The sequence below is a fragment of the Elaeis guineensis genome, chromosome 14 (assembly GCF_000442705.2).
Source record: "Elaeis guineensis isolate ETL-2024a chromosome 14, EG11, whole genome shotgun sequence".
NCBI lineage: Eukaryota > Viridiplantae > Streptophyta > Magnoliopsida > Arecales > Arecaceae > Elaeis > Elaeis guineensis.
This window is the reverse complement of record NC_026006.2, coordinates 64,649,178-64,719,882: the sequence shown is the minus strand read 5'-3', so window position 1 is coordinate 64,719,882 and position 70,705 is coordinate 64,649,178. Positions and strand designations below refer to the sequence as shown.

The following is a 70,705-nucleotide window of genomic DNA, read 5'->3' as shown; positions in this document are numbered from 1 at the left end:
TCGTGCATGGTAGAGGGCATATCCAAAAATATCAGGCAGAAGCCATCATTCTTCTTTCGTGAAGTGGAGAGGAAGCCTCAGTCTAGATCGAAAACACTCCTCATAGAAGTCCATGCATCCTGAAGGTGGACAGTAGACCCAACCATCCGATCCTGGGACTTCGAGTTAAAATGCGGAAGGTATTTGATATTGTTCATGCAGCACGATTATGTCCTACTCCGTCAACTCTGATCTAAGGCCCAGCAGCGTAAAGTCAAGCTCTATGGTGGCCATCTCTCTCTCTCGTATAGGAAAGCCATAAAAAGATGAAGAAGAGAAGAACTCGCAGTGAAAGGAAAAAAATCAGAACTTAGCAAGGTCTGTATTTAGTTCTGTCTAGGGATTTTAAATAACCTCAGACCTTAATGGAACATCCAAAAGCGGCCTCCCATCGATGCATTAATTGCAAGAGACGTGCATTGACAGAAGACTGGCATACGCGTGATACGTGGAGACTGCGAATCAGATTTCATAGTTACAGTCAGGGGCCGAGCATACATTAAAAATTAAAAAAAAAATTATTCATCAAAAGAAAAAGAATACATCTGTTCCTGCAGAGACTCTAGTACAAGACCATGGGCCTCGGATCACAAAGAATAAAAGAAGAAAAGTGCATGAATCACTCCTTAGGGGGATTGTTGGGGCGGTCATCTGCGGGATGGTATTCCTCGATGCTAATGATACCTTCAGTCTGGATGGCTGTGTCGATCTTGTCCACTTTATCTGAAAAATAGAACATTATTATAAACCTCGATCAGCTATCCGACGACACCACTTGTAAATTTTTATCCAGACAATCAATTTGAAAATGCTTGACGAAGTCAGGAGGAAGATGCACCTAGGTTATGGACTTACACTTCTCGAAGCCTATGAAAAATGCCACTTTGCAAGCTTGGGCTATGATCTTAGCTCCTTCTTTCTTCAGCCATTTTTTTCTACTTTTAGCACATTTGAGTAAAATCCTCTGATCTATAAATTTGCCCCAGAGAAGCTTATAATTTATCTTTCTCTCTTTCAACCTCTTCTTTAGGTGCTCCACCTCTGATTCAGTCTCCTGGACTCCCAAGAACAGCTCAGGGGAGATCTGAACTCCCTTGAAAGTAGAATGCCTGTCCCATCGAAGTGCTCTCTCTCCTCGACTTGTCCCTTCGGAGAGTCTGGCCCTCTTGGGCAGACCACTATTGAGGCTCCTTTGAGGATGAGTTTTAGAATTCAGAGAACTCTTCTCGCTTCAAGTGTCCTTCTCAAATGCTCTAGGTCATCATGATTCTGGCGACAGTCTCTTTCAGCTTCAGACCTCTGTTCTTCAAGGGTTTTAATCCTCTCCTCGATGTCTTCAACCTTCTTGTTGGTCCTAGACTTCTGTTATTCAAGAGCCTCAATCCATCTTTTAGCCTGCCGTAATTCTTTGTTCCAATGGAGAATCAACTCCTGAATCTCCTCTGTAAGGTTGAGTTCCTTGGCCAGCTCAGTATTATCACTCTCTAGATATTCTAATCGATACTTCAGCAAATCGATCTCCTCTTTCTCCATCGCCAAAACATCGAGGTTGGAACAAACGAAGCTTACCAGACATTGACCCACATGTGCAAGAGATCTCAAGGCATCGACAAACCGTTTCTCTCTCTTTTGTTTGTTGAGAAATAACCTTTCGACTGGCGGTAGGAGGTTCCTCAAGTATTGCACCACATATTGGAGGAACTCTCCTATGGATGGAGCATAAGGCGTCGGATCTAAGAGTTCTGTATGAGCAGTGGATGCAAGAAAGTGTCCAACAGAAGTCGTCATCTTCGGAGATCCCCTAATCTCCATCGTCTTGGTCCGATCCTTCTCCGAATTGTTGACCGTCTCTTCCATCTGTACTTTATCAGTTGGATCTTTTTCAGAGCATTCCTCAACGCTCATCTCTGGTGCCATCTCCTTTGGTGCCCCACCAGCTGAGACATCCTCTAGAAAACCTTGCGTAACAGCTTCTAATGGTTGGGCCGTGGGTTCAATAATAGGAACAGCATGTTCTTCTCTGACCATGGATCCCGTTTTAGCAATCAAAACCACAACCTACCTCCTACGAGCTAGAATTTGTTCAAGTTTCTTCACGCACTGTGGATCCATCTTGCTTCAAAGAGTCGTGACGGACAATCAGCATAAAAAGATCTGTGGCTATCCGTGCTTTCAAAGAGCAAATTTAAAGGAGAAAGAAAATGAAAAGCCACCGCAAAATGATTAAAACCTCGAAGAGACCATCATCTGAGTGGTCTCATCAGTTATGCCTATCTACATTAGTCGCATTAGACTGACGTCACCCACCTTAAATACAACAGAAGCAAGCATGAAGGCAAAAGCATGGCATTAGATCCGAGGTACTTTCTGGAGTACTCTTTTCGTTTGATCCTCAGACTCAGGAGTAGGGGGAGTATTACAGTGATTATTGTGAGCATTTCGGATCAACGCTATATCATAATATATATCAAGCTCTCAGATCATTAATACTATGTTGACTGTCATATGAGTTGAGGAGTCCATCTCCATGCTGAGTTGAGGCATCCCCAAGGTCTAACCTATATATGAGCTGTTCAGTCGATTTATCTCTTCGATATGCGCGATAGCTGTCTATCCCGAATAAAATAAAATTTGGCGTAATCATCTTCTCTGATCTCGCAGGAGTGTTTAAAGGCTGAATTATCTCACCTAGTTTGGTATGTCCAATGGCCTGGCAATCTCGAGATCATGCAATCTCACAGCTAACAACCTAGCTGTTCGACATTCTTCTATATAAACAATCAGAGCCCTGAGGATCTAGGTAAATTCAATCAAATCTCTCTCAGAGAATCCGTTGCTGCTTCTTTGTTCTCTATTTTTCTGACTTGAGCATCGAAGGATCGTTGCCGGAGCCATAACCTCCAGTTTGGGACTTGTTTTGCAGGTAACTCCAGCGCTAGCACCACTGCGTGAGGTTTTCAGGTGTCCGTCTTTCGACTCCGACCGATTTAAGCAGCAACAACTGTCATTCTGTCGCACAACTTGTGGAATAGGATCGCAGTAGATGGAATAAGATTCTCCAGTTTTGTTGCAACTCTGACTTGAAATCTGCAAACAAATCTAGACCCCATTTTCCTCATGAGTTTTGAGTTTATATTGCTTAGACACTTTCATGGCATTACCGTAAAAATCTTCAGGCCACGAATTAATCTGCTAAGTGTGAAGGCTCCGATATCTTTGCATATCAGCTGATGTTGCAATTTAGAATAGTTTGATGGATATGATATAGGTTCTTATCGATGCATACGCCAATGGTAGACCATGGTTTTTAGGTAGCATATTTTTGTGATGTGGTGCTTCTTACCATGTTTTACAGCAGACTTGCATTGTAGATGCACCACCGCCATGGAGAAAAGTCACATTCCATCTAATCGCATCAGTTGATCCTGGATCTCCCATGGAGTTGTCCGGTGATTGGACAAATCATATAGTTCAAAATATCTGGTTTTAGAGTTTATTTATGGACTGTCTAGGATGAGTAATCATGACTATCCATCTCAATCATGTTTAAAGAGTTCCAGTGTAACACATCTTTGGCATCGTGCATCATGATTTACGTTTTCGAAAGAGTCTTGATTTGCATGTTTGTTCTATATACGCAAGAATAAATGCTGTTGGACCGGCATTGGTAAAATTAAAGGTGCTGACAAGAACGTGCTGGCTATGCTTGGAACTGGTCATTTTATTCTTTCACATTCCGTGGGAACTATGGGAACTTTGCAATCAACAGTCGTACTATGTTTCAAATTTCAGGGGACTTCTATTCAATCTTACCTTCAAAAAGGCCTTCTTTTGTTGGACTCAGATATCCAATGATTGGACGTGCTAGAAAGAAATAACTGCAAAAATTTTTAATATGATTTCTTTTTATCATAATTTTACCACAATATTTATTGTTCGACCAATGGCTATGAATGAGATTATAAACTTAAGAGGATAATCTTCTGTTGTTGATGTGTTGTTGTTTAAAGATGTTAGGGTAGAATTAAGAAGTCGCTGAACTATTAGGTGATGCATTTCAATAATTGAATTGATAAAATGAGGAAAACTCTCTTGCTTATCGAGAAAGCAGGATAGGGTATGGTCGTGCTGCCTCATTCATCTTTTAAGATTGTCAATGTGGTCATGGACCAAGAATTGTTCTGGCTGAGGTTCAAAATCATAAGCTTCTCTGAATGAAGAAATCTAGGGTTTACAACAGAAATCGATTCATTTTTCTAGTATATGAAGAGGGTACGAAACTCTGTATTAGGCAAGCTTGTTGAAGGTGGAGGTCGTAGAAATTGTATTTTCTTCAGGAAGGGGTATCAACCATTGTAGGCAAAAAATATTAATCTGAGAACAAGCCTCGTTGTTGGAGTGGTAAATATGATATTGCGCTTTTAAAAAAAAAAAAAAAATGTTATAAGTGTTCTTTGCATTTAACTCTTTTCCTGGAGATGATTTTCTTTGACTTCTGTTTACCAGAGCAATTTTAATTCAATAACATTGTCAATCCTGGAAAATGAGTGAAGGTCCATGTGGAAGGGCATCACAGTGTGAAAGTTATAGTGCATGGAAGGACTTTTCCAAGAGATAATTGTTTATATTTTCCCCTTCTTTTGATGCAGCATAGCAGTTGAAGGTGCCTTTTCTATCTCAAATTGTGTAGGTCATTTCAGGAATTGGGTCTAAATTATTATCGCCCTTGGGAACGAGGAAGTTCATGGTTTTGAATGAGAAAAATGACGCCTTCTTTTAGCCATTGCTGTCGTAACAAGGGAGGTGCTTTGAACCGAAGTGAAACAGGTCCCACTCTTTTCTTGACAGGGAAGGAAAAATGTATCACTACATAGAATTTATTTATCATTAGAAGACAGATCAAACTGAAATAATAATTTGAAAGACAATTTGGTTTAAGCCAGATGGAATGGCTGGAACAGGGACATCGTAAAATAAATGCAAATGAAAAAAGAGGGTAAGGAGTGACAAGTAGATAAAAATTCCTCTTGTACGTTCTAGGATTGGGGAAAGCAGGTGGAATATGTAGATCTATTTCACATTAAGGATCAGTTTTTGTGAGTACGAGAATTAAGCAGTTCCAAAAGGCATGTGTTTCTACTGGGATTACAACTTGGACTGGTTGGGTCCAGTTAAGGACTGACCTAACACGATGCAGACACGAGTTCTCCCAATCTAACCAGAACTCAGACTAGGATTTGTTCTACCAAAGCAACATCATCTTCAGCTCAGTTTGGCTTGGATCAGCCTGGTGCTAGTTGGTTTGGACTTATTGGGTTAGGGTGGATTATGTAGGTAATTTAAGATTATGGCCCAAAGCAGATCAGGTGGCGAGGTCAAATACAAAGGCATGATCCATGCAATTAGAACAATATTTGCCGAAGGGGGACTGCTTGCTCTTTGGAAGGGGTTGCTTCCTAGGCTTATGAGGATTCCACCTGGGCAGGCTATAATGTGGGCTGTGGCTGATCAAGTGACCGGACTCTATGAAAGAGTATATACCTGCAGAGTGCTTACTTATGAAATCTTTTTATAATCCTGCTTCATCAGAATTCAAGAATAAAAAGATTTTTTTCTCTCATCCTTTTCCTTTCAAAAGCCTTGCTGGGCTTGCCCTCTTAATCAGAGATAGGGTGTAGGCCGAGAATTAATAGTTACATATGTTATTTAAGCAAACTTGTCGAGTCTTCTCGTTGCCAAGACAACTGCTCATAGATGTAGCTGGAATCTACCAGATATTGCTTGGCTTCCGGCATCTGTTTATATTCTGACAGCATTTGCGGCTTGCATTTAATCAATGCAGCTGCACCACCACAATAACTAGAATTCTTTGCTCCATGCTGTAGAATTCCTTTAATAAGATCTCTATGTGCTGATATATATTCACTGCTATAGACATGTATTCAATAAATAACGATGATAACATTTTTTTTTTTTTTTGGTGAGCTACACACTTTTTTTTTCTGTCGAATAAGCTCGTCAATAAGTGTTAAATAGCTCTACTGTGACTGTTGAATCAGTAAGCTACGCCCATTTTTTTCACCTTGTGAATCAGCACGTTTACCGTCATAGCATGTCATATCTGCTGCAGCCATTAGGATAGATTTTTATGTGCATTATTGCTTGAAGTTTACATGATACTTTATCTTACCAATATTCACTTGATCATGCTCGTCTTATTGGGTTGTGCCCTAGCTTGTATAATTTGTTGTAAAAGTAATCGTAAGGACTGGACATTGAAGTGTCTAGTAAATGCAGGCAATAATGGATTGTTCTTGGGAGTCTCTCCTCGCAATTCATAAAACTTGTGTGCTAAACTGGAGGTTGATGAGCGTGAACTGAAATCAAAACTAGCTTTGATTTTAGATTCGTCACCAGGGAAACCGAGTCTGATGACGGGTGTAGATGACGTTATTAATGTTTAGCTCGTATAAAGGTGGTGGGTCATTGCTTGGTGCTTTCTCACTCTTGTAACAGCGTGAGACACGGTTCTCTGTATTGCCCGGTTGCATGAACATTTTAAAATTTGGGCAGAGTTCTTACTTCAGATATTGATTTTAATCAAAGTGGACAAAATAACAATTCCCCAGGAATAAAGTGCGATTAGAAACCAGCCTTTACACAGATTCCCGAGCAGCTCAGTTATGGGGTAGAGTCAATTTTTTCAGTATCGTATGTATTATAATATGCTATCAAAATCAACCAATATTTAAAGAAATATCAAAAGGTCGGAGGGATGGTCAAGAATAAAGTCAGGGTCCGGCTTTTAAAGCACGGGGGTGACAGAAAACAACTTGAAAGTTGTGAGGAATTGAACAGTTCTTATCTAATGGTGCGCATTATGTAAAATAGAACTAGCAAATGAGGACAGGAAAAAAGGGGAAGATGAAAGGGAAGCACAAGATCTAGATCAAAAGTTCGCGTGAAAGTATCAAGCCTTATAACGTGCATCAAGCCTTAAACCAAGGCATAAGCACACTTGTGCTTGCTATACGCCAAATGGGATTTTTAAGAGGCAAATATAGGGTTGGAATATTTGACTTAAAAGAGGGAATATATGCAGCTTTCTTTGGAAAACTAACCAGTCTTCTTGTTAACATTTAATTGATGTTGTGCATGAATAGTTCCATTCAGTTTATAATTTTGCTGTTGACATATATTTTATGGCTTGCCCATGGAAGAAACCGGACATAAAACTTGTATTGTTAAGATCACGTGATCAGAACTTATGTGGACCAGGAACATTTAAACGTGGATACGAAGTATATGACATGAAAAAATTGAATCGATGCAAAAATCGTTAAATATTCAGTATATTATAATTATTATAGATCTATATCTCAACCTCAACTAAAAAGATCTTCAGCTCTTATCGAACTATGGTAGATGGATGCTTATCAGATCACGTATATATGACAGACACGAAAATTGCCGAACACACTTCATTAGCGTCAATTTCCATTCCTCAATTTGTATCTAATTCACCTCAATTTTGGACGAGCTATAATAGCTCATCCATGGCTGAGCTATGTTTTCCTTCAACCAGATCTATCTCTCTCTCCTAAATTAAAAAAACCTAAATAAAAAAAAGTTTCTCCGTTATTAAATCTTTCGTAAAAGAAAATAATTTTTTTGAATAATTTAAATATCAAATCCGAAAAGTAATCACAACTTCGAGACATATATGACTCTTATTCCTCTTCTATAAATAAAAAAGTTCCGAAACTCTCAAAGTAAGCTTTCGACTCCCTACTCTCTCCTTCTTATTGTTCTTCATTTTTTTATTTGAGCATCGGAGGATCTTTATCAGAAAATATCTCGATGAGTATTTTTTATAAAAATTTGAACGGAACTCAAGTAGCCGTATCATCTCGATCATCTCTACCTCGATGGTCCGAGCTCAAGCGGAGAGATTAGGGGTAACAGTAATATTTTTAATGCTTTGTTAAAATATCTAACAATCATTAAAAGAGATCCAATAGCGGTGCTTGTGACATTTAGTGATTATAGTGTGTCATGTTGGTGCTTATATATGCCTCTGTGATCACTTTGATCATTGTAGGACATAAAAATATCAGAACTTCGAGGTTTTTTGGGACGATCAGATCTTTAGAAAGCCTTTTTTTTCCCGGGGGAAGGGGAGGGGGGTGACATCTCTAGAAAGTTATTGGATTGAAGATCTCTAGAAAAGTTATTGCGTCCCATGACTATGGCTAATTTTTTATAACACTCCAGCGGCTTCATGGAAGTCTGACACAGCAAGCTGTGAGATTTGATGTCAGACCCTTGCGTTCTTGTAGTAAAATATAAAACAAGCATATCAATAAGTGTGAATAATTTCATATGCATCAATTACGTTGGTGAGAATATCCAGGAAGTCATGGTTGGCACTTGAAATAAACGAGCGGAAACAATTTGTCCAACCTGAATTCAAGATCAAGTCACGCTCTTCGCTGGAAACCGTGGCGTACGTGGTTTGCTCGTCTAGTTGCCTGTGCCGGCCCAGTTGGCCGATCGGATTCGTCACGTGAACCGGGGAAGAGATGACCCTTTTCATAGAAAACGACTCCCCCATAAACAAAGGCGTGAAGGCCTCTCTTTTTTGACGGCAGCAAACACACACCAAGGCTGGGGAGACCAGCATTCGCCTCTTGTCCCCACCTCTATTCTAGTTGTCAATATCATGCAATCCATGCCATGTGGTAAGAATATAAGAATACGAGATTATATATGATCATGTTCATGTATTTGTGGTCCTTGTATTCCGTTGGTTTACGAGAGAAGAGGAGAGGACATGAAGAGGGACCCTCTCGTACCTTTGAACCCTTCTTTTTGGGCTTGGTGATGGTTGGATTTGAACTTTATGGATAATGTTATTATGGTGGTGATAAGCAGAGCGCTGGTTGGCTCAGGGACCTCATGTTTTCTTGTTCTATTGTGGTCCTTGGGAGAAGACTAGTGGATTGATGGATTTGATGGCCACTTTGTGCTTATTTGCCAACCATTTTATCTCGACCATATCCATTCTCCTATCCACTTTATCCATTATTGAGTTATCATCTACTCTGTTGTAATCTGATATAACAAGTTTATAAGTAGTCACTCATGAAGTGCAAGAAAAAACCATAAATGCCGAGAATAAGTTTGTATACACTCAATAACGGTGGTGATGATTTATCCAAGGATTGCACGCAATAAAGATTAGGACTTGATAGCGCTTTCTGGAAGGAAGTGGTTTTTAGTTAATTGTGGGGCTTGGTTTGCAGTTGGCACGATCTTTTTCATTTTCTTTTCCCAGAATCCATCCTTGATCTTGAAGCACAATCAACCACTCTTGTTGTTCTGTTCCTGCCAATAAGCTTTTCGAAGTGGGCCTATAGACCGGATCATGAAATATTAAATCTAAAATCTAATTTTAAATAGAATTTTTTTTTTTTTGGTTGAAATCAGTTACATTAGAAAGTTTTAGTATATATGCAACCAAAAGCATCCAACAAAACTAGAACATGCAGCGAACGTGAAATCACCTCCGAACAAATCCGAAGATGATTCCAATGTGATCAGGCCACCCAGTCAGCGGCGTTACTGAATCATGTTCTCTCATGGCAATAGGTTGCACGTATTGATGGGCTGCCCAGAAGCCCGTCCATTACCCAAGGTCAATTGTTAGTTTAGATTTTTTTTCCTTTTTTTCTTTGCTAAATTCCATGAACTTCCTGTTCCAACGTACATGGTTAAGTGCACCGATCAATAAATATCACCGTCCAGTCTGGCCACCGTGCCAGACGCAATTTGCCCTTTCCACTGCGCAGATACAGCGATTGGGTCGGTCCCCGTCCTGAGGGGTAAACGACTGCACCACTTGCGCCAATTTAATACTCTCGGTGCGCGCTTCCCAAGAACACCCGCCGTTCTCTCATTTCACGGGCCATGTCCCACCCCTAGCACGACATCTCTTCCTCAAACCATCAAACCGTATCTCTCCTCATGCGACGTGCACACAGATTGGATCATATTTTTTAATCACGTTATGCACCACATCATCCCCTTGGTGTGCAACCGTCACATGGTGGGTGATGTTAGCGGGTCGGACTTTCCGGCGACTCGGTTGGCCTTAGCCTCTCTGTCTCACCCCCACCCGGCATTCGGCCCGGTGGTCCGCCCCCTGCCCAGTATCATGGCCTCAGCCAACTGTGGCTGTCCCTTTTCCATGGATCCATTCTTAGCTGGACCAACTCCCTTGCAGTCTAATCTCTTCTATAAGACCCCAATGGTGGTGTTATCCATACACCGAATTTTAGGAATGTCCTGCTCGTTTTAGATCATAACGATTAACGTGCACCCTTGGGCCAAACTCTCGAAAAGGAAAGAAGAGTCATGTATTTATCTTGGCTAGCGCTCGTGCACGTCTCCTCCAGCCAACTCCCACTGGGCAAGCATCGTGCGCTGCGCGAGCACCACCACCGCAAGCCACGAATCCCCCCCCCACCCATCACCAGGTCCACCTACCCACACGCAGCTACCTTTTTAACTTGCTCTCCACCAATAGCATCTCGCCACGCCTTAACACACTGTGGGCCCCCATGCCACGTTCTTTCTACTGCAGCACCAGCGAGTCGACTCGGCCCGGATGTACGATTGCGAAGTGGATTCTTGCAAGTAAATCCAATGCCTCTCCCATACATCTGGCCATGTGGACGATTGAGATCCGCTCCCACCTTGGATAAGGATGATCCGTTCCATAAGGCTACAACCCCTTTCACGTCTCCTATTTTTCTATTCCCATCCACAATCCCGTTACGTCAATAAACCGTTCGGTACACGTGGATTTACTTAAACTATGAATCCGCATAGAGAATGTGTCTCTATAAATTAACTCATCTGGTGTCCGAAAATTGGGACGCGCACCACAGGCGTTCTCGGTTCTCCTCGGCCCTTCTCCTCCCTCTCTCTCTCTCTCTCTCTCTCTCTCTCTATTCCAGAGCTCGAAGAACACTCTCGAATGGAAAGAGCGGGAGGCCTCTCTTGTGGGAATTGGGTGAGGGGGAGCAGCATCGGAAAGGGCTCCTTTGGCGCGCTGAGCCTGGCCATGGACAGGTCCAACGGTCAAATTTTCGCGGTAAAATCCGTCAATTTGAATTCCTCCCCTCATCCTTCCATCAAGGCTCTGGAGAACGAAATCCAAATCCTCCAGTCCCTTAGCTCGCCTTACATCGTCTCCTACCTCGGCGACGACACCACCCAAGAATCTCCGACCGACACGTGCCGGAACCTACACCTGGAGTACATGCCCGGCGGGACCGTCGCCGACTTGGCAGCCAAGAACGGACCCGTCGGCGAGCCGGAACTGCGGAGCTACACCCGATGTGTAGCCCGTGCGCTGCACTACCTCCACTCCTTCGCAGGTGTCGTGCACTGCGACGTCAAAGGCCGGAATGTGCTGATAGGCCTAAGCCGGGGCGGGGCGAAGCTCGCCGATTTCGGTTCGGCGATGAGGACTTCCGGTGCAGGTAAGCAATGGAAGACATGGGGAACGCCACTGTGGATGGCGCCTGAGGTTGTTAGAGGCGAGCGGCCGACGCCGGCATCCGATGTCTGGTCCCTCGGGTGCACGGTCATCGAAATGGTCACCGGAGCCCAACCATGGAAGGATTCCGGACCGGACGCTCTGCTCCGGATCGGTTTCGGCGATAAGGTGCCAGAATTCCCCGATCATCTATCCAAGATCGGTCGGGATTTCCTCGACAAGTGTTTGAGAAGGGATGCGACCGAGCGGTGGACCAGCGAGCAATTGCTGCAGCATCCCTTCTTAACCGACGACGACACGAACGTCACCGGGCCGTCGCCGAGGAGTGTACTCGATTTGGCTGATTTGGAATTCTGCGACGACGATGCTTCTTCCAACGGGGAAAATTCTTGGCCCAGTTATAGTCATGATGAGGTCATGGGTCGTGGGAGGGCGAGAGTGAAGGAATTGGCTTTGGACAGGACGGCAGTGAGGTGGGAGAGCGATGGGTGGGAGTTGGTCAGATCGGCAGGCGAGCCCGGTTCGGCGGGGGATCGGGAAGGGGGAGGGATATGCCGGGAATATTTGGATTGTTTTGGTTGGGAATTGGAGGAATGGAGTGGGAATGGTGGTGAGGCAAGTTGGGGTGGGCTGTCCGATGGAACGAGATGCTCTGCTTCCACTTGTTATTGTTGTCGTTGTTGCCATTGCTGGTGTTTTTATTATTGTGGCTGTTACGAGTGTCTATTGGGATGTTATTATTGTGGCTGTTGCAAGTGTCTCTTGGGATGTTGGCATTTGGGTGGGGTAAGTTTGGCGTTTGTTCTTGGTTGGTGTGATTCGTTGTTACATACGGTGGTGGTTAATGCAATACTTTTTTCCTTTCCTCTGGTTTCACTTGGGTTCCTTTGCATTTTGTTCTTCCACACTTCTTTTAATTGCATTGATAAATTCTTTGATGCGCCAGAAATCTTTTGCTGGCCTGGTGATTCAATGAAAATAACCGATGACCCTTTTCTCCTTTTAATCCAGGATTATCCAGATCAAGCCTATAACTAACCTAGTTCTGAAAGCAGCTTAGTGTGCCAGCCATTCAGCCATAAGAAATTCAGCAGTCAATCAACATCACAATATTTATAAATTTTTCGACTCAGAAGTTATCTTATTGATCTTATTCTTATTTTAGATGAAACTGTTATATATATGGACTCCATGTTGCTGCAATATTTGCAGACACCTAGTCTAATGGAAGCTCACTTTTATAAGAAATATGACATGTTTGAACCCGAGACCTCTTCTACAGGGAGAGAGTACCAACTAGCTGAGGTAGGAGCTATTGGATTTCGAAAAAGCATGCTAAATTTAATGGCTGTCTCGTGAACTAAAGATGTTTTGACAGAGAACATAGAGGAAAATAAAGACCCACCGACAACTACAAGGACAACAAACAACTTTGATTGTTTAATTGTTCACTGATTATTATGGAAAAGTCCTCAATGGTAGTTCACGAATAACTCCCAGCTTCGTGATTGATCATAGCCAGCAAATATTTCAGTTTAAATCATGTGATGACATGAAGCCAACTGATATTATTTGAAAAAGGTTTGTTATAACTTGAGCTAATTATCAAATTGTCCAGAAGATTCATTCATCTGGTGGAGCATGTTGTTGGATAATCACTGTTGTTTTCTAAGTTGAAGACCAACTTCGTGGACCTTCAGACACATGCACTACCTTAAACACTGTTAGCCATCCAGGAGATGTCCCTCTGTAAGAGGACTCAGGTTTAGATTTGGTCCATGATGCTCGCAATATATCCTTGTGAAACCTCTTATCAGGCTTAGGATTCAGACCCGGACAGACCCTGAACAACCTTGCAACATGATGTCATTTGGTTGATGGGCTTGGTCGGGTCCAACTGAAAGTGGGCTGGTACCTGGAAACCGGCCCATAACTGAAGCTTGTTTAAATGAGCTTGCACTCTAGCAAGCACTCAGAAGTAGCAAAGCATATCCATTAGTGCGCATCGGTCGGGCTTGGATTTCTCATGTCTTGGTAAATGCTTACATTTGTTACTCTTTATATGACGATGACGACGGCTACTTGATAACTTGGATGCATCTGATTTTCTTGAGGAAGAGTGTATTTGGGCAATCTTGCGGATGATCGGCTGCCCCAACCTCAATTTTAGATCAATGAGTATGATGATGTAAGTAGTATTATGTCATCATTGAATTTGGTCATGGCTTAATTTCTCCTTTTTTTTTTCTAATAGACTTGATTTCTTTCCTTTTTTTTAAAAATTATTGTAATAGGCTTGGTATTGTAAACATAGAAATAACCTAATATGGGCGTAGATTATTAATAAAATAGAATAAAATAATATTAAATTTATATCTTTTTCTCATTTATTTCTAGATCATACAATAAATTTAGATACATTTCATTTTCTCAAAAGCTCACAACAACAATAATAATACTCATCTATTAAATTATTCTTGTTTGTGGAGGTTACGACAGCTGCCCCTCAGTGAAAAGTCAATGATCACAATCATTAAATCGGTCAACATTGTATCAATTGGAGATGGACAAATGATCTATCGATTAGACGATACTGATAGATGAACTGATACACATCCACGTTAGATCATGTCGTTACTGTAGTTTTCATAATTCATTTATTTATGATTTTTATATTTATTTTTTAATTAATTTTTGTTGATGGCCATATTTAAATATCATCTTTTTTTTTTCTCAATTAATAAATTTTTATTTTCAGATTACATAAAAATCCAACATATTGGCATGTAGCAATAATAAATCAGGCACAACTGAAAAAGGAAAAACAAAGAGAGATATTTTACTCTCGGTTTGGATAATTTTATTGGATTCTCGGATTGGAAATAGGATTTCTAGAATTCCAGAATATAAGACGTAACCCATTCTTGCATGAGAAAGAAAAAATTTGCTCTAATTTTTTTCTTCCGATTTGGATTGGCCCACTTTAAAATTATTTTTTAAATATTTTATAAATATACATCTAGCTTAGCCTGCAGGTTGTGATCCTGCTGGTCCAATTCGCGAATCCTGCAACTGCGTGAACCCTAGCCCCGTGGAAAACGTTAAGAGTTTGGCTGCCGATATGGTAGCCATGGCCGCGGCCAACTCTCCAATTACCATGCGGGAGATCCTGACTGTGAGTACCGCCCTTTCTTGATTTGTTCTCTTTCTCGCAGTAGTATTTCTTTCTTTTTCTTGTTTTGCTGGTTTTGTTTCATTTTGAATTCGATCCGAATATCCGAATTTGAGAAAAGGCTGGAGAAGCATAACTCTCGATTCTTCAATTCGCCATTGTTCCGCGGTGAATTCGTTGGGGAATCGGGAATCTGTTCAGATCCATCGAAGGGGATGATTCGAAACGCTCGTGAACTAAACTTTGAACTTTTCCTGGAGCTTTTCTTGGTTCTTGATTCTTAGCTTTGATTTGCATTGATGCCAGCTTCTAAGTCTGGAGTCAGAGAAATAGACATAGGGAGACTTCTCTTAAGAACAGTGTTGTTATCATGGACATGAACATGCCGATGCAGCCATTAAGGAGCCCTATCACTGCAGACTCGGCATTGATTAATCCCAACAGCAGGATTCTTGCTCTCAAAGGTCCTTCTTGTTATCTTTGTGATCTAATTTTTTGGACTTGGGAATGGAGTTGCTTCGTGTTTTGCTACACAACATTATCGGACCGATAATCTTTTATATTATGGTCTGACATGATGCTTTGTTGGAGATCTTTGTACCGATTGATTTGGTTTTTCTTACACAAAGTGCACCTGTGAAAGTTCACTTAATTGGTGCTTTTTTTCCTTTTTCACCTCATATCAACAATTCCATCGCATACATACAGTGCGATACAGTTTTCTAGGTGGGATGAGAACATGGTTTAGAGCTTTCATATGTGTTGCTCCTGAGAAAATTTGGGTGTTGACATGTAAGCATGGTGTTAGAGCTTTCATATGTGTTGCTCTATGAAAAGAGTGTCCTACCGGAATGATATGAGACGAGGAGATCACAAATTTTCAAAACTGTAAAAGAGTGTCCTACCGGAACAATATAAGTTCTACATATTTAATGAGTTGCTATCATTAAGTAGCATGCCTCCATGTAAAATATGTAGGTGAATCAGAGACCATGAAACGTTTGATGGAACAGCTAATTTGAAAAATAATTGGATCATCAACTATCAGTGTAACCCAACTGGAAAGTGGATGGTTCTTATTGGAATTTCACCTGGTGCTCCTGAGTTATGCTGATTTCATCATCGTCGGCCTGTGTTTCAGTATTTCATAATAGTATGGGTTTTTATGGTGGTATGATAGACATTTTGTATTAATATTTTTGATATGATAATATTAAGGAGTTCTGCTTGATCTGTGCAGCATCATTTCATTTTATTGTATCCCTATCTGCATCTATAAAAATCTACCATTGTTCAAGTTGCACATCATATCTGAAATAAGTTGGAGGTACAAAGTGATGGTTACAAGGGCATTTACTTAAGCTTGCTGGTTGGAAGGGAATATTTACTTTTACCATATCTAAATCTAGCAAATTACATACAAACTGTCTTTCTTTTTTCTCATCTTTTTTGTTTTTGTTTTTGGGTGGTGGTATTGTGTGGATATGGGTAATTTCAGGTCATTTCTGCATGGAAGCAAACAATCTGATGGATCTTTTGTTGCTTCCAGGGAACAAATATGTGCCAAAATAATTTGTGGCATAAATTATGATTGCCACATGTTAAAAATGAAAATTCACGAAGACTGACAATGGGTGCAAATGTGGGGTAGAATTTGTGGAGCCTTACTGACATGGTAAAAAACTAGTAGAATCTTGTACTGCTTTTTGCATCAAACATACCACCCAGTACCAGTGGGTCTAATCTTTGAAATAGAGTACAAGCTGTGTGGCTTGCTCAAGACTTGAAGGCAACATAAGCTTGTCTACAGGTCTACTTAGTTTCTCTCTTTTCATTCTTCAGCCTTGGTGTTGGAACAATCATATTGTCTTTGATAGCGCTTTTGTCAATTTGACAATCTCAACCAAAAGAACTTCATAATTTAGTGGATGTCATATCATATGTTGCACAAGGGACTTGTGTCAGAATTTAGGCATTGTCCTCTAGATTTTATAAAGAAGCAATCTACTGGTCCTATTTATTCCGGATACTTGGGTCGACAAAAATGTGGTCTTCCAGAAGTCATGCATTGCTATCTTCGCATGTAGTGGAGGGCTTGGTGAGCCATTTTCTTATATATTGTATTTTAATTAGGATGATTTTGATCAGTATATGCAATTTTTTTTAGCAATAGGTTAGATCATCCTCTATTTCACTGTCTATGTTGGACTTGATATTTAGCTTTGTCTTCTACCAGTTCAATGTATGGAAGTGGAGCATAACTCTCATATCTCTATGGCAAAGCTTTTCTTGATAGCATTTTCCATATTAAACTAGGCAATAGATATTTTCATAGCTTTAGTATCGAAGAAAAATGTTTCATGAGAAGCTTGCATTAGAAAGTGAGAGTTGTCTCTGAATTTAAAAACTTATCAGCAGGTGCACTTATTGAGTTATCATGCAAGAGCTGGTGAATCTTTATATTTCTTTTCCCCTAAATTTTGGTTGTAGAGATTGCAACTGGTCAACAGGAATTTGCAGCTTTCTTCTGTGTATCAGCAGCATAGCCAGGCCCTTGAAGCACATGCAGCATCATTTGCTTTGGTTAAGGTGAAATTGTGATCATATGTTTTGTTTGTGAATTCTGATGCCTGCACATGCTATTCAGTTATTATTATTATTATATTTAATGCTGTCATTATTGGCTTGGAGTAGTACATTTTCTGTACAGGTTTCTGGAAATGACCATCCCTCTATTCTTATTTGTTTTGCTTCAGAGATGTCCCATGTCAAACACTTAACTTCAAAGTTGCATATGATACCCAGCCAGGTTGATCTACACAATTACACCATATTCTCGTAAATAGAGATGCCTTTAAAGTAATTTGTTTCATGTCTTAATACTTACCACTTATTCTTCGTCTTATTGTTGGCACCTCCTGTAGGTTACAGTTAAGATTCAAGAGTTCTTTTTTTTATTTTTTTGTATGCCCAGTTGTTGCCTCTTGCATTGCCCCTGGCATGCGTGGACCTTTTCTGGCCCTACCACCAGTGGGTGGGATGGGGATGCCTCCAATGCCGTTGTTCATCCACAGATTTGTTAGGTGGTACTCATTTGGTACTGGTAAACAATCTAATGCAGCAGCAGGTGGTCAGCCAAGAAAAAGTAAACCACATTTGTAATTTTAATATAGGCATTGGTTTTGCTTTGTACCTGGCAATTTTTTTGGTGCCATACAATGCTGTGCGGAGGATTTTGTCTGTTGACTGATCTCTTGTGATGAGAGATGCAGCCGAGTTTCGTGAGAGCATGCTCCGTAGCTGGGTTTCATGTGTTTAGGTGCTCAATGGTTTAATTTCTACTTATTGTCCATTTTGCTGCGAGAAGCACCTTTAATTGATGTATCATTTCTCTTTTTGTTGCCTTATCTTCTGTGTTTCAAGTGTCATGCTCCGAACCTAACAACCGATTCGGATACGTAATAATCGCACACTCCTTAGAACAAGTCTTAAAGAATATGCAAGATCAAAATTAATTTCTTACAATCTCAACGTCCATAATATTTAATTTCAATAATAATTAGTAAAATTTACATAATTACAATTGAAATTTTTTCAATTCTCTGATCAGATAGCATGATATTTTATTTATTCGTCTGCTCATCCGCAAATTCATACCACAGCCAATCATGAGCATCCTGTAATTCTAAGAAGAAAAAAAAAGATGGAGTGTGAGCTTTACAGTCTAGTAAGAATTCTCATATCACAATGATATAATAATATAATTTGAAAATAAGAATAAACAATAAAACATAAAATTCTATGTTCAATATCTGGAATAATTCAAACATCTATAAATTATATGTCTTGTCAAAGGAGATGCATCATTATATATTAATGGGTGAAATATTTTTGTTCAACAATTATTTCATGTCTTGTCTTTCATTTCTCTTTTGATTATCATATGATCTTTAATCTTTTTCTTTTTGGTTCTAGACTAACTAAGTCTATACCTTAATCATCATCCGAATTAATTTTCACTTAAAAGTCTTTCAAGACTGTCCCAGGATGAGCTCCTGGCGGCTGTCCCATGTACGAAAGTCCATGAGAGGTTGTCTCAGGCATAAACTTTTGATGGGCTATCCCAAACATGAGCTCTTGATCGGCTGATCCACCTATAAGCCAGTGGGGGCTGTCTCAAGCATAAGCTCCTTGCGGGCTGTCCCAGGCATAAATTCTTGACGGGTTATTTCACATGACAAAACTAGTCCATACCATATCTCTCTTTTTCATTTAATCATTATGTATTGATTTCATCAAATCAATTCTGACTGACATTATGATCAATTTAGATATGTCATATCCATATAATCATGCCATCAATCTCTGATACATATATATTGATATAATATATTCATGCTCAAAATCAAATAGCAGTATCTCAAATATAATAAATTCATCGATTTCAAATCCGACGATGCAAATATAATAAATATAATGATGATCATGTACAGAGATTCTTACGTTTATTGGTGACTGATCCAAGCATAGAAATTAATATTCTTCTTTGATTTATGAATTTTGAAAACAAGATATTTTACTCAACATCTTATGCAAATAATTGTATCTCTTCATGATCCTGATCAAATATAAAAATCATGTATGGAGAAATTATCGATAATCGATTCTAATAACACAAATCTAAGACTTCTCCTCAGATTATCCAAAATCTGGACCTTTCATTGGTCCACAAGACTTCTAGAGAGAGAAAATTCATGAAGAGAGAGAAAATTCTAGAGATAAAATTTTAAAGAGAGAGTGGAGAGAGAATTCTCGTATCTTTCAGATGAAGAAATTATGATTGAGATCATCAGAGGTTATATCAAGGTGACTCAATATGAATTAACCATGATCAATGTTATAAATTTTGAATAAAGATCGGATCGGGATCTAATCTACTGTATGAATTTCGGAGCAATCTCAGGTCATCATATTTTCATCTCAAGTTTATTCTAGGATCTGTGATGTAATCAAAGAGAGAAAGATCCTAAAGAGACAAAATCCATAAAGAGAGAGAAAATGTCTAAAAAGAGAAAATAGAGAGAGAATTTAGAGAGAGAAGATGGAGAGAGAAAGTAGAGAGAGGAGAGAGGAAAGAGAGGAGAGAGAAAAAATTCTCTCTTTTTTTTCTATTTTTCTTTTTCTTTTTCTTCTTCTCTTTTTCTTTTTCTTTTCTTTTCTTATTCTTCTTTCTTTTCCCGTTTTCTTCTTTCTTCCTTTTCCTTAGCCGAACAGGGGGAGGATCAGAGAGACGGGCTCGATGGCTCGAGCTTCGATGAGGGGCGACGGTATCTGGTCAATGGCGACAGAGCAAGGGGAGGTGGGCGGCGAGGTTCGACCGATGAGAAACTTAGAGAAAATCAGAAAAATAGGGGATCCATCCCTTACCTCTTGTTTTCCAATCATTGGCCGATCACCGACGGCCTAGACCCATAGGGAAGGAAGGCTAGGAGGTAAAGATTTTATCCTAGGGGTTAGACACCGCAATCGACAGTGCCGGTGGCCAGAAAAGAAAGGAAGGTGGCTCGACCGAACAGGAGTTTCATGATTCATGGAATTTCTGACGATCCCAACGACCGACGAGGTGTCTAAAACCATGGGAAGAAAAAAAAGAGGGAGAGGAAGAAAGATTGAACTCTTACCTGAACTCCAGTGGTCTCTTCGTCCTTCGATTTTCGACAAATACAAGAAGAGGGTGCCGCGGCTTCTAAGAAAAAAAGAGAAGGAACTGAGCTCGACGATCGCCGGTGGAGGCTCGTGAGGGAGAGGAGAGTCTTATTTATAGAGGATCTTAGAGTTTTAAGGATCCTAAAATTTTTTTCCATTCGAGATTCATCGGAGAAGAAGACTCCCATCGGGAGTCTTCTTCCCATTTCTTTTTTTTTGTATGGGCTTTGGGTATTTATATGGGCTTGGTCCAAGGCCCAAGTGGGTTGGATGTTACATTCTCCCTCCTTCAAATAATTTCATCCTCGAAATTAAGTTACATTGTTTGAGATATATTTTAAAAAAATTTACATTCATCATATTATTCTCATGTTTTCGATAATATCTTACATATTATTTATTTCTCATGATTTTGTTATAACAAAAATTATTTGAAATTTCAAACACATTCCTTCTTATTGATTTCTCAATTTTTTCGAAGAACTGTAATATTTTGGACTAATAACAAAACTATCAAGCTATTAACAATATACTTGAAATGTCTAGGGTTCTTCTTGGTATTATCTGCAATGAAATAACCTACTAGTAAAAATTACTCGGCTATAATCTGATTATGTCAAAAATCTGTAGCATCCTTTCATTATCAATAAAATCTTTTCTTATTTGCAACTAATGTATTCTTTTATAATATCTTTTGATTTAAAGGATTAATAATTATAATCAATTTAAACCATCATGCTTTTGCTGTACACTCTGATCTTAACTTATCAAATTATATAAATTTATCAAAGATCAATAATATCCTTATATATTAGATAAATCAAAGATAGATCAAACCTTTTAATTTTTATTTAGATCTTAAAATAAAATTTTAAGTTTCTTTATCTTTACTGCCCCGTAGGCATAGCACATCAAAATTAAAGTTTGATCCAGTTTTTATATTTGAATTCATTGTATAAGCTTCATCACTCTTCAAGAATTCAATATGTCTAAAATTAATTAGAGTTAACCTTAGATTTATCTTATAATTATTTAGGTAATTTTCAAACCAACATTTTTTTGTAAAAGAATTAACTCCAACTCGAACAAACTAGAAGAACTCAAGCCAACATCCTTGTAAGTAGAAACAATTTGATTATTTCTGGTAGAACTCTCTTCATCACAATCTTTAATATTAATCGATAAATCTATACAAAATCTTATCCCTTATATAAGTCATTCAAAATTTAACAATAACAATATATTTTAGTTCAACTCAGAAATTGAAATTCTGACTTGAATTACTGTCCACAATCTTCAATAATCATAAGAAAAAAATTTAAGGAATCTATTCCAAAGATAAAAATATAATTTATTAAAGATTTCATCATAACTTATATATCATATTAAAACAAAATTTCTTCTTCAATTTAACAACAATATCAAAATACCTTTGATCCACTTAAAAGCAAATTTTTGACTTGAAATTCAATGTAATTTAAAAGATCAAAACAATCACATCCAAATATGATACTTTGAATAACCAAAGATTTTACCAAGATATGTATCTCATATTCTCATAATAAAATTCAAGTATATTTTTCATCTAAAATTGAGTTTCATATATGACCTCTTATAGGTTAAATGCTCAAAAATATTTTTTTCTCATATGATATATTTTTTTCTTAGATCATATCTTAATTAACTTTTTTTTGATAAGTCCAAAATTTATAATGCTCAGACAATTATCATCAAAATTAGAAAAGTTATCATGATCTTCAACCATATAAGTTTAGCATTCCAAAATCATCGAGTATACTCAACATAACATATCAATACCTCTCACTTCCTTTCAGGATCAACTCTTCTTATATTCAGGTCATCCTACTAATTGAAATCCAATATATAACTCGTCAATTTTATAATAGACATTATATGCCACTTATGCATAAATTTCATCATAGTATCTATTGTTTCGAAATTCAAATATTGAATCATTTCTTTTATATCTATCATGTTTTTCATGATCATAACTTAAGTTCAAATATCACTAAAGTCATAATTCTGAATAATTATAATCTTAAACTCAAATACCACTTAAATCATATTTTCTAGTGATCATAGTCTAAACTCTAATATCATTCTATCATATCCTTAATGATCATAAGCTTAAATTTTGATATTATCTATCACACTATTGATCATGATCCCAAAGTTTGATATCGCTTATGTCATGGTCTCTAGTGATCTTAAATCTGAGCTCTGGTACCATTTTGTCATATCTTAATCACTTATATTATAGTCCCCAAATGATCATAACTAAGCTCTGATATCATTCTGTTATATCCTATTGATCATATATAAAGTTTTGATATCACTTCATAATCCCTAGTGATCTTAAACTTAAGCTCTAATATTATTCTATCACATCCTATTTACTTATATCATAATCTTCAATGATCATAACCTAAGCTCTGATACTACTCCGTCACATCCTATCACTTATATCATAATCCCCAATGATCATAACCTAAGCTCTGATACCATTCTGTCACGTCCCAAACCCAACAGTCGATTCGGATACATGATGGCTGCGCACTCTTTAGAACAAGTCTTAAAGAATATGCGAGGTCAAAAATAATTCTTTACAATCTCAACATCCATAATATCTAATTTCAATAATAATAAGTAAAACTTGCATAATTACAATTGAAATTCTTTCAATCCTCTGATCAGATATCATGACATTCTATTTATTCATCTGCTCACCCACAAATTCATACCACAGCCAATCATGAGCATCCTGTAACTCTGAGAAGAAAAAGAAAGATGAAGGGGTGTGAGCTTTACAGCCCAATAAGAATTCTCATATCACACCGATATAATAATATAATCTGAAAATAAAAATAAGCAATAAAATATAAAATTTCATGTTCAATATCTAGAATAATTTAAATATCTATAAATTATCTGTCTTATCAAAAAAAATTTATCATCATATATTAATGGGTGAAATATTTTTTTCAACAATTATTTTATGTCTTGTCTTTCATTTCTTTTTTGATTATCATATGATCTTTAACCTTTTTCTTTTTGGCTCTGGACAAACCAAATCTCTACCTCAGTCATTATCCGAATCAATTTTCACTTAAAAGCCTTTCAAGACTGTCCTAGGATGAGCTCCTGACCGGCTGTCCCACATACAAAAATTCGTAAGAGGCTGTCCCAGGCATAAGCCCCTGGCGGACTGTCTCAGGGATGAGCTTCTGGCCAACTGATCCACCTATAAGCCAATGGGGGCTGTTTCAGACATAACTCCGGACGGACTGTTCCACATGACAAGGCTAGTCCATACCATATCTCTCTTTTTCATTTAATCATTATGTATTGATTTCATCAAATCAATTCTGACTTATATTATGATCAATTTTGATATATCATATCTATATAATCATGTCATCAATCTCTGATATATATATATATATTGATATAACATACTTATGTTCAAAATCAAATAGCAATATCTCAGGTATAATAAATTCATCGATCTCAAATCCAACGATGCAAAACCAATGATGCAAGACCTATAGTAAAATAGCATATATATAATGGTGATCATGTACAGGGATTCTTATCTTTATCAGTGACTGATCCAAGCACAAAAATCAATATTTTTCTTTGATTTATGAATTTTGAAAATAAGATATTCCACTCGATATCTTATGCAAATAATTGTATCTCTTCATGATCCTGATCAAATATAAAAATCATATATGAAGAAATTACCGATAATCGATCCAAATAACACAAATCCAGGACTTCTCCTAAGATTATTCAAAATCGAGATTTGTTTAAGTATCTGGATTCTCCACTGGTCCACAAGACTTCTAGAGAGAAAAAAATTCATGAAGAGAGAGAAAATTCTAGAGATAAAATTTTAGAGAGAGAGTGGAGAGAGAAAGTGGAGAGAAAATCTTCGTATCTTTCAGATGAAGAAATTATGATTGAGATCATCAGAGGTTATATCAGGGTGACTCAATATAAATTAACCATGATCGATGTTATAAATTTCGAATAAGGATCGGACCGGGATCTAATCTACTGTACAAATTTTGGAGCAATCTCAGGTCATTATATTTTTATCTCAAGTTTATCTTAGGATCCGTGATGCAATCAGAGAGAGAGAAAGATCCTAGAGAGACAAAATTCATAAAGAGAGAGAAAAGGTCTAGGGAGAGAAAATAGAGAGAATCTAGAGAGAGATGATGGAGAGAGAAAGTAGAGAGAGGAGAGAGGAAAGAGAGGAGAGAGAAAAAATTCTCTCATTCTTTTTTTCTATTTGTCTTTTTTTTTTCTCTTTTTTTTTTTCTCTTTTTCTTTTCTTTTCTTCTTCTTCTTCTTTTTTCCATTTTCTTTTTTCTTCCTCTTTCTTGGTCGAACAGGGGGAGGACCAGAGGGACGGGCTCGGTGGCTCGAGCTCCGACGAGGGGTGGTGGTGTCTGGTCGATGGTGATAGAGCAAGGAGAGGCGGGCGGCGAGGTTCGGCCGGTGAGAAACTTAGAGAAAATCAGAAAAACAGAGGATCCACCCTTTACCTCTTGTTTTCCAGTTATTGGCCGGTCGCCGGTGGCCAAGACCCATAGGGAAGGAAAGCTAGGAGGTAAGGGTCCTATCCTAGGGGTTAGACGCCGCAACCGGTGGCGTCGGTGGTCGAAAAAAAAAGAAAGGTGGCTCGACCGAACAGGGGTTTCATGATTCATAGAATTTTTGACGATCCCGATGGTCGGCAAGGAGTCTAAAATCATAGGAAGAAAGAAAAGAGAGAGAGAAAGAAAGATTGAACCCTTATCTGAACTCCAGTGACCTCTTCGACCTCCGATTTCCGACGAACACAAGAAGAGGGTGCCACGGCTTCCAAGGGAAAAAGAGAAGGAACTGAGCTCAACGGTCACCGATGGAGACTCGTGAGGGAGTGAGGAGTCTTATTTATAGAGGGTCCTAGAGTTTTAAGGATCCTAGAACTCTTTTTTGTCTGGGATTCATCGGAGAAGAAGACTCCCATCGGGAGTCTTCTTCCCTTTTTTTTTTTTTTTTTTTGGTATGGGCTTTGAGCATTTATATGGGCTTGGTCCAAGGCCCAAATGGGCCGGGTGTCACACCAAGTCAGTCCAGATACGTTGACCTTAGAGTTTGTGCCTCATGAAACACATTGCTAGATATTTTTTTTCATATTCTCCTGCTTCAATGAATCGTTATGATCACCGTTTGAAGTTTTACGCATTCATTGCTCTGTTTATTTCGCTTGACCATGTATCGGAGTAGGATAGTGTTCATGCCCGGCCTTTCAAGGTTAACTTACAGAATCAGATGGCTTTATAAAGCCATATCTGATATTAGCTGTTTTTTATGCTCCGAAGAAAGGAAAAATGAGCAACTGGATTGGATTATTTCTGCAGACCGCAGCTTCGCGCGAAGAATTCCAGCATCTAAAGCGTTGGTAATGAGTCACTGATATCTCTCTCATCATTCCCATGCTTGACAGCCTTGAATGTTTGGGTGACGGTATGCAACTGGAAATTCTTCTCTGCCATAGTTTTGCTTAAAATAACCAGATGAAGGATGTTATTATTCAGGGTTAACAGATCTGGGTACAAATTGAGCTTGTCCTTTGAAGCATTTTTGTTAATGTATCTTCTCATTGCTCTGATCTGCTTTTTATGAGCCTGCTAGTAAAGATGTGTTTCAATGGAATGATGGTTTTCTCCCCATAGAAAGTTGATGTCTCTGCGACAGGAGGATAAATCACACCCTACAATGAAAGTTGGCTGGTTCATATACCTTCTGTATAAACCCCTTGTGGTAGTGATCAGGCAACTCGTAGAATGGTTATAGCTTAGTTTGGGTTCGGCTCATGGGTCTGATCCAAATACTATGGGTCATTTAACTCAATTTCGGGTTTGGGCCGGCCATTCTATTGGATTCTTCATTCCATCCCATCTGTTCCATAGCCGGGGTACTTCTTCCCATCCCATTTAACAGAAGTGAGGTACCTTTAGATGAGAGGCATGTCTGTGTCTCTAGGAGGATGGTGGATGTGGAACTAAACTTCAAGCTAATAAATGGTTTACGGCTAAACAATTTATGTACTCCCCGATTTAGTCCTTGCTCCCTGTTCTAGTGATTGATAAAATGTGCGTCTGGCAGCCACTCGGTGAGAGTTAGGGACAGCAACTTGTGATATATATATTTATTAAATAGATTGAATTCAAATTTAAATTTTTAATTTATTTAATTTATTTTAATCTGTTTAGTAATTAAATATTTAATTAATTTAAGATCAGTTTAATCCATTTAAATTCGGCTTAATTTATTTCTATTCCGTTTAATCCAATTCACTTAACACATTTAATCAATTTAAATCCATTAAGTAAATTTAAAATCTAATTAATTTGTTTAATTTATTTAGTCTAATTTATTTTATTCAATAAGTAAGTTGAATTGGGTCGGATAATTCATTCGATAGATAACTTAGATTTAATTTTTACTATAAATCAAATTTAGGTTGATAAATTTTTTATCCCATCGGTATCCAACCCTATCCTTATCCGAGCCAACCTGATGCTGTTGACCCCGTGTTGCGAGACCTCAGGCGGTGTTGGCGCACGTAACGTTTCCACGCGCACCGCACGTGACGTCTCCTTCCGTCGACACTATGTACATACAAATAAGGAAACACCATGTTGCCCTAAGGCGCCTCACACTGTTTGAGTCCTCTTCACCCCCGTTTTTTCCTCTCTCTACGGGCCGAAACCCCAGATCGATACCTTGTCTCCGTTCCTTTTTATGCCTCTAAACCAGCGGAGATCGCCGCGATAGACTTATCTGCATTGTATTTCTAGCGACGAGAGTAGCTTCTCTCCTCTCCATCGTTGCTGAAGGTCTGTACTCTGTTGATTTTGTTGGCAATGAATTTACCCTAGGTTTTAGTGATTCTTTATATGCAGCGTTTTCTTTTATTTGAATTTGTTTTTGGAACTTTTTCTCGTGATGTTGGCTAGGGTTTTTTTAGCTTGGAGAGATGTCGGACGACGAAGCAAGGGAGGAGAAGGAGTTGGACCTCACTTCCCCTGACGTCGTTACCAAGTACAAGTGCGCTGCCGAGATCCTCAACAGTAATAATCTCTATTTCTTGTTTTCCCCCTTTTTTATCCGCTTTGGATGAGAGAAGTCCTGGCACTTTTCAATTTCTTGGCTTTTTCACTATGTCTTTATTATAAAAATTTCGATGTGAACAGAGGCTCTTCAGCTGGTTGTATCGGAGTGTAAGCCGAAAGCCAACATTGTAGACATCTGTGAGAAGGGAGATGCCTTCATTAAAGAGTTAGGCTTTTCCTTTTTTCTTTTTTTTTTTTTCGCAAAAGTTGCAATAATTTAGATTTTTATGTTAAGTATTATCTAAATTTGTGGAATCGTGATGGTTCGTTAGGCAAACTGGAAACGTATATAAAAACGTGAAGAAAAAGATTGAGAAGGGTATAGCATTCCCGACATGCATCTCTGTGAACAACACTGTTTGCCATTTTTCGCCACTCGGCGGTGATGAGACTGTTTTGGAAGAAAACGATGTAGTAAAAATGTATGATAATTTTGCTTGTTGTAATTGTCAGTTGTGATTGTTTGGTGTAAATTTAAAATATATGTGTTTCTGCTGCAGAGATATGGGTTGTCATATAGATGGTTTTATTGCTATAGCGGCCCATACACATGTTCTTCGGGATGGGCCGATCACTGGGAGGGCAGCGGATGTGATTGCAGCCGCAAACACTGCGGCAGAGGTTGCTCTGAGGCTCGTGAGGCCTGGAAAGAAGGTATTTGCCATGCAAAGTAATTTGCAGAATTTTAGTGTCTTGAATTTATTATTTTTATTATTTTTGGAACAGCTGTCATGAAAAATGTCTGTGGTTGTGTTTCTTTTTGTCTTGACGGCAGTATTTATTTGAATGGCCTTTTGCGGTCCATGGTCATTTTTCACGGTTTTTCTCAACTTACATATAGATCTTGGTAATTATTCTTTTCCTGTTAGTGCAATCTTTTTAGTGGGTTCACAATTTAAAGAAAGTTCTTTTCTATGAGCTCTTTCTGAAAATTTGCTCATTCAGGTTCCTCTTCTACATCATTCCATCCATTGCCTAATCATGATAGAAGCATTTTTGTTTTTGAGTGCTCTTCCACCTTGCCATTCGGATATTATTTAAGGCCCATCTATTGCCTACGTGGTCCAACTGAACTCTGATCTGGAGGAACCTATTTTAGCAACAATTCAAGACATTATGGACCTAAGTAAACTTTTGTTTGAGCAAACCTACTCTAACTTGCAATATTTCATTTGGTCATCCAAGCACTATTTTGGCAAGTGGTGTGTGCAGCTGCATATGCCAATGCCCCCCTTGGTCATAGCACATTCACTTAATGCAGTGCTGCAAGGCTGCGTCTGAGCTTAATATGCAATCTATCTTAGCACTATGTACTTGCATATGCAACCTATGTAATATTATGCGGTCACATATGCAGCCTCCTCTTATTTGAGCTTGTGCAAGTGGTGTGGATGTAGTTGGTTGTTAGTTGGATGTGGGTTTTATTGGTAAAATCATAATTATTGCTATTAGATAATATGCAGTAATCATATTGTTAATTATCATTATGAATATTGCTATTATTACCATTGTCAGTATTTATTTTAAAACTATTTATTTTTAATACATTAAAAAATGTTTCATATGTGCCTGAATATTGAATATGGTTATATGCAATCCCTTGACTGTTTGTATACCATGCCGCTTTATGTACATTATGTCCATGTTCCTGATTTTCTCCCCCAGTTCCTTTCAAGCTAACTTGCATGCTGAAGGTTGCATTTGCTTGACAATGCAGAAAATACCAAATTAATCATAGTTTGAGGCCTAATGTTTGAGTGAAGGGATTTTCAACATTCTTTTTGCTTATCATAACATGTATATTTTAGTTCATTTTCATTAAATGAAAAGAAATTGATGAACGAACTCATCCCATGCTTATGCTCAAAATGTACATGAATGATCGATATACGCTCGCAATGCTTATCTATTAATTGATTTTTGTTTAGAAATTGGTTTTCTTTTGCTTCCCTAAGCTTTTATGCCATATTTGGTTTGTGGAATGAGGGTTTGAATGGAAAAAGAATTCTGGCTTAGCCCCAGTCTGATATTTGGTTTGCGCAAGAAGTGAAATCATGATTCCTCTGGAAACACCATTTCTTAAATAGAAGAATCGTTATGCCATTGTTAAATGGGAGGAATTGTCCTTCCTTTAGGAATGGGGATAAATAACATTTTTATGATGAGCCAAAAAGATTTGTGTTATAAAGAGAGAATGAATGATATATTTGGTATGAAGCAATGGCATTTATACTATAAAAGGGAATAGATGATTTAGTCAGCATTCAAATTTTAAAATTATTTTTTAGAAAACATAAAACAATGATCATTATATATTAATGGCTGTTGTATATTGAAGTTTGGTATGTGTGTGTGAATCATAGTGAGATGCCTCCAAAAATTATGTTTGGCTCTATTCCTTATTCCAGGGTATTTAGAAAAGTTAATACAAAATCAATTCTATTCTAAAATATAATTAGCTAAATTAAATATTAGAAGGAAGTTGACATTCCTTTCCCATGCATTTATTAATTTTGTGCCAAAATAATGAAGCAATGATGATGTCATGTTCTCTCTGCCATTTCCTTTCAATTCTGATTTGGGTTCTAATTTCCTTCATTTTTCAAAACCAAATATAGCACTACAATTACAAAAATGTCCTGACATAAGTCCAACCCATCTTTTATATATTTATATAGGATTTTAATTTTATCATTACTGTACAAAAGCTTCCAAGATGATGAAAATCTTTTTTTTTTTTGTTGGAAACACTACTTTATGTAGGTATTGATTAGCTTATAATTTCTTACCATTTTAACAAGTGATGATGGTCTATGTATGCATGTTTGTTTCTATCAAGTGTACTTTGTTTAGATAATTCAGGCTGATATTATATCCTTTTTTTCATATATTAATATTTGGATATTATTATATGATGTCCATTATTTTATATCTTATAATTGGATTGAAGTGATGTTGGGAGGACATGAATACTCTTAAGTGATGAAACTTATCATAAGTAATGGACTAATGTCCAAATGATGCTTCTGTCATAGTTACACTGATAGAGTACCATGTTCCTGCTTGCTTTCTTTTCAATTTTTTATGCTTTTTGTTGCCTGAGAAATTCTATTTTCTGTCCTTTTTGTCTTGTCACTATAAGATTTTGGAACATGTACAGAATGTTTGTGAAACATATAACAATATTATAAGCTTTTTAAAAAAAATACTTGGAGAGTGATTTTTTCTTTATTATATCAAAATAATTTCCTAGTTGATATTGTTTTATATTAATCTTTTGAGGGGTCAATTTAGGATATGTGTAACTTTCTGCCCTGTATCAGGTATATTTTGTTTTAGAAATATGCTTTTTTTTTCTTTTTGAAGAGTTACTATTCACAATGGTCTAAATCATCTTGCTGTTTCCAAAGTTGAATGGGCCAATAATGATTATGTACTGAGGGACATGCAAGAAGTGGAGTATTCTAAGGCTTAACCTAAAGTTATGGATTGCTTGAGTTCTGTGGCTTCTACTGTTTGCTCCCTCTTCATGAAAAGGGGTTGAGATAGAGAATTCCATGGTTTAAGGTAATTATTTTCCTTAGGGGTTAGCTTGGAGAGAGAGGGCTTGGATCACGTTTGATTTGGGGTGCAAATGATATGGTAAAGGTTGTTTGTGCTTATCTTGAGGGGCGGGAGCAAAGGAAATCTGAAAGGGTAAGGGGATCTTCCAAGGGCAGAGGGATATCACGATGCGAGGTTTAGAGATTTTCCCAAAGGATAAATGGCTTGGTAAATGTGAAGGGTGCATGGATGAAGAAACAAAGGATAAATGACTTGGTAAATTTGAAAGGGTACATGGATGAAGAGTTGTAGGCATAGACCATGGTCCTAATTAGGAGGAATAAGGTTGATTTACGACCAAGATTAATTCATTTGTGTTGAAGGGGAAAGATGGTGTGGTGAAGGTTAGCGATGTTCAACTAAGGGAGTCTAAAGGACTTGTAGACGGCCAAGGTCATTGCCTAAGGGGTTAGGAGGATGCATGGATGAAGTGGTTTAGTTACTGTTGGATAAAGGAACATGTAGGGATAAGTGGAAGTTGGGACAAAATGGATGATGGATAAAAGGATATTTAGGTGAAAAAGATACTTAGAGGCCAAGAAATAAAGGACACAATGAAGAATGATGTCGGGAGATGTCATGTTGCTAAGTTGGTGCAAGGATATGGAGAGGTGTCTAAGTGGGTGTGAGGACAGGTTTGTGGAGGATTGATGTAGGCAAAGATGTCAGGCCATGACATTTTGTTCAGTATGGCAATAATGCTTCTCACGGGCTTGCTCTAAGATGATTTGGACCTATTGGGCATGGAGAACAATTTTGAGTTTGGGATTTTGGGGTTAGGTGAGGGCATATGGCACAGGCAGATGTGGAATTTGGGAAGTGGTATAAATGAAGCCAAAGCTGGGTCAAGGGTGACTATTGTAAATTTCAGCTAGTTTGCTTTCCAAATTCCAAGTTGATATGAGATGAACTCTATAGGGTTGGTCCAGTGGAGCTCCAGGATAGGTGAGGTTGGTTGGTTGAAATTGGGCTAAGGATTAGGTTTGAGTTTTGGGTCCAAGCTAACCTTCCATGTTGTATTGAGAGATCCTTATTGGAAAACAAGTTGGACACACACACAGATATATATATATACACATACATATGTATATCTACATATGTACATACATATGTAGATATGTATGTATATACATATGGATATGTAGATATACATATGTATATACATATGTATATATATATGTAATGTATATCTATACATATACATATACGCATATATACATATAGATATGTATGTATGTATATGTATATGCATGCATGTATGTATATTACTTAGAGTTTTCAGCAAATTGTACTTTAGACTTGAATTTTGAGAGTAGATTCAGTGTTTGATAATTTTTAGTGATATCTAACTTGTCAGCTTTAAGTACTCCCTCTCCTACCCTCTCCTGTTATAATGCTTCTTATGAAAATCACAAAGCAAGCAATTTAGTCTGGTAAAGTTATTTTAACTTTTAGCTTGAGTAAGATATGATTTTTGAGTACTAATCATTTGAAGTGATTTGTAGATAGATGAATATGCTTTAAATATAAGTTGTGCATTTTTCTCATTGATTTACCATGATAAAAATGTGAAGTGGATTAATGTGGCATAAGTGCAAACATGTCCAATATCATCCCTGCTTCACCCTTAGCCCAAACAAACCCAAAACACTGAACTTTAAACCCTAATCCCGAACCCTAAACCGTAAAACCCAAAACCCTAAGCCCTAAACCCTAGGGGTCTTGAAGTTGACATTTCCCTACTCGAACCCATTTATAAATTGATTGGACCTGATATTTTCGACAAAAGTGGAATGGGATCTTTGTTGAGTAAGTCCCCTTCTCAATTAAGACAGGTTAATTCTTAAAGGTTGTTAGCAAACTCATAAATAATTATTATTGTTATGCTAGATTATGTTGTGTAGGTTGAGTTTGAAAGTTAGCATGTTAATAGGCCTTTATAATGATTTTTTGTTTGGGTTCAACTACCCAATCCTGTTGAACATGTTACTATTCATGATTGCTTAACTACTGAACCAGTATGACATCTTTGTAATTTAATTTTACGTATGAACAATAATATGTTTTCTTGTAGCTGCGACACCCCCCCCCCCCTCCCTTTTTTTTTTTTGTTTTATGGTCCTGCAGATGGGCAGGGGGCCTGTCATGCAATCACCTAAATAATTAGGGAAATGCTTCTTTTCTCCTAATTTATTGCTTGTTTTGTTCTCAAGAGCTTTCATTCCTATCAGCCTATTTCTTGTTTTGCAGAATAAAGATGTTGCAGAAGCTATTCAGAAAGTAGCTTCTGCCTATGATTGCAAAGTTGTTGAAGGAGTGCTTAGTCACCAGCTTAAACAGTTCGTCATTGATGGAAACAAAGTTATTCTTAGTATATCCAATCCTGAGACCAGAGTTGATGATGCAGAGTTTGAGGAGAATGAAGTCTATGCAATTGATATAGTCACTAGCACAGGTGAAGGGAAGGTAATATTTATGCTAATCAATATCATATGCTGTATTTCTACCCTCCTTAATATTTATGCTAATAAATATCATATGCTGTATTTGTGCCCTCTGTTCTGACATTGTGATGAGAGAATATCCTTATGTGCAGCCAAAACTCTTAGATGAGAAACAAACTACTATCTATAAAAGAGCTGTGGACAAAAGTTATCACTTAAAAATGAAAGCATCGAGATTTATTTTTAGTGAAATAAATCAGAAGTTCCCAATCTTGCCGTTTACTGCAAGGTTTGCTATTCTTGTCACGTGGTTCTATATTTGAAGTTTTCTTCTTCATAAACTTTATGTACCCTTTGCCCCTCCTAGAGCATTGGACGAGAAGCGTGCTCGGCTGGGACTAGTAGAGTGTGTCAACCATGATCTCTTGCAGCCATACCCTGTTCTGCATGAGAAGCCAGGTAAAGATTTACATTCATGCAAACAGTAAAAGCATCCAAGTTGGTTAAACTCTCAGCTTTGCTTGGTTATGCCAAGAATAATGATACTGCTGGTTATGGAATTATAATAGATGCCAAAAGGCAGTATGATATTGTATGATATGGTTAGTGCCTGTGAATGGCTTCATTGTGTGAAATTGATTTCTACCAAGTTTTCTGACTTAATGTAGCAGAATTGGTACTTGGTGTCTTGGTGATGATTACCTTGTGTACATACTGAATCTGAAATCTAGATGTTGCTGGGGCTGTTAAAGCAGTAATGACTTGTCTAGTTGGAAGCTTGTCTCAATTTTGGTAGCAGGAAACTTTGCAGTTTTTCATTCCGGAAAACTGCTTGAATACAAAGTCTTGTTGACCGATTGTTGTGGACTGCTATGCCTTGCTGTCTTTATTTGTTCTCTTCTTCATATTATTAGGAACCAACTACACTTGTTATTTTGATCAAACAGGTATTTTTCAGCTGCTTGATGTTATTTAATTTGACGTACATTGCAGGAGACCTTGTTGCTCATATTAAGTTCACAGTATTGTTAATGCCAAACGGGTCTGACAGGATAACCTCCCATCCATTGCAAGAATTGAAACCTACCAAGTCCATTGATGACAATCCTGAGATCAAGGCATGGCTTGCTTTGGGCACAAAAACAAAGAAAAAAGGTGGAGGAAAGAAGAAGAAAGGTGTGTGATAGAGTGATTAATCACCATTCTTTTATGTCATATTTATTCATCTTGAAATTCCTTCTATCATTTTATGCAAAAGTGACTGTTCTCAAAGTATACCAATATGACATTGCACTTAGAGTTGGAGCTGCATATATGGTTTGGCATTTACTGTTTCTTTTTTATGCTTTTGAGAAAAGTCTGTAATCTGTTGGGTCTTTATTTCTGTTTTTTCCTTTCTTTTTTTTTTATTTTGAGAAAGGATCTGGATTTTATGGAACCAGGTTGTTCTGTTGAAGCCAAGAATATGGAGAACATTTTTGAAGCTGTGTATTTTTTGTATCTTTACTCAACTTATAAAATGTTATATTTAGTAATTCAAATGCCTTTCATAAAAAATGAGCAAAATACTAAGCATTATTTTATGTATGTCTTGGATCTTAACTGCCCATTTTATCTCGTGTAGGTAAAAAAGCTGAAGCTAAAGATGATGCTGTAGAGGCAGAACCCATGGATGAAGCATCAAATGATGCAGCTTCTCAAGGATGAGAAATTACGGTTTTGGTGTTTCCTTCATTTGCTATTAGAATTTTCTAGGTGCCTTCCCTGTCATCTCAAGATTTTTCATCGTATTTGGATACAAGAATTCGGGATGTTTTAAATATGAGAAAAGATCACTGCATTGAGGAAGTCGCCCAAGCTGCTGCAGGACCATGGCATGGTGGCGCATTAAATTCTTTATAATACGCTGAATCTTTGAATTCTTGTGGGATGTGCTAGTTTAAAAACAAAAAAAAGGAGGTGCTAATTCTCTATTTTGTGTGGGATGTTTCCTGGATATGTCTGGCTGAATTCCTGTTGTATGATGAGCAAAAGAGATTGTGGAGGCAAAGCTATTTAATTTTGATGCTCATTTTGATGTTTATTGGTTGTAGGTTATTTCACTAATGATTATAGCCTTCTTTGTGGAGTGTTTTGTCGTGCATTTGCCCAGGAAGCAAATGTGAAATTATGAGATTCGTGAAATTAATAGATTGAACAGACTGCTGCTTGTAGACTCAACCTGAGGGGTTCCCATCGCCATGCCAGCCCTAACCAGCCTGGTTTAGCACGGGGGACCAGGGCAGGCTGCACTGCAGGGTCCTGCAAGCCTCCCTTCCAAATCCTATGCTGCTCTATTGTTTCTCACCCTTAACATGGCATTATGATTTTATGAAAAATGAGTGATGGATTATCGGCACAGTTATCAGTATGTTATAACTTTGGGTTGCTATATTTACATTTGCTTCAATTAATATAAAGTCATCCTTTTGGTCTTTATTGTGCCTCAATTGAAATTACTTGAAAATTTCTTAACTTTTCCTCTCCCTCCCTCATCGAACGTCATCACATCGGTTAGACCATGGTTCAAGCCTTTGTGGAGGTAAATAGTGTTACAATTATATTCATTTGTTTAGTCTATGGATGTTTTTCGGCTGTTTTAGTTTCTTTTTAGGGGCATTCAGGATTATGAGTCTTCAGGACTCGAGATTTTAGGATAGATGTTTCTTTCAAAAGGATTTTATTTGGAGCTATAGTTGAATTTTTTGGCTATAAATAGTCATGCGAGGGAAATATGATTATCTCCACTATGTATATATAACCGTCTCCTGCTAAATAACTTGCAGCTTTGTTACCAAAAAAAAAAAATAAAAACCTTGCAGCTGAGTTTATGGCACTCATTCCTTACATTGGTTACAGTATTACTTTTTCTTCTATTTTTTTGGCAAGTTTAGCCGTTGTCTTAGATCTAATTGCCTTATTGTTAATTGACTGTTCCTTCTGTGGTACTCTTGTTTTCTTCATTCAGTCTCAGGGTACTTTATGGCTTTCTGCAGCTCAGCTGGTTGATTCCTTCTGTGCGATGTACATCTTTCCTGGTGTATATTGTAACAAAACTTTTGATTTATGTACGCATTTTTCTGATGTAATTTTTGGGTTCTTTGTCTTATTGTTCTGGGTCACTGGGAGATTTTCTCACTGTTTTAGCCTTCTGGCTAGCGTTGCTGGGCTATGTTTTGGGTTGGCCCTCTGTTTCCTTTTGCTCCCATTTCTTTTGTCTGTGACTGTTGACTTAGTGCTGGCATAACAATAGCATTTTCCCCTTGTGTTGCCCAAAAAAAAAAAAAAAAGAAAAAAAAAACTTGCAGCTGACGGCTTGGACATAAGCAATAAATGCTAACCGCCTCTTGTGTCTAGTTAACTATGTTTACATGACATCAAAGCACTCACTCGGGAAGACAAAACTGCATGTATATACTCTTGGTAGAGGATGATTCCATGCATCGCTCTCCGTTCTAAAGAAATTTTTGTTCTTGTCAGTTTCTTCAGGTTATTACAGAGGATGCACGAGTGCCCACGCAAATTTTCAATGAGCACAAAAACTCTCTTCCATACAATGAACTTATAATGGGTGATTTCAAGTGACATCCCCAATTTGCCACCATCTTTGTTTGATGATGTGCAGCCATTATAGTTAAAGAAAGTTAAACATAACCGTGCGTTATTAACTGCCCGCCTCCTGCTTAATATTCATTTGAATTGATCCTTTGCTTTTCTTCTGCGTAATATTCTATTCATTTGTGCATCTTCTTTCCAGAGTATGAATCTACCACAAGCATGTATTATCATTTTTTTAAGCAAGAAAAATATAATTATTTATCTACTTTCTTACATCAGTTTTCTTTAAAATAAAAATTTTAATCAAAAAAAAATTCCATTTGCCTTGTGTGCATACCTTCAGCCAATCAACCCATTAGTTTTACTCGGTCAAAAATTTTATCGGGGGTGTCCCTTAAAATAATGATAGTATTTGATGATCCAAATGGATCATCATGGTGATCTGAAATCATTGATGATCCAAATTCTATGGTGATTTGATTATTAATACCGTAAAATCATTATATTTGGTAAGCCATGATTCAGTCATTAAAGATCCTCGGGTGTTCATGAATAATCTATTCGGTATTCTACAGAAATCTAAGGTTACTGATTATATAATATCAAAACTATCCGTAATATATTTCATAAAAATATATTGATTAATCATATATAATATATTATAAATAAAATATTATTATATTTATTAATATATTAATAATTAATGGATTTTATATATTTATTAGTCCTATAAATTATTAATTCTATAAAAATATATTAATTGTTACTATAGAATTAATATTTTTATTTATACTTATAATATATTACTTATTAAGGTGAATATTTACTTTGATTGAAAAAATAAGACAAATAAAAATAATATATTAAATATTTTTATTATATAAATATAAAGTATAATAAGATATTTTTATTCTAATTTAAATTTATCGTTGAATCATAATATGATAATAATATACTATAACTATATTATAATATAATATATATCGTAAATATAATATATAATATTAAATATAATATATAATATCATATATACAATATTGATATAATATATTAACAACATATTGATATATCAAATTTTTTGCTAAATTGAAGAGTATTTTTGTTCTTATATTTCAGTCTACAATCATTGGATTTGAGGATGATCTTGCATTTTCGACTTCGAGGATGAGTATTTCATCACTAGATTCGAGGGTAATTTGAAATCACTACCACGTAGAATCATTATGACATAATCAAATATGGTGATCTTGTCATCTCCATTCACATTATTTTTGATCTTGGATGGATCATCCTATATCCAAGGGCGGCTCAATACGTATGGAGGCCTAAAGTTAAATATTAAAATGTGATTTTTTTCTATTAACATTTATGTAAATTTTTTATTGAAATTTTATTATTTTTTTTGTGATGCAAAATTTTTTACTAAAATATAGCTTTTGAAATTTTTAGCTATTATAATTTTTTTATATTTTTTAATGACTAATACAAAATCAACAATCAAAATTTCTAATTCAATGAATCAAGTATTAAATAAAATAAAGATTATATAATAATATAATATAAATTTTATATTGAATGTTAATGATAAGTAAGATAAATAATCAACTAATTATCTTGTATAGAAGTACAGATTATAAAAAATATGAATTAGAGTTTTAAAAAATATTATTAAAAAAATTAAAAAAATAAATATTATAAATTAAAAAAATAAATTTAATTTTATTAAAAAATATAATCATTACGGAAAAAATTCAGTGATTGATTGGGAATTGATAAGTATTAACCATGACAGGTCAAAGTATTAATCACGGCAGGCCGCAAACGCATCTTTATTTCCTCGCACGCACCGTCTACCACGTGTGTTGGGACTTGAGAAATGAAAAAAAAAAGGGACCGTCGCGTGGAGACTCAAAGCCCTTCTGTCTTCCTTGCCACTCGCCGGCCCATCGCTCGGCTGCTGGAAGCCCGAAACCCCTGCCATCAAATGCCTGGAACTCCGTCGCTGCCGGAGATGCCCCTCAAGCGGGCTCAGCTACTGGAAGTCTGGAACACCCCGCCGCCGGAAGCTTGGAATGTCCGCCGCAACCCGTGGCGGTAGCTGCAATCGGCTGGCGACGATTTGCCCCTTCTCCTCTGCCGCCCCATCGTCTTCTTCCCAGCTATCCGATCGCTGCTTCTCGTCGTCGTCCTATGCTTCGGACTTGTTTTTGGTCCAGACGTCGCGTAAGAGCATCATAAGGGAGAGGGCGACGTCCTCCTCCGTGGTGGTGTCGGAGACGGAGCTGGCCGGTCCTGGTTTTGGGTGCTCCGGTGAGGGCAAGGGAGCGGGGCGGGGGCGCTTGGAGCGGCGGCCATGGGAGGGTGGGGCTTGGGAGGACTCCGTTTCGCTCTCTCCATACTGGACGACGGAGGAGGAGCCAGCATCTACGGCCCCGAAAGAGGAGAACTCCGGATCCACAAGCCGGAAGCTCTTCCTCGAATTCTCTCTAAGGCTACAGCAGAAATCAATCCCCTTACCGTCCTTGTCACCACCCCGCTCTTCTACGTCCTCTGGTGCCACCGTCGGTGCCGTTCATCTTCTCGCGGGTGGACGGCTGGATGCAGTGGTCTGATGGAGACGTCGAGATGAATGGCAACTAGTAGAAAGTCTTGAGAGCGGAAGACTAAAGCACGAGCTTTGATGGCTTTATCCTCCAGCAGGCTCTGCCTGTATCAAACCTCTCCTTATATAATTCTTTACTGCATGCCACGCGTATGTTTCGCAAATTTTGCGGCACGCATGATCCAGACTGTCCAGACTCCAGCCGCCCTGTCTAACGATGCTTATTTCCATCTCATCGATTGGGAATCTTATAATATTCAACAGGAGAAGGGGTTTTCTATAAAATTTTCCTGCCGTCGCAATTCGGGTCATCTAACTTCTGTGAGGTAAAATAAAACCCTAGCACAATCCCCTCCCTGTCACGTCGCGCTTGCGAGCCCCTCGCTACTCGCGTCTCCCACTGTAACGTATTTCTTTTTCTCTTTCGATCTCCACTGCTCGCCGCTATGGCCAGCACCGATCCCGAACGCAGAGACAAAGAGGAGACTGAGGCTGTTGCCGGCGAGGACGAGGACACGGGCGCCCAGGTCGCCCCCGTCGTCCGGCTCGAGGAGGTCGCCGTCACCACCGGCGAGGAGGAAGAGGACGTCCTCCTCGACCTGTAAGCCCCGATCCCCTCTCCTCCCCGCACGTCCTAGGTTTTTCACGCGAGATCCTAGGTTTTTACCTTCCAAACCTGATCGGTTTTTGATTGCAGGAAGGCGAAGCTCTACCGATTTGACAAGGAGGGGAACCAGTGGAAGGAGCGGGGCCATGGGAGCGTGAAGCTTCTGAAGCACAAGGAGACGGCAAAGGTCCGGCTAGTCATGAGGCAGGCCAAGACTCTCAAGATCTGTGCCAACCATCTAGGTTTTTGTCTCGTTCGTGCCTCATTTTTCGGATTAGTGATTTGACTTTTGTCTCTGATGTGTGGAATTGGCCCTTGTTTTTTTGCTTGATTTCTGGTCTGCAGTTCTTCCAACGACTAAGATGCAGGAGCATGCTGGGAATGATAAATCATGCGTGTGGCATGCCACAGATTTTTCTGATGGGGAATTGAAGGAGGAGATGTTTGCTATTCGCTTTGGATCTGTAGACAGTGAGTATCTTTTGATTTCCATGTTAACTTTCCTCACCGTTGTTAAATAAGAACTTCATCTAATCGGATGCTTCTATGTTGAAGAGTGTGTAGCCATAGTTCTCTGTCTTCTATTCCTGATGGCAGGGAGGTGACTGTAGATTTTGTTTAGTACTATCTATTTCAAGTCTGCTATCTATCTGAAGTGCTTGATGCATGTGTTATGAATATATTTTTTCCCAGTATTTAGAATATTATTCCCATTTTTTCTGGAGCATGTAAATATTTCTTTCCCATCCAAAGGGCATTTGCATAAGAAAAGTTAGAGCAGGCAATAGGTATCTAGGGCTACATGGAAGCATTTGAAATTTGCCATATGAGCATTATAGACAGGATACATGTGGGTTCTTGTAAATTATGGTAATAATGTCAGCATCCTGAACAAGTATGTAAAACTTATCTACATGGTTATTCTTTAGAAGATTGCAGCATATCTGGAATCTTTGTAATAATTGCAAACCATCTCTATGATATTGTCCAAATCATGATGCCATTGGTAAAAATGATATCTTTTATTTCGAGGAATTGATTGAATATCTTATGCCAGTTGTATTGTAAATATGATGAACTAATGAGAATAATCTTTCTGTTTATTTAGTTTTATCGTGGAGGATAATATTCATCCTGAAATATAATTTTAGCAGGAATTTCTCTTTATGTTTTTATATAAGTTATGCATTGATATATTTAATAGCTACTGCTTTTAGTAAGATGGAAGGAACATAGTTCTTATCGGCAATTTTAGTAAGTATACAAATTCAGTTGATAGCCTCTGCCTATTTAGATTCATAGTCAGAATTGTAACCAAAAACCATACACCATATATTGGCTTCTTGAATCCTTGTCTTTGTTTCATTTGTATCGTTAGCTTGACAAATATTTTATATGGCATGTTAGGTTCTTGGTTTTAATCATTTATTACCCCTTTGAAATATTTAAACTCTTCATCATGTTTAGATCTCTCTCTCTCTCCCCCTCTCTCCCTCTCTGTCTTTTTCTCTGTCTCTCAGTTTTTTTTAACCATATAGTTTTTCATATGTGACCATATGTATCTATTTTCTTTCTTTCTTAATCTTCTTTTGGTGCAATTCTTAAGTTTCCTGTATATTCATGTCTAATTTTATCAGTCAACAGACCTTAACTTTCACATGTTTACAACTTCTGTTTCTTTTTGATGCCTTCCATTGCCCAGCATGCTGATTTATGTGACATTATCCATGCCATTTGTATGGATTCTTGCTGGCTTATCCCTTAGCTTTGCTTTAACTCTGTTAGTTTCTTTAGTTTTCTTTTGTTGTGCAATAGTCTAGAATTATTTAATTAGTTACTTTGCTACATGTTCAAGATCGGTTTGTTTGCGGCCCTTCTCCATGGTATATCTTGGAGTTGATGTGTATTTGCTTCTTATTGTGGTTCCACATTGGACATATGTCAGACTTGTGTGATAACTTGTCATGTTTGCTATGAATGAATTTCAAGTCGTTGACCATGCAAACATCCTATGATTTCTTTCCTAGGTGCTTATCTGGTGTTGCACGTTTAATTCTAAGACTATTTGATATTCATGCGCAATGGATCACCATTTCACTAAGTCTAGTCATGATACCAGTACCATATTGCTCTCTATGTTTGCCTCCAGTTTTGGAGGCATGATATTGTGTATATATCACATTTTTGTCTTGGAAAATTCATTACAACTATCCTTCTTCACCACACAATTCCATGCAATTTTAGATGTCATTCTCTTTTTGATTAATCTGATGTTCCTGATTCCTACTTGGACATCAATAAATGGAACAGGTTCTTGCCATGCTTTAACTCTTGTCATCATTGTCATCAGCCGCACCAGTGGAGTGGTTTTCCTGTTGGTTCTTTTGTGTTCTTTGTTGTTGTTATTTTTTTTTTTTTTTATTTTGAAAATTCAGTTAGTAGGAAACAAATCATCCAAGAAGAGAGGATTAAGTTTACACAAGACCAGCTAAATAAGTATGGGTCACCTTGTGTGATTTGGGCAAAAAAGTAGAACTTGCTTATTTGATCCAAATTGCATTAAACTCATATTGCAAGTGGCCAATATCCAGGAGTTATGTATTTATCCAGCTTGACATATTGTGTTCATTAGAAAACCAATCTCATAATGGATTTAGTCAGTTCAATAAGTGTTGAACTCATGCCACACTTTACCATTTCCTCATGCATACTGGCATTACTTTTCTGTGAGCAAATAAATGCAGTTTAGCCACTGTCTGGGAGACAGCTGCTATTCTACTTTGTCTCTTGTGCAATTAGGAAGTTACTTAGGACTTATTTGGTTCGTGGGAAAAAGAGGGGAACGTGTGGTCAATGGAAAAATAGAAAAATGTCTAATGTTTTGTTGGAGTTTTCAAAGGAGAGAGATGGAAAAATAGTATGTTCATGGGAATAAGATTCTCACGTTTTATGGAAAAGAAAACCCATGTGGGACAGGGGAAAGTCCAAGTCCCGCTGGTTGGGAATTGGGATATTTTTTTTTTCCACAAACGTACCCTTAAGTTTTTAGATAGAATGGGGTAAGGCCTTTCCCCTAATTAAGGGCATAATAGAAATTTTACATAACTTTTCCAAGAAAGTAGGCACTCAACCAAATATAAGTTATTCTGAAATGTGCCACTTTTCCATGGTCAACAAGACATGAAAAAAATCACTTTCCCAAGCATCATATACCCAAGCATAAGCTTTCTAGAAAAACCATTCTAGTGAGGAAAAATTCTTCTCACGAATCAAACAAGTCTGCAAAGTTTTCTCAATTCTCAATTTTCCTTTGCTATATGAGGCCTATCATATTGGTTGCTTACTACAACCAAGTATTTGGATGCACTGTTTATATATGTCAATTTGTTGGACTAATGTGAGAAAGAGGTGGCAAGTTTGGGCTTTTAGTAATTTCTATCACTTGCCAGGTGCTAAAAAAACAGGTTCTTATTGTAAATGTCATGAGCTGACTGGCAAGTCATTATGTGTTTTTTTTTTTGAAATAAATTAGTTCTGCTATTTGGCCTAGAACAAGCACCAGTTTGCTCTGGCTTCTATGTGATCATTTTTTAGGTCATGTTCTTTAAGGTATTCGAGCCATTGTTACAAGAAGCCTCTTGTGTAGGGTAATGCTTACTTAAGTGGAAGTAGTTAAATTCTTTCCAGATATACGAATTTCTATCAGAAAATAGGTGGTCTGGTTGGAGTCTTAGACATAAGAAGCAATTATTGGTCCGTCTTCTTTGGATCCATTAAAGAGATGATATGGTTATTTGCATATGGTTTGAAATTGTACAAACATCATTATACTTTCTCAACTTAACTGTCTTCTTGCTGTTCGCAATCAAAATAATGGCTCAAAGAAACACAGTGGTCTGCTGTGAGGTGTGAACTTTTACTTGCTAAAAACTCATGTTCTGCTAAAATTATGGATCACTGAAATTAGTATAAGAAACTATTTACATTAAAGCTTTTGCAATTATATGCTACTATATTTTTGCGAACTGAACTGGACACCGTCATCACGTCTTGTTCATTGAACTTTTTATGTATGCATTGTTAAATGATTATTTATATGCCTTGCAATTATGATGACAACTATGTTTTGTAGTCATGTATCATTCATACAATTGGAGTTAAACAGGTGATAAAAGATATATATCTGTAAAGGAGCTAGTAATACAAAGGCTTATGAGTCTTTTGGGGAGTTTCTATTCAAGTAGTAGCATTGTCTTGGATCACTAGTATTGACCTTGTGATTTACACCCAAGAATCTCGAGATGAAATGGTGTGCTTGAGTGAACTAATATATAGGTGAGTACACATGGTTTTGCATTTTCAGTGAAATTAGTGTTTTTATTTCACTATTAAGTGGAAGGATTTTGTTATTTGTCTTCTTAGGAAAGTGGGTTAAAGTCAATTGATGCATTATTTGTTAGAAGGTAGGTTTCTAATAAGAAATGGCTTAAGGTTTTTTTATGAAAATTATTTAACTTTAATCTTTATTAGGTTGTAATACTCAAATCAGTCTTCCATTTCATGGCTTCCTTTGTAGGTGTTACTGCTGCCATGATTATAACCAACGAACCCGGTCCTTATGTGTACTATTGGAAATTCATGCTAGTCTAGTTTCATGAACTGGTTAGGCTGTGAGCTATTTCAGAATGTTGTTTAATGATCTGTTGTGTTTAGGCAAGATGGAATTAGGAAATGTGGTTAGAGGTGGATATATTTTATATGTACAGGTAAATCTTTGTTAATTATGCTGTCTAACTTTCAAAGCTATGTACTTCACTTTAAATGGAAAATTCTTCTTAATTTGCATGAGAAGACTTTTCAAATATAAATCAAATTTTATACTTTCTTAATGTCATATGAAAATTTTTTGTCCAGAAGGTATTGTGGGTAAGCATTTATTTATTTTTTTTCAAAAAAAAAAGTTTTGATTGGAAAATGGGTTTCATTTGCTCACTGAAGACATGGAAGTGCACTTGTAGTATAATGATTCGTTCCCCTGGTGGACCTGTCCAATCTGATTGTTGAAGAACTGTGAAATGTGTTAGAAGCATTAAGGAAGAGAATACAAGGGAAGGATAGGAAGAATGAAGGGAACAAAATACTTTTATGAGGGATTACTTTCTATTTGGTTTTGGTATTTCTTCTTCATAATCTGATGCCTATGGTGGAGATTCTCAGTTAGAACCTTTGAGAATGGATTTGTAGCATGTATACAGTAATATTGCATTTGCAAGAAATAATTGCAATCACTACATGCTGGGTCTAAGTGAATATTTTGCATGAGAAAATCAGTACTGACAGTCCAAGGACACAGCGTTTTCAAGATAATTTAGGTGGATGCATGGGTAAATTGAACAGATAAAATCAGACAGCAGGACTTCTGGGTTGCAGAAATGATGTATAGATAGGTGGAATTTGAGTTTGCGATGGTTATGTATTAAAAAAGGGAGACCGTATTATGACTTGTAAAGGAGAGGGGTTTGGATTTTCCCTTGATGATCATTGAGGACTGAGGAAATAAATCTACTAGCGCATGATGACACCTTTGATGAATGACTTGATGGCATCACTGGATGACTTAGAGAATTATTCAGAAAGCCAACCCTTGCTATTTACATGTGCAGCCATGTGTGGCTGCACTTTGGAAGATCATTTGTGATTCCGTCCTCAGAACTGCTTCTACTTAAGCGTGCTTTTTAAACATGTTGAAGGTATAAACTGAGAGATGTAGATTTGTCCTGTAATGAAAACAGGTCAGCTTTGAGTCTGAATCCTAGACTTTAGCTTATTTGATCCACTAAGTCAACCAGCTTTGCAACATGAGTTGCAGCTATCCTGCTTTTGTGGTGCATGAGTTTGTGATTTTGCCCAACCTGTTGTGTTTTGCTTTCTGTTTTTCTTGATTTTGTGCCGGTTGACTACTTAAATTCTTCCAGTTTTATTAGTTGCATTCCTTTTGATGTAGTCTTGTATCATTTTCTTGAAACTTGTATATTCCATCAATGATATATTCTCTTCTTCTTCTTTTTTTTTTTTTTTGGGTGTAAGACTGCAAGAAATTCATGGAAATGGTTGAAGAGATTGCTGAATCACTTGGGAAGAATGAAGAGAAAGAGAGCAAGGATGCCTCAGCTGCTGCTGGTCTTTTGGAAAAGTTGACTGTTGGTGAAAGCAAAACTGAGGAAAATGCAACAAAAGAGGTGCTTATTGCTGCTGATGAAAAGAAGGAAGAAGAGAAACCAAAGACAGAAACAAAACCTGAAGAACCATCCTCTGCAGCTTAGGCCTGATGGTGTAACGCTTTTGAAGAGCGTAGTATATCATTTTCCTCACCTTCTCTTTAGGGTTTGTGATTTATCTTCACAAACTTGGTAGTTATATCGGAGACTGGAAAGTGGGACAAAATGTGTTCAGATAGAATGGCCGAGTCAGTGAGTCTTCAGAGTCAGTTGTCGGAAATATTGTCATGTAATTGGTTGCTCAAACTTTCAATGCTCTTTTTGAAGGGCAGGTCAGGTCTGGTGAATGAGAGAATGGTTGGCATCTTGGATCTATTTGTTTTAATGTTTGATATGGTTTTGTGACGGTCGTCTGTAAGTTTGTCCAGTTTTTGCTTATTGGGTTGCATGTCTTTTGATTCTCCATTTTGATATCTGAAGAGGACTTCAATGGGAATGTAGTGAAAAATTGTTGGAACACTCCAAACTTTTCACATTGGATTGGAAATAAAATGAGGATTTTATTTGAGTCATTTTTTATCAAGGGTTTTTGCTTATGCTTGGAATTTCATCATCTGAGTTGGTTACAGACCCAGTCAATATTTTTCTGAAATTTCGGTCATTCTTTCATGCCCCCCTCCTCTTTTCCTGGGACATCGATTATAGATGCCGGATTTTAGTTGGTGGTTACATGCTCATATATCTGCCATGCTATATATGATGATAATGCGTAATGCTTTTAGTTGGTACTTTCAATTTGTTTTTTATGCCTTTGATATTGTTATTTTGCTTTAGAACACTGATGGTGCAGGACATTCGGCATCTGCATACTGCTTATGGAGCTTTGATAATATTTTATCTAGTTTGAAGTAGTAGGCCCATTTGGCACTGTTTCTTTTTGGGGTTACAATTTGGCATTGTTTTTAAAGGGACAAAAAAAGACTTAGAGGGCTCTGTGGACAAAGCTCCAACTTGGAGCTTTTAGGCAAAAGTTCTACTTAAGATATATTAGAAAGTTTTTTTATAGAAAAGCTTAGCAAAGAGAATTGAATTCAAATCCCGGCAAAGAAATTTGTTAAAATTGATTTTAAATTATTTTTATTCCGATGATTATTTATGTTTTTTTTTTTTTTTTTAATGCTTGTAGCAGGGGCATTAAAAAATATTTGAGAACAATTATAATGCTATTATGTTTGTGGATATATAAATGGTTTTATATTAAAGTATTTTTTTTATTTGATTATCGAATAGATATTAGAGTTTGATAATACTTCAAAAATATAGTTATTAAATAGTAAATAATTTTTTAAAAAAATTTTATTGCGAAATCTCTACTGATAAAATCTTTACGGATAAAAACTTTACTAACTACAGCAATGTCAGATAGGAGTTTAGATTGGTGATGCACTCGATGACGTCCTTAGTTCCATATTAGGTTGAATGTTAGTGGTCAAAAATGTCAGCAGTAGAGGTGGAAGGTGACTATCGTAATGATAGTTGTGAATCTCTCTTGGCTTGTTTAACTTTGGTCGGCTCAATCATGTGCTTATGCTTTGACAAGAGTTTGTTCAGCCAAGATCGTCTAATGCACGACATCAGTAAGGGCATAGCAGTTGTAATTCTATGGTATCCAATCATGTATCTATTTGATCCTAATTTCTTGAATTTTAAACCATTGTGGACTTCTTGCGGGGAAGATGATTCCAATATTTCAATTCATGATTTAATGCAAAGTTTTCAAAGTGGAATGTAGAGTCAAGGATCCAAGAAGAGCGGAGGAATGTATTTAATCTTAATTGAAGAGCTACACTGGCAAATTATAGGGTACATCAAACTAGGATCAGGATCCTCTACCGTTCTATTTGAACGGCAGGAGGTAATTTTCAATACATCTGAACCTTCATTTATTTTCACTCTCATATATGGCTATTATGGTGCCATGCGAACAACTTAAACTCAGTCCCAAGATTTACCGTTTCAATTAACCCTCTCACCCCCTCAGCAAAATTAGTCGTTTTTGTTCCTACTTCAAACTCTCTTCGAACGACACTCTCTCCTTCTCCACTTCTTTGGTTTGAAATCGTTGATACTGATAGAGCTTGAACAACGATGCCTTCATGTATTCATCAGACATGGGAAAGTTTCTTTGTGACTTATTACTGGATTCAAACCAACTGATTTCCTAGCGGTTCAGAGCCCTCTTTTTTCTCTGGAACCTCAAGTATTTTAGGTTAGTCAAAGTTTCTAGCTTTAGTTCTTTTGTCTTCTCCTCTGTTCTCGATTTCTTTAGTGCATCAATGCTCAGCATATGGGTTTTAAACACTGCGATTATGGAATTATGGGGCAGTGACCGGCAAGAACTCACTATGTTTTAAGTTAAAAGTTTTTGACTTTATGCACTTTACTATTATATTTTCAGTAAAATTGATGTCTGAATGTAATGGCTAGTTGGTTATCTTTCATTGATTTTAGATGAGATGTTAGTATGAGTGTTCCCCTAATTTTTTCCCCCTTTCGTTTAGCATAAAAATTTTTGGGGCTGAGAGCTAATTGTTTATTTGGTGTTGAGAGCTGATTGTGTATTTGAGATTAAGAGCAAATTCTTATTTGAGGCTGAAATTAATTATTATGTGCAGGTAATCAAAGTTGATTACTCCCAAAATGACAAAGTTTGTGTTATAGTGGTCCATCAAAATATATTAGCCAGGTGGACTAGAGTGCAATTTACAGTACTTCAACTTGCCTTGGATATTCGATTGATCTAGTATTAAGGAGCAAGTGAAGCTAGTTATAGAGAAAGTGTACAACTAGCATGTAATGAATGTAGATGAAAATTGTATTGTTGGATTTGCCTTGATGTAAACATCCATGATGTTGGAGTGAGGCTTGTGTATATGGATTCTATCATGTAAATTATATTGTGAAATAATATTTGAAATCCAATTGGAAATCTTTGCTTCATTGTTGTCCTGTTCTATAATTAGCTATGCAGGCATCATTAAGCCATTTCTACCCTTCTTAATCTACGTAATTGGAGTCCTATATAGCACAAATTGGAAAAGACTTAATTGGTGAAACTTGCTTATCTTGGAGGAAAAACTGATTTTATACATTGTGAACAATTTGATGATCATTTATTGTGTAGTAAATCATTGATATGAGCTATCTCTGGCCATAATTCATCAATAAGATTGACAATGTGCAGATTGATGCATATAGTGGAGGGACACAATTTTAACATAACTGTATAAAAGAAACAATAGGTCTTGATCATTTCAAGAGACGGCACATGGTTAAAATCAAAAGAATATGGTTCACATGACCATAAAAAGGGTGCTGGATCATAATGCCATGAAATCATCCACTACAAGTATTGTTCAGCAGCATGTTACACTTTACAAATAGTAAGCAGACAGCTAAAATGAAAAAAAATAATAATTATAATATAAAAACACTGCTTGCCTATGTTCTTACGTAGCATGCACTGGGATGGCAATTTCCTTCGGACCAAAAAAGAGCTTCTGATATCCTTTAAAACTAGGATTAATTATTCCCACAACTGATGGTGTTTTCCTACCTGTAAATATCAAATTAAAGCTTAATTAATTATTCAGTTGCTATGAAGAAACAGATATCTGATAGCATAATAGTACATTACTTTCTAGATTGCAAGCTGCAATTTGTGATATCATCAAGAGGATTCGATATTTGAGAGGATTTGCTACCCACCACCTAAGATATGCATATAAATTTGTAACTCTAATTAACAAAAATCAATGAAAAATTCTTTTAATTATTAAAATATTTTTTTCAAAAATATTCATCTAACTGAGATACATTTCATTTGGCATTGAGGAATCCAGTGGGTGGAAAAAAGATCACCGAATGGTTGCTATACAATAAAAACTAACGAGTACAACTTTCAGAATCAAAACTATAGAAATATATGCAACACACTTAAATTATATTACCATCAATAATCTACTAAAACTGTATGGGCTTCCAAGTGCTTGAGACCACTCATGATTTGAAGCTATGGAATGTTGTTCTACATTCTAGGACATGAATACAAAATACAAAGTAATGAATACATATTACATGATTTACAATTAACTTAAGGATGCTAATATATACCTCATTCAGCTGATATGATGCTTTTGGATAGGATGCACCAGGTTGGGTGTAACTTAAAGGACTTTTTTCCTACACCAAAAAGAAAAAAACTCTATAACCTCTTTAATGCAGAAAATATATCAGCATAGGCAATCAAATTACAAATTCACAAACTTTATAAGCTTGATTTTGCAAATCATTAGTAGTTGGAGCTTTTCTTCTCCTCTTTAGTTGCTTCTCAACCCAACTTTTTGGACACTTTCGACTCATTTTACCATCTCGCTTCTTGAATCTTTTGGTCTTTCTAGATAGCACTTGATTTGGATTTTGATGCACCATGAACTCATTAATATTTGGTACAGACTCAGTAGTATGAGCTGAATCTTTGTTTAAATAAATTTGCTTTTTGCAAATCTCTCTAGCTTGCTTGCTTAATTCATCTATAGCCTTATCTACAAATACATATGCCTCCATACAATCAGCTACTTGAGTTGCTAGCCTTATTAGCTTTGGACAAAATTGTTTGTATCGCTGTGTGCTATCCAAGTTAACATTTTCTGGAACCTTCCTTCCTACAATATCTTGTACAATTTCAGTCTTTGCTCCTTTTGTCCATTTTCTCAAGATGTATTGCATAGAAACAAATTTAATATCATTAACATCAAAAACTTTGAAAGCATGATAGCATAAAAGATCAAAAGTCTCAAATTTTCTGCAACTACATGAAATTATGAGATCACAAAGATAAAATGAGACTTTATATTATTCCTCTCTGTCAACTAAAGCAATCATATATTCAGACCTCGATGAACTTTCATTGTGATGTTTTATGTAAGCAGCTGAATATAAATCATATTCCTTTTGGAACATATCAAAGATCTCAGAAGTATAAACTTATGCAACTTGTTGCAACAGTGGTGAGTTCTCACACTTCAACCTTGGTAATTTTTTTCTTGATTGAAACTCACATTGCAACTCTTTGTACCGCTTATCACATACAACCCTTTCAAAGTGCTTAAAAAATTAGACCATATCCAAATCTGGTTTCAAGCAATTCTTAAAATTTGAATTTAAGCTTTCACTAAGTTGTGTACTCTGTATGCCTATTGAGAAAGTTTTTTTCATGTAATACTTTGCCCAGTTCTTTTTTACTTTATGCACGGATTTCAGCTATGTGTTTTCAAGAATATTGTAATCTTAAAGTAAGGAATTGCATACCGTCTCAAAATGAGTTTCTTCCTCGTATTTGTACATATATGCCTTGAAGTCTCTTAAGAAATTAGACCCATCTTTCATTATATTTCTTAGATGCTTTATGCCATTTTGCATCAAATGCCATGTACATAATCCATGACATGTTTCAGGCATCACTTTAACTAATGCCTTGGCTATTGCGTGATCTTGATCAGTAAAAAATATTTGTGACTTTTTTTATTTGTGTGCTTCTAAAAAAATCTCGAATAGTCATTTGAAAGACTCCGCTGTCTCATCATATAAAAGAGCAGTCCCAAAAATTACAACTCCTCTAAAATAATTGAATCTCACAAACAAAGCAAGGGGTCTATATGCATTGTTGGTGCTACATATTGTGTCAAAGGTTACTACATCACCAAAATAAGCATGATCAATTATTATTCTTGAATCAGTCGAGAAAATATTGATGATTTATTCTTTCACATCAAATTGTACTACATAATAAAATGATGTATTCTCCAACAATTGTTGTTGAAAGTATTACGATAGAGCACCTGCTTCTCCATACACAATATTTCTTTATCTTTTATTTTGAAGATAATTTTTTTGATCCAACCTAGTATAACCAAGGTTAGATCTTCCACCCACACGTCTACTTATCAAATCAAATGAGGTTTTTTGTTTAATTCTCGAATCATTTGCTAAATCAATTTCATAGACTTGAGATAACTTGTGCTGGCATGCCAATATATGAGTTGTCCCTATAAGATGAAGAACATAGTTGTGCTCATCAATAAAGTCATGCACCTGATACTTTTCACGATCCGATATATACACAATTCCCATTCTTGCTGGACATCCTGCTCTAATCTCTTGTCGAGGTTTCTTACAAAGATAATCCCTTTTGTCTGGCCTATGACATCCCTTTTCGGAACATACAAATCTGTATAAAGTTATCATCCCATTTTTCTTACTCTTATTGGGCTATCATTTTCGAGCATTAAATCCAATTTTTTCAGCATAATTAACCCAAAATTCTCAAGCTATTTCTCCATCATCAAATTTCATTCCTTATTTAGGCTTCTAGTGAATATCCAAATCAACATTTTCTATTGATGGGATAGTGCTTTCACCTACCTCCCTAAATTAAATTTACAAAATTCTCTTAGATATCATATCATAGCGAAATTGGCTGATGAAAATTAAAAAAAAAAAAAGCATAAAGCCACCATAACTTTCTTCTATATTACAAAAATAGCATTTCGTTTAAAACAAGCAGCATAAATTTAAATCTAAGAATTATTTCAAAAATCATGATTTTGTAAGAAATACTTTGATTTAGTTGAATTCGTTGCCATGGATGAAAAGGATATGGATTTAATCATGATTCATCTTCTTCCTTCTCTTGCTAACCTTATCCTCCTCCTTCCTTTCTTCTCGTTGTTCTCTATTGCACGATATAATCTTTCAAATTATTATTGAGTATAGTAGAGCAAAAGCCACACTAACATGAGCGAGAGATCAAGTTTATTTAGCATCAAAATTTTCAGGCTAAAAAGGGATATGCATGATTGAAAGATTAATTGAAATGGTGAGTTTTGGAGCTGAATTTAAGTTGTCTGCATGGCACCGTAATAGCCATAGATGAAATCAAAAATAAATAGAAGATTAAGATGTATTGAAAGTTATCCCCCATTGTTCAAATAGAACGGCAGAGGATCCTGATCCTGTTCATCATACGGTTTGTTCTTATTCAGAACTGAAGAAATTATATCCTGTAGTGCACTATAACAATCATCAAAATATGTTATTGTGGATTTATTTATCATGTGTTCATTTATGGTAATGTGTAACAGGCGCGATGTACATCTATACTGATGCATGCAGGGCAAGATATAATTTGCTCTCAGATTGTCAATCCTTCGTCTCATCTTTAGTGCCTGGCTGATGTGGTTCATTTAGTACTGGGTATAATTTTTGTACTTAGTATTCTCCCTCAGAAATTATTTCTCACATTGCATTCACCACGTGACTGTGTGCAAAACCCAGTCACAGCACTCGTCGCCTGATGCACCACTACAACAATGGGTGGTTGTGATTGTCGGGTGCACGGCCACGCGGTGCACACGGTATGGGGAATAATTTCTCCTCTCAAACGCAAGAAAATATCTCTTATTTGACCGCCGAAGCACCCCCAAGTCCTCATGGGGGACATTGGCACCCTTTCATCATTATTATCAGTAAATCAAAAATCATACTACGATTTCTTACACTAACCTTCCATACCTCTTCTTATTACCCAAAATACCATGAATCGGCGAAAGGAGGGCTTGCCGTGAAATACCCAAAATTTCTGGTTCTTTTTATCTCTGTTATTCTTTCTTCCTTTCTATTCCCAAATTACACCACCCCTCTTCTTCTCCGATCCTTCCATCCGAAACACTGTTATACACTGATCCCAGCGATAATAATTCTAATAAGTAGGAAAGGGAGGAAAAAAAAAAATCCAAAACCCCTATTCTTCTCTCACAACGATCGCCTTCGTTCCCAGCTGCTCTCTGGTGAGTCTCGTCTTTGACTGTTGAATCTTATCTTTACTCTCCAATCTCTTCGATCAAATTCAAATAGATGAAGTTCCCTTTTTTTTTCTTTTGATTTTAGTTGCTTTTAATGTGGGCTTTTTTCAGTTGTGATATCTTTACGTCAGTTCGGATTCATCTTCTGCTAGGGTTTTATGTAGCTATGATCATGAGAATTTTTTATGTGGATTGAGCTGGTTACGAATTTATTTTTATGGTTTTCCAGTTTTGGTTTCAAAGTAGTTGATGCTAAAGATCGGCAGAGGGTTACTTACTAACGCGTGGTTTAGAGGGTTCATGTTATTCGATTACCTTCCGTAGCTTTTTTTCGTCTCCGTTAAATGGTATGCGTTGTTTTGTTCTCGGGTTTGATTTGATAGGGGCAATGAGTTTTATAAATTATGGATTTCATGTGGGGCTAAACAGAGTCGGATTATGTTAAGTGGGCTATGTTAACGCACTACTGTTTTCGTGAGAGTGATGTAGACCTTCTGCGAGAATATCTAATAACTTTGTTTTGCTTTGTTCTTTTTTCTTTGTTCTTGTACTCATCATGTTAATTCGCTCGCTGATGTTGCTTTTCGGAGAGTACTTGCTAGGCTCTTATGGAAGGAACTTTCTTTATGTCAACTGACTCCAGTTTTCTGTGGAATCTGTTCTTTATGACTAGAGATCCACCAAAAAGCAAGGAAAAGAAAAGAAAAGAAGATAATAGTTATTCTGAATTATAGGAAAAATCATTGAACTATAATGCCCTGTTTGTTTTAATTATCTTGATGTGCTGTAAATTCCATTTTAGTACATTTTACTTTTTATTGGCTTCTTCTTCATCTGTCTCCTTTCCTTCAACATCTAGTTGTGTCTACCTAATTGGGTTTTCATGCTTTTAGATTGGGACTGGAAGTTCATTATGCTCTTTTTGCTTTTTGAGCTTGCATTGATGTTTGGCAGGTTTGTTGGCTTTACCGTTTAGCCTAGCTATCCTGTGACCTTTGGTTTCAACGATTTTAAGCTTTTGGTCGTTCATTGTGCTAACTTTTTTACCATTTCAGTATGTTAAAGATCCTGAATATATCAAATGGATTGCAGCCACTAGCAAATTTGATTTATCTTCCAGCAGCCCTGATGGACCTACCTACATAAATGGGCAACGTGGACCATATGAAGCTGCTTCAATGGAAAGGTCGGGAAGCTTCCGTGAAGGCATGGATAGCCGGATCCCATCATCACTTCCAAGCACATTGAGGTCTGGTTTGGTGTCATCTCAAGTTGACACAGTCACTTCACTTCAGTCTCTTCTTGTTGATCTGAAAGCAATTGATCAAAAGCTCCCGCAAACAAGGGACCTTGAGATGGGTTCTATTGTTGGCATCTCCTCAGAAGAATCTCTGCCTGCAACATTTAACCCGAGGCTTTTAACTTCTTCATCCATGGGGGAGATCAAACGCACAAAGAGTACTCTTCATGAGGGCACTATAAGGGCGAGGTATTTCTGCCTCCCTCCCTCCCTCTCTCTCTCTCTCTCTCTCTCTCTTTCTCTCTCTCTTTAAAAAAAAAAATCACATTTAAGTAGCTGAAATATTTATTCCAATGATCTTTCACAAATTTCTTCCTTCTTTATGGAAATTACATGGTTTAATTTCCATCTTTATTGTGATGTCAATGTAGGAAACATGACTTGCCCTATTTATGTGCTTATGATTGTTTCCCACATTGTGCCATGTGATTATAGTTGACATTTTACTTTCCTCAACTAGTTTGCATTGGATTTTGTTTGCTCATCCATTACTAACATACTGCTTTTTGCCATTTACATTTTTACATTGTGGATTCTTAGATCAAATGAGCTCTAAGTTAGTTTCTGATGCTTGATTTGATAGGGATCGAGCAAAAGCCTGCAGTGAGGCTGCTTTGAAAATTGATAAGTATTGTCACAATCTTTCAAAAAAACGTTCCCGAGCTGATATTTCATCGAATGAGCGGTCTGGTGCATTGCTGCCAAGAGGAAGCATCTCTAAGACTAACCCTCAAAGCCATCTGACTTCACGTGGTCTCGACCTTGGGCCTCAGAAATCAGAAGAAAGGTCCAAGACCACTGTACCAAATAGACGAATTCGAACTTCTATGGTGGAAGTACGGGTTTGTATCTTGAAGCTTCCTTTTGGACCTTCTGCTTGCCTTTCCTTGATTGTGATTCATAGTCATTTGATGTTATGATTTGCTGGTGATTATGTCATACATATCTATTTTAGTTGCCTATGAAGAAAAGAATATGGTTAATTCATTTGTCTGGATGCTTTATTATTTCGTGCGTCATAAATGATACATGTTGTTAACTGATGTGCTTTGTAAATTCTCATTATGTTTTATGTGCAGAAGAAAAAGAAGTTGTTTCTTTACTGTAAGATCCTGGTTATCAATTTCTTGATTCTTGAAGAATAGTGCCAAGTAGGATTAACTGTTATAGATGATTTGCTCTGGATTCTATGCAGGTTGAGCTGCACTGTAGAAGTTATTTGTCAATCTTTGCATAGAGAATATCCCTTTTGTAGTGAAATCAAATGTTTCCTTTTTACTGAGGGATTTACATATTATTTTGATTGATTAGATGGATGTAAGGGCTCATGGTATTGCAAGACCATCTGCGCCTATGAATAAGGATAGAGATGCCAGCATACTTGTAAATGATGGCATGGCATTATCAGAAGAGAAGGGCCAAGAATTGGCTACTGGTGTTGATGGCTGGGAAAAGTCAAAGATGAAGAAGAAACGCTCTGTCATAAAGTCTGATGTTTCTGCAAGTGCAGCTTTGACTAGATTGCCGGATGCTGATAGAGAACCCAAACGAGGAATGCAGCAGAAGTTTGGTACTGATGCTCGACCAAGGGTGAATAATGCCCATGGCTTCAGGTTTGATACCACACCATGCAACTAGATTGCACTTTGTATCATTGTGTCATCATGTATGAACCTTAATTGTTGGATTAAGCTTGTCAGTCTCTTGATAGACAAAACTTGTTGCAATGTTGAGATAATATCTAAGTCACATTTTGCTTCCGCCTAAGGTTTGGAGTCTTGACAAGATGAGGGGCATCCTTGCCGTCCCATCTTGTTCCTGTGAGATAATGGGACCTAGGATGGATGTGAGACCCCAAAACCCACATCCATGGGCGATCTCGCCCATCCACCTTTGTGCTGGCTAGGTCATGCAATGAAATAAGTGATTCATCCATCTATCCTATTGGAGAGAAATTTTAAAAATTAAAAATATATCTTCCTCCAACCGGTAATCATGTCTTTCTTCTCAAAAACCCCAATCATTCTAGTTGAGCAACAACTATGACCTCCGTTGTTAGAAGTGCATTGCCATTGCCATCACTAATAGCTGGTCCGCCTCGTGACCAAGGGTGCCATCAAAGAAGCAATGGAAGTTGAGAGCGGATGTGCCAGATCTAGTGACCTACATCCTCTATGAGTGTCGAAAGGCTAGAGAGAGGAAGAGGGGAAGTGATCCATGAGAGGGAGAGAGAAGGAGAAGCAAGGAATGAAAATGGGGATAGAGAATGGAAGCTTTTGGATGGGGCGAGCAACTATTTCTCCTTTTTTCAAGTACTTAGATCTAAATGCTTTAAGTAAATCATTATTTATGCTTTTAGGCCATGGTTAGAGGCAGGATTTTAAATCTCGTGGGACAGAGGTGCTCCGGTATCTTTATGGAACAGGATGCCCCGCTGTCCCATCCCATCTCAACAGCTAGCACGATCATGCATCCCAGTAGATATCCTCCATCTCTCTCCCTTTTTTTCCTTTCTTTCTTTTTTTTCCTTCTTTTCTATTTTTTTCTTCTACCTTTATTTCTTTTCTTTTTTTTTTCCTTTCTTTTTGTCATCCCTTTCTTTTTTTCCTTTTTCTTCTTCCTTCTTTTTCCTTTCTTCCTTCTTTCCTTTCTTTTTCTTCTCCTTTCCTTTCATTCTTTCATTTTACTTCTTCTTTTCTTTCACTTTTTTCATCTTCCATTTATTCTTTCCTCTTTCTCCTTCTTTTCCTAGATGGATGTATTTCGGAGTCCCGATCTGTCCCGATCCCATTTTTTCACAAAAACGGGATGGGATGGCCGGGATGCCTCTTATCCCACCGGGACATAAAACCTTGGTTAGAGGTTGGCTCGAGTTGTTCGGGGGTTAGACTTAACACCATGCATATGCCTATATGCATGAGTTCATAAATTTTTTTCCATAAAATAATATTATATAAAAATTCAAAAAATATTTAAACATAAAAAAATCAGAAGATATTAAAGTTTTTTTCAAAATAATATTATTTTTAAAAAAATCAAAAATATAAAATAAGAATATATTATATAAAACATTTTATATCCTTAAAAATAATATTATATGGAAATAAGAAAAAAAGCTCATTCTACTTATCTTTAACAACAATAGTTTCAAACTCAGAAGAATGGGTCATTATGTTAATTGCTTGGAGCGGTAATTTAAGAAAATTAAGCAATAATAAAATAATTATGTAGATACACTTAAGCTTATTTTGTTATACAATATGACAGTCTTGCATACTTTATTGCCACTATGTGGCACCTAAGCATCAATTTGTATATTTCAACACTAGAATAGTAAGGGTAAAGTGAGTGGTTATGTGACTGAGCTTTGTGCAGTAAATATTGCCACACTTTCCATCAAATCATATCATTTTTGTCTTGTCAAGGCCTCATGCAGTATCATTACTAGGTAATCAAGGAAGGATCTCCAATAACCTAGAAAGCCATGAAATTATATTGTCAGTTTTAAATATATGAACTGGACAGAATGATCAGAAAGTGTCAGAATATTTAATCATAAAGTTTTGGCACATGATGGATCAATATAAACAGATCACCTGAGCTTACAAATGTTTGTCGTAATGAAATCTAGCAGTAGCAAGTCTTAATGCAACCTGGTGAGTAATATTAGCTGGCATGGTTTTATCAACTAAGAAACACTAATAAGCAGTCTTCAGATAATTATATTTCCATTTGTATAGCTTCTCACTTTAGACTTAGAGTACACGGTCAATTTATCTTAAATATATCACTTTTAAAGTTCAAATATGTTTAAAAAATAAATAAAACAGTAAAACTTCACATTATAAATTAAGAAAGAAATGAAAAATATAGAAAACGGTGTCCTAAGCAAGTATCGGGATGCTCACCCAGGATGGCTACTAGGAGGGAGCGGAATGTGGGCATCCTATTCCGTTGGGAAACCGTGATACCTCTGTCCTACAGGATTCAAAACTTTGCTTCAGCTCATTCTCATATCTATAGTCAATAAATCTCTTTCCTAAAAACAGTATCTATGAGCTGTATTAAATGATCAAATCAATCTTGCCACATTTGGTAGATGTTACTAGCAGAGTAGCATCATTATGCAGCTGTGGTATTAAAAATTCAATTAGTATAAAATTTTTGAATAGGGCAATACACTGCGTTAGAGAATATGTATGGTTATTGTTTCTACACATCAAGGGACATTTTTCAAGTTTTAGTGACAATTAGACCCATGGTGCCAAATTCCTGACTGAAGTAGGGCAAGAGAGCGGCCTAAAACTATACACTGTTGTCACATAGGTGGTCTATGTTATTTACTGTAGTTAGGCTCTAGTATCCGTCCAAAGTTGCTGTAAACTTTGAAAGAGTCTAGATGAAGTGGGAAGTTAACTTTTGATATCAGAAGCTGTGTCAATTGTTAATGCAAAATTAAGCCAAATAGCCAAATAAGAGGTATTTCAATACACACACGGAGGGTCAGGCTACACACTTTCTGTTTTCATACTGGAATTAGCCATTTTTCACAATTTAGGTGCATTCAACTTTATTCAAAGATAATTGCCAGTAATTTAATGAACGTAACCTGTTCCTCTATAAGTATATTACCTTCTGCTGCACACATGTAAGTAGATAGATGGGAGGACACCATATGTTTTTAATGGACACACCAACATGTGTTTGCTTACTTAATTTTTGTGAAACATGTGCTAATTAAAGAAAATATAAAAGATGCAATTGTAGTTGAATTTTTATGATGCCTAAATTTTGTTCAAAATGGTAGAATATATTGAAGTATATGCTATTTTGCTATTATTTATAAAGAATGAAAAGATAGATGGGTTGCTGTAGTAAAACAAGATTGGGGTGGATGAAATGTTGATATAGTTTAGTTCTACTGTGTTGTGTTCCGTGGGGAGCCTGTCTTCAGTCATCTGTTATCTCACGAAAAGTGGTTTGTGTGATTTGGTCTTCTGAATTAATCTGGCTTAATCATCTGGGATTTGCTTATTTTGTTGGATAGAACCATATATATTCCTTCTGAGAATCTTAATATTCAGGCCAGGTCCTGGTTCCGGAGTTTCTGGAGTTGGAACATTAGATTCAGCTTCTCAACAATCTGGTCTTGGTATGCATCCCTTAGCTAGAAATGATCAAGACAATGGTTCTCTTTCCAATGATAGAAGAGATCGTCTTGCAGGTTTAGATAAAGATGGTTCCCATCTTAAAGCTGTTAACAAGTAAGACATATCCTTTTCATATATTTCTTGCCAGAACTATCACTATAATGTTTCTGTCATTTTTCTCTTTCTGGAAATGATGTTTATTATCTTCAAACTGCCATCTCTTAAAATATTTCTTGAGTTGTTTTTACATATAACCTGCATTTATCTTTCTATATAATCTGACATCCTGATATATCTTTCTTCCATTGTATCTCAGGCCTAATGGTCATGAAGATAATTTTTCTGCTAGTCCTACCTCCATGATAAAGGTGAATGCGCCTGCTCGAGGGCCACGATCAAATTCAGGTTCACTGTCAAAGGCATCCCCAAACATTCATCGAGTGGTGGGAAATTCTGATGATTGGGAACCGTCTCAAAGTATAAACAAGATTAGTTCTGTTGGTGGGGCTGTCAATCACAGACGTGGGGCAGCTATGCGCTCTTCATCACCTCCTGTACAGTGGGGTGGACAAAGACCTCAGAAGATCTCACGTTCTGCAAGACGATCAAATTTTTCTCCTCTTAAATCAAGCCATGATGAAACACCTGCATCAGATACAGTAGATAATGCAGGCGTCCATCAGGCTGGATTAGGATTGAGACGCTTATCTTCTAATGCTTCTCAGCAAATTAAACTAAAAGGTGATAGTGTACAACCCACAGGTTTATCAGAAAGTGAGGAGTTTCAAGTTGCTGATAACAAGTCAAGGGACAACAGTAAGAAATATGAAGAGAATATGGATCGGTCCATGCATAAGTTTGCAGGACTTGTATTGCCTTCAAGAAAGAAAAAGGTGGTTGCTGATGAAGATATTGGAGATGGTGTCCGGAGACTCGGGAGGATTGGACGAGCTTTTGCACCTACCAAGTCTGGCATGGCTGGCCCAATTGAGAAACCAGACAATACTGCCACTGTGAAGCAACAGAGAAGCACAAGAGTTAGTTCTGAGAGGATTGAAAGGTGATGTTGGATATCCTAGCCAATTAACTGGCTGCTGGTAGTCAATTCATGTTCTACTTCAGTTTTTTCACTGAGATTATGCCATTGATGTTCTCTTTGTCCCAGTAAACCTGGTCGCCCACCTACCAGAAAATTGTCTGAGCGGAAGGGGTGTACACAGCCACGACATTCAGTGAACAATGCACCTTTGGAGTTTTTTGGTACTTGTCTATGTATTGAATGAATGGAATTGTGGAACAATGAATTTTTATTTTCCCGTCAAAAATGTACTTATTGTTGATTATTTTATAGTCTTTTCAGGACAATCAGATGATGACCATGAAGAGCTTTTAGCTGCTGCAAATGCTGCCCTGCATATAAGTATTAATTATATATATATAATGCTTGGGTATCTTCTTTTACCCTCTGTTGTGCCAATAAAGTTGTTAGAATTTTGCTGCAGGGTGCGCTTGTTCCAGTCTTTTTTGGAAGCAAATCGAGCCAATTTTTGGTCTTCTTTCTTCAGAGGATCTTGCTTATTTGGACCCACAGGTAGGACTGAGTTTGTCTGTCTTGTTAATATGGCTCCTAGAATAAGTTTATTCATTTAATTTTGATGTTCCAAAATTATTATTACCAACCAGATTTGTTGCATGAACAAGTCTTCTCCAAGTCCTCTTGTTGCTGGGAACAATGGTCATGACTTGAAGGTATTTTCTTTCTTGTTGATCAAAACAATGGAACTTGTTTGAACCTTGGGTTTATGGAATTATTTCAATTGTAAAATTCGAGCTACTATATTCACATGGTTCTAATTCATTTGGGTTTTGAGCTGTTGACAACCTAATACGTAAACATTTCTTTTGGCAATTTTATTGTACCGCATTTCTTTGTTTTCCCCATGAGTTCGCATTGCTACTTATTCTGATGAGCCTTGCTACTTTTTGTGGATTCCAATATAAATTACATACAGAGCAGTTATGAATAACTGCTTTTTTTTTTGGTTCATACTTCTTCTTCCTATGGTGTAAGTCATACTTCGTAAAACATCTTTTCTCTAAGACAATAACTTAATGTTCTTTCATATCATTTTTGTCTGCTTGATAACAAATCCTTATCTCCTTTTTCAGGGTGATCTTGAATATATATCCTTACCATCAACTCCAGCTGCTGCTGGCAGAGATTATTTCAGTGCTATCTCAGATGGAATTAGCTTTAATGCACGTGAGAGGGAACCAGAGCTCGCATGGGAAACAGAGCATGTTGAACCTTTCCTAGAGCAATTAATACGGGGAATTGGGGCTCGAAGTGGGGTTTCAATTTGCCAAGCACTTCTTTCGGCTATAATTGAAGAAGAAGAGATTGAAAATATTAACTACAACAGTGGAGAAGAATACTTGCATGGATCTCATGGAATTTGTTTTGAGGTCGAGGGTGGGTTGAAATCGAAGGGTTCAAACTTTCACTCATCAAGAACATTTCTAACTGCAGAGAGAGGCCCTTCTAATGGCTTCAAGGGCAATGCTGGTTGGAGATACCATGATGAACTGACACATGAGAAATTAGAAAGTAGTGTTAGCTTATCAGACTCTAGCACAGTATGCACAAAATTTCAATATAACCAAATGTGTATCAATGATAGGATCCTCCTGGAGCTCAGTGAAATCGGACTTTACCCAGACCCTGTGGTGAGTATCATATGCAATATCTTTCAGTGGATGGACCATCCATTTCTAAGTAGTATTGGCAATTATTTGGAAGATTTGATCAGCTGTTGTCTTTTGCTTCTAGTACAAACTGTTGGGCTACTCAGGTGGCTATAAGCATATGCCAGTCCTTGCAATGTTTGTATAACTGCTGGCTTACTGAATTTATTGATTTTTCCTATTGTGCTATTACTGTTATAAACACGCCCTGGATTTTCCATGTTTCGGGTCTCTTTGTTATGGTGTTCTATCCACTGCCGCTGAAACTTATTTTCTTTAAATACTGTCCTCTGTGTGTGTGTGTGTGTGTGTGTGTGTGCAGCTTCAAAATTTTCACCATCACCATTTCTCCTGGAGGTGCACAGCTCAGCTTTCTCTAGCTTATTGTTATGTATTTCTATCAAACCCATTTTCCCCAACATTGTCCTGTCATTTTAGTAGCTGTAACTTTATGATTTATAAGTTGTTGAAATGTTTACCATATTTATTGTAGTCTTCATGCAATAGTGATAAAATTCAAAAAATAATAGAACCTGCTTTAATCCACATGGTTCTTCTTTTAAAAACAAAATGTTTCTTCATCACTTATTTCTTCTATATAGTAGGTTTGAGAGCTGACAATATTTAATCAAGGACAGCTCTTGGTCTTTGACGGAAATTGAGCCTGATATTTATTTGTAAAGGTAATTGCATTACACATGCATCGAGTGGTCAAAAATGAACAATTGAAATAAACGTGAAGCAATGATTTTTTACCACTGTAGGTTAGGTTCTCCAAATCTCATGATTTTTGGTGTGCATGCAGTTTAGATGTAGTAGATCACATCCAATAGCTCGGATCATTGGTGTTAGACATCATGCACTATGTGCATCAAGTGGTCAACAAATGAACTCAAGTAACATGAAACGATGATTTTTACCACTCGATGCATAGACTAGGGTTTCCAAATCACATGATTTTTGGTGTGCAAGCAGTTTAGAGCTCGTATATCACATCTAATGGCTCAGATTATCAAATGCCGGACCTCCATTGTTCAGCAGGACTGATCAGATTGGAGTTAAAATCTGGTTGACGGGATTCTAGTCCACCTCTCTCTCTGCTCTCTCTCTCTCTCTCTCTCTCTCTCTCTCTCTGTCTCTCTCTCTGTGTGTGTGTGTGTGTGTCATGAAATTCACTTATTTTTAACTCCTTATTTTCTAAAAGCTTTCTTTTGCAATTCGCAGTTTCTCTATGTTTTGTTAGAAACCAGAAAGTACAAGGCTGATTTTTCTTTGGCATCTGTACCAGTAGCTTTGCCTTAGTTGTCATGTTCTATGCTCCTTATTAGCTTTATCAATGGTCTTACTCATTGTTGAAAACAGAGTGGAACTTGCTTTGGTTTCTTTCATTGATTTTGTAGGAAGTTCTTTTTTAGGACTTGGTTTATTGCATAAACAATGATCATGATGGTTTAAGATTTAAGCGTATATTGCTGATTGCATTTCAATTACCTTTCTGCAGAAGCATTGTTTAGCTTGTTTAATTATTTTGAAAAGAATATTCTAATGTGGCATTGTGCTTCCATGTCGTTTCAGCCTGATTTAGCACAGAGTGAAGATGAAGATATTAATGATGAGGTCAACAAATTAGAGCAAGAACTCCATGAGGAGGTATGATTGTTCACAGTTATTCAGCCTCTTCTTTCGCAGTTTCTTTAGAAAAGATCTCCTCTGCTAGGTAAAATCATGTCTATATGTGTCATGCACTGACTGCTGTCCCTCATTGCATCTTGTTGATGACTTAATTGACTTCTCAATTTACCCTTCATGGTATGACTCGAGGAGCAGCAAGTACTTCTTGCTTGGTTCTTTTCTAGGGTTTAGTGGTGTCTATTTTTTTCTTCTGACTAATGCTGGAGTAGCCAGTTATTTAAGTGCAATTTACTGTTTATTCTTGACTGGGTGTATGATGGCAGTTCTTATGGAGCCCTGATAAAAAGCATTTGATTCTGGCTTGCCAAAGTCCAAGTCGACTGAACCTGTCCTAGTTCAGAATGTTGTTTGTTAATGCAATGGCAATGTCAACCAAACAGCTGCTTTTTTTTTCTTTTTTTTTTTGTGGTTGGTGGGGTGGTGGGTGGGTGTGGGGGAGATGGCGTTGAAGATATGTTGGACAGATTCTTTAATTAAGTGATTGTAATAGTTTTTTAGAATAATTTAGTGCACAATGCAAGAGCAAAATTAGGTAAGAAAAGGTCCTAGGCAACCTAAAAGATAATCTAAACCAGAGTTTCTGTCATTTTCTTTCTTTTTTTCTGCATAGACATTATTCTACACATGCTTTGATGAGCCAAGGAGTCTGTCAACTTGATGGCTGATGGAGAACACATATATTGAGAAGGGACAGCTGAACCAACAATCCATGGAGCTTTTTGAGGACCAAGGTTTTATGTCTACTGCTGATGCTACTTGACAGGGTTGAGTTCTTCCTGCATATGGAAGCTAATGGGTTGCCAATTACAGATCATAACTAGATTTTGCCAATCACTTTGTTATTGTCAATAGTTACTGAGGTCATTAACAGTGCTACTGATAATTATGCTCAAGGCATATAACTACTTGACTATGGTGCAACATTCTGGGAGAATTTCGTAAAGTGAGGTCTAACATGACCCACTAAGATTATGTTGGACTAGGGGTTGATTTGAAGGAAAGAAAGATTGATATTAACTCTTCGCAGACACTTTGTCCCGATAACCCTCTATAAAGCTTACAACCAAATTGTGGTTAGCTGCCCACATTGGTGGTCCCCATTTCTCTCTTCTCACACCTCTCTCATAACTTCTGCCCTTTCTCAAGTGCATGACAACAATTCTTGCTAGATCAGGGCGGCATCTCTGTTGGTAAGCCATCTCTCTCTTCTCGAGCATCCTTTTGTCTATATTTTTGTCATCTGGCCTTTCTTCATGATACCTTTGCTTGTTTCAAACATTATTTTTATTTTTCGCTGTATCTATTTAATATCACCCTACTCTCTGTCACATGCCCTTTTCCTTGTATCTGTTGATCTATCTAATGATGAAATCTTGAAAACTTGTTTTTTGAGACTGCATTTTACTTTAATGAAATTGATGCTGATAGATACATACAATTCCGTTTCTCGGCCCTTCACTAAACGGTCTTCAAGCACTTGAATGCTTGCTTTTAGCTGTAGCTTACATCATGTTCGGTATAGGAGCCAATCAACAGATTAGGAAGGACTTGTTCTCCTTTTGCTAGGGATGCAAATGGGTCGGGTTAGACCAACTCATGAGTGACCCCGACCCGACTTGGTTCCTTGATCGGATCCTAGTGTTGGACCCAGAACCAATCCAATAGAAGATTGGGTTGGGCCGGGTTGGGTCCATAGCCAAAATCTTTGACTCAACGGATCATTTTGATCGGGTGGGGTCCATACATAACCCAACTCCAACCCAAAAAAATTAGGTCTTGATCGGGTCCGGATCAAGTCCAAGTTGGCTCCAGGTCAAATGTAGCCAATTACATTTTAATGATCACATGGTCAAGTATTATTAACCGTACAAAATAGACGATAAACAATATTGCTCTCAAAATAAATTAGAATATAAAAATAATTTTAAACATATCTTTATATTAAGGACATTGCTCATACAAGTCTTAAATCACAAGTTAGAGTTTTAAAAGTATTCGAGTCCTAATGGTGTACTAGATTTGGGTCGAGTCAGGTTATAGAGTAAAAGATCCAAAATTGATCCAAACATCAAACAGGTTGGGTTAAGTCGAATCAGGTCTGAATTCAATAAACCTGAACCCGACTCCACCCCACGGGTCTTTTAAAACAGGTTGGATTGGGTCTAAGTAGGTCGGGTTGAGCCAGGGGTCAACCGGTCCATTTGCAGCCTTATGTTTTGCCGACTTTGGAGGATTCCTCAATCACAAAAAGTTGAAGCGCACAAGTTGAAGCTTTTAAAACATTAGAATCAATGATTTTCAATCTGGAAGAGATAATGGGAGGTGAAAATAGGTCTTCAATTTTGTTTTGCTCCAAATTCTTGAATTATAATTTATATTTTTATCCTTGGAAAGGTGAAACATAAGATCAGTCAAAAGTTACAGTTTCTGTAGAAGGTCTGATTCAGTTGATTAGGAAATTTGCTGGTTAGTTGTTTAAGTGCTTACAAGTCCTATTCTGAGTAGGTTTAGTGTCAAAAACTCTTATTTATTTTTAGATTGTGTCAAGATAGTTCTCAAGTCATCGTGATTGTTGTAATAAATCCAAGGGTCCTCGGATACTGGACTCTATGGACTTCCAGATTTTGTTATCTGAGAATGTTTGGGTATATAATGCTGAGATTCCATCCTCCCTACTGCTGCTTTTTTTTTCTCTCTACTTTGTCTTCATGAATCCTCAAGCTCATCTTCCTTCATTTTCTTATTCTTCTTTTGTGATCCTTCCCCCTTTATGTTTGCCGTCGTCATTGATCTGCTTCCTAGTTTTTTTCTTCTGTTCCCAACGCCTTGTTATCTCCTCTAAATTATCTCTTCTTCTATAACACAAGGCTTGTTTCCTTTATTAAACTATGATTCCCCCATCTTCTTTCATTGCATGGTTCCTTTGTCTGCTTGCTACTTGTCTACTAATAGTACCGCAGTTTCTTGACACATCAATTGTCCTAATCATTTGTGCATGAACCATCTTTCATAATTTCCTGCTCAAATTTTGAAGCTGTGCAATATGACTGTCTTAGTTCAATCAGTTAGAAAGATGTGTTCTTACCAACTGAAATAGAGATGAACTTGTGCAATCTCATTGCATATGCTGAACTTTCCATCAAAATTGAATGTGCATCATCTTCTCTGGAAATGTACTGCTATTTCTGTATGGACAGAAAATCTAGATTTAACGTATCATGTGCGAATCTATATTGTATCTAAAAGTCTAAGATGCATTTTTGCAAAATGCATGAAGTGAAATGACTATACACTGCAAAGGTATTTTTGGGTAGGCATACTGTTTAATTAATAGCTTTAACCAAGGCTTATGCTATGCTAACCTTAAACTGATGAGTTCTGCTGAAATTTGTGTAACATACATTGTTAACATACTCACTGTGCATGATATACTTTTAGAGAGTTGAATAATTGTTGATAGAAATTCCTTTGCTCCTAGAAGTTACTTGGTTGCAATATCTCATACTCTATACCTTCCAGCATGTATCATGAAAATAATCTCTTCCCTGTAACATAAATTTTTCTGTTGATAAAGGTGAGGAAGAAGAAAAATCTTCTGTTGAAACTGGAGAAGGCTGTTATGGAAGCAAGGGAGTCTCAACAGAGGTATACTGTGAGAGCATGTGCATGTGATTGCTGCTTTTTGCATTTCTGAATTGTTCTCATAATATCTTATATATATATATGTATTGTTCTTTTTGTGTGTAGGGTACTAGAGCGTATAGCTTTGGACAGACTTGTAGAAATGGCTTATGAGAAATATGTGGTAATTTCTGATTCTTCAATACCAAATAAATCTCTTAAATTATAATCATCGGTACAGCTTGTTCGACATATTGGTTTTCCCTTGATGCATGGGTCAAATCTCTGAATCCTCTATCACATAGCTTGAAGTTGGAAAATGCCAAAGCGGTCTGTTTTTTAACCATCATAATATTACACACAAATCCCTATACCATTAGTTTTGGTTCATTGGAAAAGTGAGTGAGCCCATAAGATATGTGAATAATAAGTGATAATTATTGCACTATCTAGAATGTTTACTTATTTCAATCTCATCAGCTCCCATGGCACTATTGAAGATCGGATGCCCTGATCAAGACTAAATGCATGGCTAGTTTTGGGAGGCACTTAGATGAGAGTTTTTAATTTATGAAAACTCTTTTTTATGTTTAAGGAATTTGAAATACCATAATCATTTTATAACACCTGATTCCATCCTGATCAAGACTAAATTCATCATTGTTCCTATCTCCTGCCTCTCCTTTCTTTCTCATAATTGATATCACCTTCCTTATTGTTATGGTAGTTTTCCTTGCTGCAATCAAAAAGGAATTTAAAAGGTGTAATGAGTGTGGAGTTCCAGAGTGAGAGATACTTTGGGGATTATTTGATCTTTGATTTACATGTTAAACCACATTATTACTTGAACAATGGTATTTGTGTTAACTGATGCTAATTCATGGTGAAGTATGGGCACTTTTACCATCTTCTGAAAGCATAAGCACTAATTGCTTGGAGAGTGCATCTTTGATGCAATTTTTGCATATAGATGCTGTAACCCTGCAATAAAGGGACGTCATCAGGAGTTTATTCTAAATTGCTGTGATTGGCTAATCGATGGAGAATACTTCATGCAACAGGCATATTGGGGTCCTAATGCTTCTAGTGACAAGAATGTGAACAAGCTTAACAAACATGCTGCCTTGGCTTTTGTCAAACGAACATTAGCACGATGTAAGAAATTTGAGGAGTCAGGGACTAGTTGTTTTGATGAGCCTCCTTTCAGGGATATGTTTCTTTCCGTATCTTCTTACAGCAGCGGTGTAGAATGTATACACACATCTGCAGATGGAGAGGCTGCCAATCGTTTCACTGCCATGCCGCATCCACAAAGTACTTTAGCAGGTAACCTAAACTCTATGTCAGATATTCAATCTGGGGCTCCATGCATGGATGCTTAAGCCTGTAGATCATGCGCAGACCTGTTTCAGAATTTCCGAAAGATATTGCTCTATCATTTTCATGAAATTTCATGCTTTAGCTGGATTGTTCTTCAGGGTCTGTGCTTAATATATACGAGTCTAAATTGCTTTCTGAATGCACTCTG

General features: G+C 37.1%; 6 protein-coding genes and 1 pseudogene across 19 annotated transcripts in view; 6 read left to right on the top strand and 1 right to left on the bottom strand.

Annotated features, from left to right (window-relative positions):
* Positions 1-5,924, top strand: part of LOC105057358 (mitochondrial succinate-fumarate transporter 1) — a 72,001-nt gene extending 66,077 nt beyond the window's left edge. Inside the window, exons 5-6 of the mRNA XM_073248311.1 lie at positions 5,384-5,572; positions 5,853-5,924. Coding sequence (XP_073104412.1) covers positions 5,384-5,572; positions 5,853-5,924 — 261 coding nt within the window. The remainder of the gene's footprint in view (positions 1-5,383; positions 5,573-5,852) is intronic.
* A 4,671-nt stretch (positions 5,925-10,595) lies between these two features.
* Positions 10,596-12,658, top strand: LOC105057359 (mitogen-activated protein kinase kinase kinase 18). The gene has a single exon (XM_029268331.2). It carries the CDS (start codon positions 11,081-11,083, stop codon positions 12,641-12,643), a length of 1,563 nt encoding a protein of 520 aa, XP_029124164.1. The 5' UTR covers positions 10,596-11,080; the 3' UTR covers positions 12,644-12,658.
* A 1,765-nt stretch (positions 12,659-14,423) lies between these two features.
* LOC105057114 (uncharacterized) lies at positions 14,424-18,184 on the top strand. Of its 10 annotated transcripts, none has more exons than XR_012136718.1 (4): positions 14,424-14,780; positions 15,084-15,241; positions 17,268-17,366; positions 17,534-18,184. XR_012136718.1 is itself a non-coding variant. In XM_010939583.4 (4 exons), the coding sequence occupies exons 1-4, from the start codon at positions 14,727-14,729 to the stop codon at positions 17,858-17,860; spliced, it is 411 nt and encodes a 136-aa protein (XP_010937885.1). In that variant the 5' UTR covers positions 14,445-14,726; the 3' UTR covers positions 17,861-18,184. The 10 variants fall into 10 exon arrangements, 2 of the variants coding, with proteins under 2 accessions (XP_010937885.1, XP_073104499.1); XR_002165973.3 differs by having other exon boundaries at positions 14,426-14,780; positions 17,488-18,184; XR_012136719.1 differs by lacking the exon at positions 15,084-15,241 and having other exon boundaries at positions 14,438-14,780; positions 17,534-17,586; positions 17,702-18,184.
* Positions 18,185-27,195: 9,011 nt separating this feature from the next.
* On the top strand, positions 27,196-35,806 carry LOC105057115 (ERBB-3 BINDING PROTEIN 1). 2 transcript variants are annotated; one of them, XM_010939585.4, is made up of 10 exons: positions 27,196-27,400; positions 27,521-27,634; positions 27,758-27,842; positions 27,949-28,098; positions 28,177-28,330; positions 33,530-33,745; positions 33,876-34,012; positions 34,091-34,182; positions 34,717-34,899; positions 35,348-35,806. In XM_010939585.4, exons 2-10 carry the CDS (start codon positions 27,541-27,543, stop codon positions 35,428-35,430), a joined length of 1,194 nt encoding a protein of 397 aa, XP_010937887.1. In that variant the 5' UTR covers positions 27,196-27,400; positions 27,521-27,540; the 3' UTR covers positions 35,431-35,806. The 2 variants fall into 2 exon arrangements, with proteins under 2 accessions (XP_010937887.1, XP_073104498.1); XM_073248397.1 differs by having other exon boundaries at positions 27,197-27,400; positions 27,532-27,634.
* Positions 35,807-39,208: 3,402 nt separating this feature from the next.
* Positions 39,209-39,892, bottom strand: LOC140853661 (uncharacterized; annotated as a pseudogene).
* Positions 39,893-40,240: 348 nt separating this feature from the next.
* LOC105057116 (ran-binding protein 1 homolog b) lies at positions 40,241-47,319 on the top strand. Its single transcript, XM_010939586.4, has 4 exons — positions 40,241-40,523; positions 40,620-40,771; positions 40,875-41,000; positions 46,617-47,319. The coding sequence occupies exons 1-4, from the start codon at positions 40,369-40,371 to the stop codon at positions 46,850-46,852; spliced, it is 669 nt and encodes a 222-aa protein (XP_010937888.1). The 5' UTR covers positions 40,241-40,368; the 3' UTR covers positions 46,853-47,319.
* Positions 47,320-54,280: 6,961 nt separating this feature from the next.
* LOC105057117 (uncharacterized) overlaps positions 54,281-70,705 on the top strand; it is a 17,460-nt gene continuing 1,035 nt past the window's right edge. The window contains exons 1-16 of one of the 4 annotated variants that reach the window (XM_073248722.1): positions 54,295-54,654; positions 55,563-55,623; positions 55,762-56,158; positions 56,553-56,811; positions 57,281-57,582; positions 61,054-61,233; positions 61,436-62,179; positions 62,285-62,379; positions 62,471-62,539; positions 62,622-62,710; positions 62,803-62,868; positions 63,289-63,846; positions 65,440-65,514; positions 69,131-69,201; positions 69,304-69,361; positions 70,239-70,503. In XM_073248722.1, the coding sequence (XP_073104823.1) occupies positions 55,848-56,158; positions 56,553-56,811; positions 57,281-57,582; positions 61,054-61,233; positions 61,436-62,179; positions 62,285-62,379; positions 62,471-62,539; positions 62,622-62,710; positions 62,803-62,868; positions 63,289-63,846; positions 65,440-65,514; positions 69,131-69,201; positions 69,304-69,361; positions 70,239-70,503 (3,142 nt within the window). In that variant the 5' untranslated portion in view covers positions 54,295-54,654; positions 55,563-55,623; positions 55,762-55,847. Of the gene's footprint in view, positions 54,655-55,562; positions 55,624-55,724; positions 56,159-56,552; positions 56,812-57,280; positions 57,583-61,053; positions 61,234-61,435; positions 62,180-62,284; positions 62,380-62,470; positions 62,540-62,621; positions 62,711-62,802; positions 62,869-63,288; positions 63,847-65,439; positions 65,515-69,130; positions 69,202-69,303; positions 69,362-70,238; positions 70,504-70,705 lie in introns of all 4 variants that reach the window. The other 3 variants (XM_029268125.2, XM_029268123.2, XM_010939588.4) reach the window with 3 other exon arrangements.

What these genes read in the sequence shown, in the direction of transcription:
- LOC105057359 (XM_029268331.2), top strand. Translation starts at nt 11,081, where the DNA reads ATGGAAAGAGCGGGAGGCCTCTCTTGTGGGAATTGGGTGAGGGGGAGC.
- LOC105057114 (XM_073248398.1), top strand. Translation starts at nt 14,727, where the DNA reads ATGGTAGCCATGGCCGCGGCCAACTCTCCAATTACCATGCGGGAGATC. An exon ending in CATCATTTGCTTTGGTTAAG is followed by an intron (nt 17,367 to 17,487) that starts GTGAAATTGTGA and finishes TTTTCTGTACAG; the next exon opens with GTTTCTGGAAATGACCATCC. An exon ending in TGCATATGATACCCAGCCAG is followed by an intron (nt 17,587 to 17,751) that starts GTTGATCTACAC and finishes TTGTATGCCCAG; the next exon opens with TTGTTGCCTCTTGCATTGCC.
- LOC105057115 (XM_010939585.4), top strand. Translation starts at nt 27,541, where the DNA reads ATGTCGGACGACGAAGCAAGGGAGGAGAAGGAGTTGGACCTCACTTCC. An exon ending in GAAAACGATGTAGTAAAAAT is followed by an intron (nt 28,099 to 28,176) that starts GTATGATAATTT and finishes TTTCTGCTGCAG; the next exon opens with AGATATGGGTTGTCATATAG. An exon ending in TGGAGGAAAGAAGAAGAAAG is followed by an intron (nt 34,900 to 35,347) that starts GTGTGTGATAGA and finishes TATCTCGTGTAG; the next exon opens with GTAAAAAAGCTGAAGCTAAA.
- LOC105057116 (XM_010939586.4), top strand. Translation starts at nt 40,369, where the DNA reads ATGGCCAGCACCGATCCCGAACGCAGAGACAAAGAGGAGACTGAGGCT. An exon ending in GAGGACGTCCTCCTCGACCT is followed by an intron (nt 40,524 to 40,619) that starts GTAAGCCCCGAT and finishes TTTTGATTGCAG; the next exon opens with GAAGGCGAAGCTCTACCGAT. An exon ending in GATCTGTGCCAACCATCTAG is followed by an intron (nt 40,772 to 40,874) that starts GTTTTTGTCTCG and finishes TCTGGTCTGCAG; the next exon opens with TTCTTCCAACGACTAAGATG.